Source organism: Crinia signifera, chromosome 2 (genome assembly GCF_055691185.1).
Source record: "Crinia signifera chromosome 2, ASM5569118v1, whole genome shotgun sequence".
Lineage (NCBI taxonomy): Eukaryota > Metazoa > Chordata > Amphibia > Anura > Myobatrachidae > Crinia > Crinia signifera.
In genome coordinates, this window is record NC_139218.1 from 18,380,824 (window position 1) to 18,441,771 (window position 60,948).

Genomic DNA, 60,948 nt, shown 5'->3' on the forward strand with positions numbered 1-60,948 from the left:
TAACTCACCCAAATCTAATTCTCTCTGCACATGTTACATCTGCCCCCCTGCAGTGCACATGGTTTTGTCCATCTAAGAAGGATTTTGTCAGAAAGAGTGAACTCGAATAAGGCCCATGGTCCCGAGGTTGACACTATGGAATGTCAACACATACATTAGGTCGACCACCAAGGGTCCACAGGGCTTAGTTTGACACATGATGTAGGTCAACAGGTCTAAGGTTGACAGGGTCGGACGGTCAACACAAGCATTAGGTCGACAATGGAAAGGTCGACAGTCAAAAGGTCAACATAAGCTTTTCACATGATTTTTTTTTTTGAGCCAACATGTGCCGACAGGCGGTATTTCATACCCTACCATCCACTAGGGCGTGGAGGGGGAATACAATAGCGTGCCTGAAGCATGGCGAGCGAAACGGTGCACCGATGTCGACTTACTTCGAAATTTGGAACAAAAATCATGAAAAACTCAAGTCGACCTTTAGACTGTCGCCGGTCCCATTGTTGACGTAATGCTTGTTTCGACTTTGTGACCCTGTCAACCTTAGCCAAGTCGACATATTTCATGTGTCCATCTAAGCCCTGTCGACCTTTAGTGGTAGTCATAGTGTCGACCCTGTGGCCCATACCAGTGGCCACTAGATGCCCCGCAACAGAGCAATTGAAGTAGGGATGGCCATCGTTGCCATTGCCATCGATGGTTGCCATTGATGGCAATTCTGCAACTGGCCAGCGATATTTTTACATATCGATGGTCATCCATTGTGTTTGATTGATTGGCATGTGGGCCAATAAAAACACGAGGGGCGGGGCTTCGCGGGTGTCTGGGGCAGAGCTATGCTCCGTGCTGTTCCATCAATGGATGGAAACCATCTGTTCTCCCCCATCGATGGCAAAAGTATTCGACATGGGCCATGAACCATCGATGATTTTGAATCATCGATGGTCGATGATCCCTAAATTGAAGTCTTGCTCATGGCGCGTAGGAAAAAACTCCATCTCTACCGTGTCCTACTGTAATAGAAGTATAAATGATGGTTGAAATTTACCTCAACGTCCTCAGTCCCTGGGAGAAATATAAATTCCACTTGCATCTTTTGCATTCTACCAAAACAGACGGACATGTTGTTTTTTTATTCTCTTCCGTAAGAATTTTGCCTGGAGAGCAGCATTACTGCCCCTGACCCTACCTGTGCGCTCTGTGTCACATTGCACGCCACGGCGGTGACTTCACATCACGCATCCAGCCCAGGTCTCTTGTTTGTGCCTTTACCTCAGCAAAATAATTTGTTCTTGTTTTGCAATTCCCCCAGGGCAGGGAGACACAGCTGTGAGCTGCCTGTTATTTCCTTACAAGGCGGCCCGGCACTGAATGGGTTAAGCCCAGGAATCTGCCTCTTTCCTTAGCAGGAGGTGTGATGTCAGGTAGGGGGGAGGAGAAGCTTCCTACACCTGTGTCAATAGGTAACTCAGATGCTGTATGTGGCAGAAACAGGAGGTAGCGACTGGGAAGGGGAGATTTACAACGGTCCAGGAGAGGCTGATACAGGTAGGAAAGCAGATCTGTCTCACGTGTGTTTAAGGCATTATATATATATATATATATATATATATATATATATATATATATAGTGAGAGAGATAGAGATAGACATAGATATATGTCTGCATATTGCTTTATAGATAACATTTCTATTAAATCTAATTATTTTTTATAATTGTAAAACATGTCATAGAATTCAGACTATGTTATACAGTAGAGGAATAGTAATGAGATTGGTTTTTAATTACCTTTTTAATGTATTATTAATAATGAAACAGAGCATTACTAATACTGTAAATAGTTTGTGTATTACTTGCCAATTTGTGCTCTAGAAGACTTTTATAAAGGTTGTAACTACAGGGTCAATTCAATTAAGGACAAAGGGGGCGCTTTGCGACAGAACGCCCTCCCGCCCGGGGCTCAATCTCACCCGGGACACTTTGATTTTTGTACATAGCCCTATGGGGCTGTAAATAGCAATCTGCAAACCTGGCAGTACCGTAATGCAGCAAACAATCACGCTTAAGGTACACTATATATTATTATTTTTCTTCTATTATTGATATCATTAACAATATAATCGTGCATATTGTCTAGTGCAGGGGTGGCCAAACCGGTCCGCTAGATCTACCAATGGTCCACGTTTCCCAGACCACCTAGCTGCTGCACAGCTATAGTCATTACTAACTGTCACATTTCCCAGGTTACCTAGCTGCTGCACAGCTGTAGTCATTACTAACTGTCACATTCTCAAACCTGCTGCATTCATTCCTACTATAGATCCACAGGTGGCCTTACAAACATGAACTGCTGGTAGATCTTGGTCTAGTGTATATACGCTATATCTCTAACGATGTACGTTTCCATGGGCCATCCCAATGACCCCCTTTACGGGCTGAACATGCAGTCAAATTCTGACCACATCGCCAGGGACAGCATCGATAACATTATTGTTCTGTGTGTGTGTGTGTGTGTGTGTGTGTGTGTGTAACTATACCGTTTGTTCAGCAGCATCGGCAGCACAAGGGCAAAAATGTTAAAGATATGTAGGAACTTTGCCCCTATTTAAACTGAACACAAAAAGTTTGGGCTTCAAGAGCTTTGGAAATTATGCAGTGTTTTTATTTTTTGTTGTTTTACTTACGGTAATATCTGCAATGTCACAATAGCTCGTTCTTTTTGTGGCTGAAGTTCTGAATTTTGATGTTATTTACTGCAAATGAAACATTCCCTATTGTGGAAATGACCTTTCGGGAGGCTATTTCCCTGTATCATAAAGAAATAAGTAGAAACTATGTATTTTATGTCACTGAAAATCGCATGACGGTGTAAATGTAGCACGCACCCGTATGATTAATGTATGTTGTCACCTGCCCAACAGCCAAGGGGCTCAATGAAAAGTGTTTTAACGATTTAAAGATGCATGTGATTATCAATCGTTAGTTTACTCTTGGCGCCTTTCCTCAAATGGACACAGCTCATGGCGGACTTTTTTTTTTTTCAAAAAAATTCAGCTAAATTCAGTGCTGTGATGGAGTAATCAATTTTTATTTCTTTTCGACCAATTCAATTTGTCCAGAGATCGCCATTTCCAAGAATAAAAATGAATTGCTTTAGACCTTTTAGGAATGGTAGACAGAAAATAGTGCTTACTGTAGATACTTCACTTATCTGGTAATCCATAGAGATTACCTCCCGGATCTATATATATCCATCCACCTTAGCCAGAGATCACACCAAATCAGCGGGTCTGAATGGTTGTTGTCAAATGTATTTTTGTGACTATTTATGTTAGATATTAGGGGCCAAATGTAATAGGGTGTAAGAATCAGAAAGTGAGAGATTTGGGGCAAGTTTTCCCATATTTTTTTTTTAAATTGACGATCATTTACACTGAAAAAAACAGGGTGATTTTTACCATGTAAATGATTGCCGCTTTAAAAAAACTCACCCAAAACCTCTCACTTAAGATGTGTGTTTTTTTGTGATTTTATTTTTAGAGGTTTTAAAAACCTAAACGTAATGGACTTTACATTTATTTGATGACTGCCCTGGTATCTTTCTCTGTTTGTCTCATGTAAACAACACCTGACCTTGGACTGGTGTTACTTAAAGCAGGGTCAGACCCTGGATACTCCAGCATTCAAAGACCAGGGTCCGACCAGGGTTTTTGGTGTAAAAGGGGTATAATACTGCATCCAATTATGATTTGTGTGCACTGACCATATCCTTCCGGACTGCTGTCTTTTGCCACTGCAGCGCACTGTGGAAAGGCGTCCAGCACTTCTGTTATCCTTTCAGCACTACCTGGATGTACCAACCTGGGTTTGGACCAAGGTCCAACCAGTGTTCAACCCTGGTCAGGACCTGGGTAGGAGACCAGTGTTACTGGACCTGGATTGGCCCCTTTTACACCAATGCTGACCTGGGTCCAACCTGGGTTATTCCTTGGTGTAAAAGGGGTATTACTGATATATAGGCGTTGTTTACATTTGTGGAACGCGAGTGCTGTGGCTTTGTGTTGAGGTTTCGGTCACAGTGGGAAGTAGTTTGGGCGTACAATCCCAATAGGAGGTTTGCGGCCGTGAAACGTTTATTTGCAGTGGTGGTCACAAGAACGTAAGGTCTTCCAAGATGCCACCTCCAAACTTTCACCTGAGGTTCTGGAATTTGGTGGAGTTTTGGCCAGGGTCCCTGGCCCTAATTGCAGATCGAGATCTGCATTGACTGCCATGTATTGGTTTTAATTCATAATATGTTTTGGTTTTGGCAAAACCGCCCTCAAGCATTTTGGATCAGATTTTCTTTTTGGTTCAATTAACGATCCAATTTTTTAAATAAAAATGTTATAAAATTGCTGCTAAAATCATGTAATTTGTGCAATACAAAATTCTAACTTCAAATATAAAATATAAATTCCAAACTGGGATCTCCTTGATTTGGATCTACAACATTGGGGTAGATTTATTGTTTACTCTACATTTCCTTAATGTTCCTTTTTATTATTTCTGTGTATTTATTTATTACCAGTTACTTATATAGCACACACATATTCCGCAGCGCTTTACAGGTATTGTTTGAAAATGCACTGCCCCAGTTGAGCATACAATCTATCTTCCCAATCCCTACACACAGACGTCCTAGAGTTAATTTTTGTTGGGGTCCAATTAACCTACCAGTATCTTTGTATTGAGGGAGGGAGCCGGAACACCCGGAAGAAACCCACGCAAGGGAGACTATACAAACATCGCGTAGTGGGAATCGAACCCATGACCTCAGCGTTGTGAGGCAGTAATGCTAATCACTACACCATGCGTGCTGTCCTATTTATTTTCTAAAAGCTTTCCTGTTCTTTTATTATGTTATAAAATTAATTATTATTATTATAAATAGAGATGTGCAGGTTCTGATTTACTCTGATTTCAAAGCAGGATCTTATTGGCTATCCCAAACCACATGACAGTTGTTGATAGCCAATAAGATCCTGCTTTGAAATCAGAGTAAATCAGAACCTGCACATCTTTAATTATAAACCATAAGTGGCTCTACACTAATGTTATTAAATAATATAAATTAGAGTATAAAATGAATAGAATTCGCACAAGTTATAATCTATTAATAAATGAAGAGCTGTTCTGTCCAAATAAAAACCCCAGGGTCAAATGCTGAAAAAGTGTAATGGCTGCCTAAATAAATTGTACATACTCCAGAGTAGTGTAATTGCACCTGTCCTAAATTACCAGTCTAATGTCTGGCTCGTTTGAATATTTTCTTTAATGGGAATCTATGCAGAACACAGTCTCCAAGTGTATACCCTCATCACCGCCAGGGGAAGCAAGCCGTCCCAAAGGGAGCTAACGCACCAGGCTGGGCGCTGCAGCAGGAATCCAAACTAGGGGCTGCAGAATAACCGCTGGGTCCAGTACACAGCACGGAGATGATAGTTCAGAAACAAATGGCAAATTACCATTATCCTTTTGTTCTATGGCACCACAAGGGTTCTGCAGCCCCTTACATAGTACATAAGCAGTACGACCAAATAAGGGTAAAGGTGCCCATACACGTACCAATTACCCGGTACTTTTTGTGCTAAAATAGCATCCCATCCCATGCACAACATATGCACAACGATGCTATTTTAGCACAAAAAGTACCTGGTAATTGGTACGTGTATGGGCACCTTAAGGACTGATTCAGCTGTAGGCAGTACTAAGGAAGTAAAAGCACATGAGGGACAAGGGCCCAGCTTGTCAGGATTTGGGGGATAAACATAGTTGCCTACCCATAGAGACTCCCTGACATAACGGCAATCTCCCTCATGTCAGCTAGCCCATATTACACTGTTACATCATAGTTACCTCCCCTCCTGCATTCTGCAGGAGACTCCCTGACATAGCAGCAATCTCCATCTCTCCCTCATTAGTCTAGAAATCTCCCTCATGTCACCTAGCCCACATTACACTGTTACATCATAGTTACCTCCCCTCCTGCATTCTGCAGGAGACTCCCTGACATAGCAGCAATCTCCATCTCTCCCTCATTAGTCTGGCAATCTCCCTCATGTCACCTAGCCCATATTACACTGTTACATCATAGTTACCTCCCCTCCTGCATTCTTCAGGAGACTCCCTGATATTGCAGCAATCTCCCTCTCTCCCTCATTAGTCTAGCAATCTCCCTCATGTCACCTAGCCCACATTACACTGTTACATCATAGTTACCTCCCCTCCTGCATACTGCAGGAGACTCTCTGACATAGCAGCAATCTCCCTCTCTCCCTCATTAGTCTGGCAATCTCCCTCATGTCACCTAGCCCACATTACACTGTTACATCATAGTTACCTCCCCTCCTGCATTCTGCAGGAGACTCTCTGACATAGCAGCAATCTCCATCTCTCCCTCATTAGTCTAGCAATCTCCCTCATGTCACCTAGCCCATATTACACTGTTACATCATAGTTACCTCCCCTCCTGCATTCTGCAGGAGACTCTCTGACATAGCAGCAATCTCCATCTCTCCCTCATTAGTCTAGCAATCTCCCTCATGTCACCTAGCCCACATTACAAGGTTACATCATAGTTACCTCCCCTCCTGCATTCTGCAGGAGACTCCCTGATATGGCAGCAATATCCATCTCTCCCTTATTAGTCTAGCAATCTCCCTCATGTCACCTAGCCCACATTACACTGTTACATCATAGTTACTTCCCCTCCTGCATTCTGCAGGAGACTCCCTGACATAGCAGCAATCTCCCTCTCTCCCTCATTAGTCTAGCAATATCCCTCATGTCACCTAGCCCATATTACACTGTTACATCATAGTTACTTACCTCCCCTCCTGCATTCTGCAGGAGACTCCCTGATATTGCAGCAATCTCCCTCTCTCCCTCATTAGTCTAGCAATCCCCCTCATGTCACCTAGCCCATATTACACTGTTACATCATAGTTACTTACCTCCCCTCCTGCATTCTGCAGGAGACTCCCTGATATTGCAGCAATCTCCCTCTCTCCCTCATTAGTCTAGCAATCTCCCTCATGTCACCTAGCCCATATTACACTGTTACATCATAGTTACCTCCCCTCCTGCATTCTGCAGGAGACTCCCTGAAATAGCAGCAATCTCCATCTCTCCCTCATTAGTCTAGCAATCTCCCGCATGTCACCTAGCCCACATTACAAGGTTACATCATAGTTACCTCCCCTCCTGCATTCTGCAGGAGACTCCCTGATATTGCAGCAATATCCATCTCTCCCTCATTAGTCTAGCAATCTCCCTCATGTCACCTAGCCCACATTACACTGTTACGTTTTTGGGTAAAAAAGGAATGAGATACATACACTTACATTGAATCATCAGCACCATTTCCCAGCACTTAGCAAGTATAGTATATCTTACTAACTGCTTTGGGGCTCATCTACATTTGGATATAAGTCATAATAAAAGATTCCTCTCAGATGTAGCAGCACACACCCACGCTTCTAGGTGCCACGTTCACAATCTCTTTTCACAATCTCTACATATATGGAACTAGACACGCCCTTTGGGTGGAGCATGACACGCCCCCTCAATGAGCGCTGTGCAAAATTCTACTGCCAACTATAATCTCCCTGAAACTAGTTTTCAAAAGTAGGCAAGTATGGGGATAATTCAGACCTGATCGCAAAGCCATGAATTTGCACTGCGGATGATTATGTATGACTGCACATGTGTATTGCCCTTAGTGTGTAAGTGCGATGTTGTCCTGCGCTGTAGTCCTGCTACTTTTTCTATTTGCTGATTGACAGTAGGAAAGTGTCTGGGGGAGGAACCACCCGTAGAGGGAGTGCTAAGAAAAACGCAGGCGTGCCTAGGAAAATGCTGGGAGTGTCTGGGGAACCCGCTAGGCATGAGCGTTTTAGGGGAGGATGTGTGACATTTTTTTTTTTTTTTTTTTACTTTAAAAAGTTTCCATTATAACCAAATTCTTACATACTGTAACCTTCCTTACGTTTTGTTTCACTGGATCTCTTCTACAGTGTGTATTTGCTGAGTCTATGGAAATGTAATGTATTGTGCTTGATCTGCTGTAAGGGGTTCTTGATACTTCTAAGACAGTTGTCCCAGTTCAGGTGATATCTGTCATTATGGGGATTGTAAAGGTCTGCAGCAAATTTGCGCCAGATTGCGCCCGTTCACTTGCCAGGTGCTACACATTTATATCCTCGTTCCAGCATCTGTACTTAGCATGCACCAGGACAGTCATCTACTATAAGTGTCTATACTCAGATACATGCCCTGACTTAGCACTCCTGTGTCATCTGGCTGTAATCCCCCTCTGCCTGTGTTCCCTGTTAGTTGTTTGCATATCCTGTATGACTTATTATGTACTGACCTGGCTTGTTGCCTCGTTCCAATAACGTACTGTATGATTGCCAGTGACTCTGCCCTTTTCCTCATTTATAGGCTGCCTGACCACCGATCTTGGGCAAGTTACGGACTCTGTGCTGCCAGTCCTGACTTTATTCTGGTTCTGACTGTTCTTTTGTCAGCAACTGCCTAGGGAGAACATCAGCTGCCACGTCTGGGTTCCTTGCCCTGAAAAGATGCCAATCACTTGTGCCAACAATGGTCCGTGTTGTATTTGGACCAGTATTTGGTAGATCGATCTACAGTAAAATAAAACATAGTTAATAGAAGTGGAGGATCCAGGGGTGGGGTTAAGCACAGTTCAAAATTCAAATAGGGGCCAAATACCCACTGCCACGGAGTCAGTTTGGAATGGCAGTTGGTGGAAGTGGGGGTGGCTCCCTATTGGAACTTTGAACTGTGTGGGCACCTTAAGGCCCATTACTATAGCAGTGCAATAGCACATATGCCCTTATTCTAGTTGGATCGGAAGGATGTGTATTTCGGATGGGCACGTACGGATCGCTCACACCGTCCAAATGCGGTAAAACGCTGACCGAACGGCCCGCGAGTGGATGTTTCATGTGAACACCTCCCCCATCCTCCGATGGTCGCTGACCATCAAATGATGGATCGAGCGGTCAGACAGCTCCGAGTGCTCCAGACCACTCGGACATTTCTCCGTATGAAAGCAGGGATATGGGCGGGCAGCTGGCATCCGGCTATGTCAGCTGTCCGCCCCCCAAACGTGCGTCACGGGCGCATTACCATATGTACGCCCAGCATTTTTATGGGAACGCCCATGAAACGCGGGGCGTACGCATATAGTAATGAGCCCAAACAGCCCTTCACGCCCCTCTCCATCTACTCGGATTTTTCCGACCGATCGTTTTCTGTACGGAATTCACGCCATAATTGGATGTGCGCGGCATTCGCACATGCGCAAAAACACCTCTGCACATGCGCAAACACCAAACATCGGCCGTCCGACCGCACATGCAGCCGCTTCGACTCAATCAGAATAAGGGCCATTGTCATACCTCAGATTCACCTTGATCAAAGTAAATTGCCCACAGGGAGGCTTTTAAAAAGTTAAGGTGTGCCCAGCTATTAAAACTGACAGTTAGTATAGATACGTCATCATTTCATTCCACAGAACAGACGTTCTGCTCGGAGCTTACTGCATTGATACGTCTAGGAGAGTTCACCACCCTGGGTGAGGTGTTTTTTTTATTGGCACTGAAACTTTATTACCCCAAGGAATTAGTACAAACTGTTTCTCATTTTGTTTTCCTGTTTGATCATATCTTTCTGAAAAACATATTTTAGTACTTAATAAAAGCGCATACGGTACGGCAATGATCGCTGATTAGAGGAGGAAACTGTAATCTCACACCCTGGCGGGACAGCTCCCTCCTTGAGGTACATATAGGCCCTTATTCAGATCTGATCACCGTACAAATTTGTTCTCAAAATGGGCAAAACCATGTGCACTGCAGGTGGGGCAGATGTAACAGGTGCAGAGAGAGTTCAATTTGGGTGGGGCGTGTTGAAACGGAAATCTAAATGGCAGTGTAAAAATAATGCAGCCAGTATTTACCCTGCACAGAAACAAAATATCTCACACAAATCTAACTCTCTCTGCACATGTTACATCTGCCCCACCTGCAGTGCACATGGTTTTGCCCATTTTAAGAACAAACTTGTACTGCGATCAGATCTAAATAAGGGCCATAGTGTAAAGGTCCATACACACTGGGCGACTATGCCCAGCGTGTATGGACCACGATGATCTCATCCATCGCTGGGGGAAAAGGTACACACTGAGCGGCTTTCCCCCTGCCCGGCGGCGACAGCAGGGGGAGGACGGCTTTGCTTAGCGCAGTGCTATGCAAAGCCGTCCTCAAAGCCGCTCATCTGCTGGTATAACCAGCAGATGAGCAGCTTTCCCGGCGATGATGCGGGAGCGCGCAGCAGCGCTCACCGCCGGGCCATACACACTGGGCGGCTTTGAGATGAAAGCCACTCAAACCTGCTGTTTTGAGCGACTTTCAGCTCAAAGTCGCCCAGTGTGTATGGGCCTTAAGATAAGGCCCCCATACACTACACGATTCCACGCGATTTCGGCACTTGGGACGATAAATCGCATGAAATCAGCCCAAAATCGCATGTGTTTGACATTTATTTATTTATTTGCAGTTACTTATATAGCGCAGCAGATTCCGTTGCGCTTTACAATAGTAGACATTGATAAAACAAACTGGGTAACAGACAGACTTGGAGGTTAGAGGGCCCTGCTGCAAGCTTACAATCTATAAGGATATAGGAGGGAAACACAAGGACAGGCATCAGTAATAGCATAGCAGTCCCACCAAGTTACAAGTCCAGAAGGGAAGCTATATAATACATAAGTGCCTCAGAGGGTAATGCGTGTAGAACTTAAATATGATAGGCTTGCCTGAAGAGGTGAGTTTTCAGGGAACGCTTGAAAGTTTGGAGGCTAGCGGAGAGTCTAATTGTGCATGGAAGGGCATTCCATAGGATGGGAGCAGCCCATTTGATCCGATGTGCGGTATTGTGCACTTGGGACTGGATCAGGAGGTTGGACGTGCAGCATGTACGATCACGTCTGACCTCCTGCAGCGGGCGGGCAGCGTCGGCTCTTAAATGAGTGGCCGGCGGGTCCGGGGGTGCCCGCGAGGAAGCAGTGTGGCCGCAGCTGTGATCATCAGCGTGCTGTCACTGTGTGCAGCGGGCGGGCAGCAGTGGCAATTACAACTTTAAAATAACGTGTCAAATGACTGCCCGGCTAATGATTGGCTGAGAGAGAGAGAGCACTCTTAGCCAATCAGCGGCCTCCCTCTGTGGCCGCTGATTGGCTGAGAGTGCTCTATCTCAGCCAATCAAAACCCAGAGTCATTTGCCACATTATTTTAAAGTTGTAATAGCCGCCGCTGCCCGCCCGCTGCGGCTCTGGAAACTGATCACAGCTGCCCGCCCCGCTCTTCTGATTACTGCCGTTCTTCCTCACCGGCACCCAGAGGCGTAGGGAGGGCGGAGCCACCGGAGATCATGCTACGGGCGGCGATTGATCGAATGGCGCCGCCGGCCCCCACCCCCCTCCGCAAATGATACCTGCATTTCAAGCAGTGGCGTAGCCACCACGTGAGGCACACCCCGCGGCTGCTTGGAGGAGCAAGAGCCAGCGGGGTCTGTGGTGGGCGCCGGCGCCTGTCAGGGACAGGCTGTGCATTTAGTTATTGCGCTGTGCTATGCTCCGGGCCCCGCTGCTGACTGACAGCTTGAGCTTATTGTAACTAGCGGCACCCGGCAGTGTGCTTTTCTTTAGACGCAGCCGCCGGCGGAGTACTTATACTAAGCTGAGGCGTCCCGTCCTGAGTGCTTATTGTAAGCAGCGCTGCCCTGCACCTCCCCGTCACCCGGCTGGCTGGTCTTACTGCTCTACATCCCCCAGACGCCTGAGCAAGGGGATGGAAGCTGGGCAGAAGACACTGCTGCAGCAGCTGCCTGTGTTGGGAACATGAGCTACTGTAAGCAGGACTCGGCCACCACCTAGACTAGCACCTTGACATTTATATAGGGGTGAAGGGTTGACCATCAGGGGACAGCAACATGGCTCCAACTACTGTATACATAAATGATATATACAGTCACAGTGTTACAGCGTCTTATATAGCGCAGCAGATTCCGTTACAGCGTCTTATATAGCGCAGCAGATTGTTACAGCGTCTTATATAGCGCAGCAGATTCCGTTACAGTGTTTTATATAGCGCAGCAGATTCCGTTACAGCGTTTTATATAGCGCAGCAGATTCCGTTACAGTGTCTTATATAGCGCAGCAGATTCCGTTACAACGTCTTATATAGCGCAGCAGATTCCGTTACAGCATCTTATATAGCGCAGCAGATTCCATTACAGCGTCTTATATAGCGCAGCAGATTCTGTTACAGGTTCTTATATAGCGCAGCAGATTCCATTACAGCGTCTTATATAGCGCAGCAGATTCCGTTAGTGTCTTATATAGCGCAGCAGATTCCGTTACAGCATCTTATATAGCGCAGCAGATTCCATTACAGTGTCTTATATAGCGCAGCAGATTCCGTTACAGTGTCTTATATAGCGCAGCAGATTCCGTTACAGCATCTTATATAGCGCAGCAGATTCCATTACAGCGTCTTATATAGCGCAGAAGATTCCGTTACAGTGTCTTATATAGCGCAGCAGATTCCGTTACAGTGTCTTATATAGCGCAGAAGATTCCGTTACAGTGTCTTATATAGCGCAGCAGATTCCGTTACAGTGTCTTATATAGCACAGCAGATTCCGTTACAGTGTCTTATATAGCGCAGCAGATTCTGTTACAGTGTCTTATATAGCGCAGCAGATTCTGTTACAGTGTATTATATAGCGCAGCAGATTCTGTTACAGTGTATTATATAGTGCAGCAGATTCTGTTAGTGTCTTATATATTTTAAATGTAACATGCCAACACATGTTAGCCACGCCCCCAATTCATTACGGGGGGGCGAAATATGCCCTTGCTCCGGGCACCATGGCACCTAGCTACACCGCTCCCGACACCCCCCGCCAGCCACTCATTTGAGAGCCGCCGGGAGGCTCGGAGTAGAATTGGGTCCGACTTGTCCTTAGGATAGTTGACATTTAGGGTAGTTGAACCTGGATAGTTCCAGCACTGAGTGCAGCTGCACTGTCTCAGTCTTCTATGAAGTTTTTCCTTGTAGTATTTCTGAGAAAATAATTTTCTGGATATCAGGCTGTCATGATGGTTTTACCCCCAGTATGTCCTCGGCAGCATAGCGTACACTCATCTTTAATACAGAGAATAGTTATTCCTGAGCACTATACCAGTATGTGCAGCATACGGTACCCAGCTCCAGTTTCTGTGTCGTTAGCACTTATGTGTTAGTCCTATTGCCTGCACATAACACCTCTGACATCCTGCCCAACCTGTTGTCTGCTGGAACAAGCAAATATTCAGGTTACTCCGGAACGTCATCGTTTGTTATGAAGCAGGCAGACTATTACGTCGTTTTACTGATCATCGATAAACATGAACAAGACTTCTTTCTGGGGCTCATCCTTTCCTACTGTATGTATTAAAGTAGATTATTTAGTGCCGGCTCCTTACTGCGGTAACACATCTCGCCTCTGTCTTTCCATCTTTAATTTAACCAAAAGTGTAGAAGATCAATAAATAAGGGGCAACTTATACAAGAGCCAGTTTCACTTAGACGGCTTGTGCGGGAGTCAAGTAAGGTGGGGTTCTCACGAGATGCCTCTTATTCAGCGGCAGCCACCGGAGCGTGGGAGACTGGGAGTCTTATTCAGCGGCAGCCTCGGTGACTGGGAGTCCTATTCAGCGGCAGCCTCGGAGCGTGGGAGACTGGGAGTCTTATTCAGCGGCAGCCACCGGAGCGTGGGAGACTGGGAGTCTTATTCAGCGGCAGCCGCCGGAGCGTGGGAGACTGGGAGTCTTATTCAGCGGCAGCCGCCGGAGCGTGGGAGACTGGGAGTCTTATTCAGCGGCAGCCTCGGAGCGTGGGAGACTGAGAGTCTTATTCAGCGGCAGCCTCGGAGCGTGGGAGACTGGGAGTCTTATTCAGCGGCAGCCGCTGGAGCGTGGGAGACTGGGAGTCTTATTCAGCGGCAGCCGCTGGAGCGTGGGAGACTGGGAGTCTTATTCAGCGGCAGCCGCCGGAGCGTGGGAGACTGGGAGTCTTATTCAGCGGCAGCCGCCGGAGCGTGGGAGACTGGGAGTCTTATTCAGCGGCAACAGGGCAAGAAATATCGTTTGTCGGCACGCTGGGCTAAAAAAAAAAGCGTGAAAAACTCTTGACTTTCAACTGTCCACCTTCCCATTGTCGACCTTCTGACCCGTTCGACCTTAGCCAAGTCGACCTATTTCAGGTGTCTACCTTTAGTGGTTGACTATGCATGTCGACCTTATTACCGTATCCCATCGGAAGTGCCCCTTTATAGGTGCTTGGAGAGTGCTAAAGCCGAGAGAGAGAAAGTAGCAGCCAGTAATTGCCATGGTGCAGGCTGTGTTTGAAACATTACAGTTAGGAGCTGAGTTGGTGGTACTCTATCTCTCGCCATCAGAGTAATTAGGTTCCCTGCGCTCAGTTCTCTGCATCATGGGTGTTATCTAAAAATTAAGTAAATGAACCTGGATTTTTACACGATGGAAATTCCCTTTTAAAAATCCGTGTGGTGCACAGAGGGGAAATCATCTGCCGAAATCAGTGGAAGATAAACACGGAGGCGACGCGTAACACCTCACAGGCCCCGGCACGCAACTGTCCCGAAGCATGACTGCCAGAGTCTCTGCTCTCCTCTCTTCAGGCTCCGCTGGATCTCTATGGACCTGCGGTGTTTGTTTACTGCGATGAGCTGAGATACAGGCAGCACCTATTAGCCGATCCCTATATCACTGCCAGGAACATTACTATATATATATACATTTCCCCATAGACCAATAAGGATGTATGACTGCAGAATGTTGCAATCCTTCAGTTATTAACTGGAGCACCGCCTTCGCGTCTCGGGATACGGTCATTTGGTCTACAGCAACTAGGTTGACACCATAAGGTCGACACAATCATTAGGTCGACATGGGCAAGGTCGACTGTCAAAAGGTCGACATGGGTTTTTTGAGCCGACATGTGCCGACAGCATGCCCTACCAGCCATTAGGGAGTGGTGGGAGAATAAAATAGTATGCCGTGCGTAGCGAAGCACCGTGCCCGAAGCATGGCGAGCGATGAGGTGCACTTCAAACTGTGTCCATGTCGACATTCGGGTAAAAAAAACGGTGAAAAACCCCATGTCGACCTTTTGACTATCAACCTTGCCCATGTCGACCTAGTGTCCATGTCGACCTAGTGTCCCATGTCGACCTTGCTGAATGTCGACCTAGTGGTGTTGACCCAATGCTTGTCGACCTAGTTGTTGTAGACCAAATGATCCACACCCCGATTCACGATGTGCACAAGTGAGTCTAGATATTGATGAAGTGGTCAAGTGTGGACATTTACAGATGTCGCCACACTCATCGTGCCTGCGCGTGTGGTGGCCTGCAGCTACCGGAAAGTCAACAGCCACAGGTGTGAAAGAGATGTACGTGCGTGCCACCACGTGCAAGCATCGCGGGATACAAATCTCAGTTAGACTCCGCCCCACTATAGGGTAATCCCACCCGGCAAATAGTTGTGTACGGCTCCACATCCATTCGCAGTCGTGCAAATCTGTCCCATCGCAACAAGATCACCATCGATTTATTCTTACACTGGGCACCAGTCATCGCAGGCTTAGAGTAGCCCAGGTCTTACTCGGGGTGCGATGGGAAACGGACACGCACAGTCTCCCGATAATCTGTACCTCCCAAATTGGGTCATGTCCCCAAAAACTGGGGCGTGGCCTAGCCACCAGGGGGTGTGGCCATTTCTTTCGGCGCTACAGCAAGGCACAGGACAGAGAAGCTGGCCGCAAAAAAAAAACGGTACTTGTTTAGTTTCACGGCGGCCGATATATTTGTCATTTTATGATAGGTGGACTCATTGATTGATTTGCCTTCTGCATTTGTCCGTCTTTTAGAAGATTTGATACATAATGTACATATCCCCCTTGGTTTCTTTAAGCTTTCATGCTGTAGACAGCCAGACGTCGGTGTTTGATGGTTATAACTCACATTTATGGTATGGCTGAGTGGGTGCTGACAAATGAGGCGTGTCTTACTGACTTTGGCAGCTGTACAAAGTATTTCAGCATAGTGTTGCAGCCAGACATTAATGCCAACAAGAGGAAAATGTTACCTCCATCTGATTATTTCTGGATGTTCTGAGGTAACAAGGAGATATATCGGGCTCTAGGGATACAAGCAATTAGGGATGAGTGGGTTAAGATCTCCAGACTCGGATTCCAGATATAGAAGTCCCCACTGATCTGCGCCATCTTCACTTCAGCAATGGAGAAGGTAGTGGAAGGAGCTGTGTTAGTGTGTCTGCAGGTGGCTTGGGGCGGGTGCTGCCAACTGCTGTATAAAGTTCCAGTGGTGCTGCTGTATAAGTCCAGCGACGTTGTCCTGTGCTGTGCTGCTGTATAAGTCCAGCGGTGGTGTCCTGTGCTGTGCTGCTGTATAAGTCCAGCGGTGGTGTCCTGTGCTGTGCTGCTGTATAAGTCCAGCGGTGGTGTCCTGTGCTGTGCTGCTGTATAAGTCCAGCGGCGGTGTCCTGTGCTGTGCTGCTGTATAAGTCCAGCGACGGTGTCCTGTGCTGTGCTGCTGTATAAGTCCAGCGACGGTGTCCTGTGCTGTGCTGCTGTATAAGTCCAGCGGCGGTGTCCTTTGCTGTGCTGCTGTATAAGTCCAGCGACGGCGTCCTGTGCTGTGCTGCTGTATAAGTCCAGCGGCGGTGTCCTGTGCTGCTGTATAAGTCCAGCGGCGGTGTCCTGTGCTGTGCTGCTGTATAAGTCCAGCGGCGGTGTCCTGTGCTGTACTGCTGTATAAGTCCAGCGACGGCGTCCTGTGCTGTGCTGCTGTATAAGTCCAGCGACGGTGTCCTGTGCTGTGCTGCTGTATAAGTCCAGCGGCGGCGTCCTGTGCTGTGCTGCTGTATAAGTCCAGCGACGGTGTCCTGTGCTGTGCAGCTCCAGCGTGTCCCCAGTTTAAAAAAAGAAATTTGTCCAACTGTTAAAATATATCACTAGCGCCACCTCTGAATTAGCCCCTTAGTGTGCCCCAGGACGGTGATTATGGTGCTAGTGTGGCAATCCACTCTGAGTGCCCCTGTGCCCTCAAAAAGGCTTAATGGCAGCCAATGCTGCTATTAGGAAAGACTGCAGCTTCATAGACACTGCAGGGATGTGAGGGGTTAACAGACCCAGCTCACATCCACGTGCAGAGAACCTGACATTCCCCTGATTGGCTGCCCTGGAGTGTGTGAAGACAGGAAGCTGAGAGGTCAGGGGTCAGCCAGCAGAACGGGACAGAGGAAAACTTGCTGCAGTGGAGAGAAGGCAGAGATTGTGCACAGAGAGAGAGAGGGTGAGATGTACTAAGCCTTGAAAAGTGATAAAACGGAGAGTAATAAACAAACAGCCAATCATCTCCAACCTGTCATTTTTCAAACACAGTCTGTGACATGGCAGGTAGGAGCTGATTGGCTGGTGCTTCATCACTCTCCATTTTATCACATTTCAAGCTTAGTACATCTGGCCCAGAGTGAGAAGACATGCTTGGAGCAGGGAGAGGCTCAGGCAGAGAGAGAGGAGAAAGCCCAGCAGCGTGTGTGCAGTGAATGGAGAAGCTGTTCCCCTGTCCTGCACTGAAGAGGAGATCAGGTGCTGCTGATAGGTGCCAGGCAGAGTGAGACCCAGAGAGGAGTGAGAGACCCAGAGAGGAGTGAGAGACCCAGAGAGGAGTGAGAGACCCTGAAGAGTCATGACCAGCAGGAGCTGGCATCTGCAGCTGAGAGTTAAGGTACAGGAGCTCCCCTACCCCCAGGCTGGCCTGCACCCCACATTGGCCCACTTTACCCAGCTATTGAAGTGACTCTCCACTGCATAGGGGACAACTGTTATTGGGGTGCTGATCACCCTGCGACATTACCAGCCCAGAGACACCTGCAACGCCCCTCTGGCTGCATGCCAGATTTGCCACCACTGCCAAGCCTATATCTACAGCCTGTGTTGTATGTCTAGCAGGGAGTTGCCCTAGGTAACGGGGACTCGCCTGTACCCCGCTATAGGGGACCATTAATATTTTCTGGCCTTTATATAGTAGTGTGCACACTAAGGTAGGGCCTACCCTTGTACTTGTGAGGATCTTCCTGCGTGGGACCGTTTCTTCATTGACTGTTTTCCTTGCACCAGGGACTATAGTTCAGTATAGTGTTGTATGTGCAGTATAGTGTTATATGTGCAGTATTGTGTTATATGTGCGGTATAGTATTCTAGTGATGTCATATTATTGTCTTTAATATTGCTCTGTTTGATGTCATTGTCTTTGTGTTTTTTTTATCTTTCTTATTGATGTTTGCATATGTGTACGAGTATATCACAGCGACTAGTGCAGTTGTTTTCCTTTAATAAATATTTGTCGCTGCTAACCGAAGTAGCGTTGTCTTTTGTGGGTCCCTTGGGTTGTGCCGTTCCCTGCCACAGGTTCTCCAGCAGAAGCCGCAAAGAATCCAGAAGCCGCCGCCGTCACCAGCTCCAGATTAAGGTACGCCATCTTGCACCACACCGTACAGGGGCACTGTCACACTTGGCGTCTACGAACAGGATTGCACAAGACCCCTGTGAATGGCAAGATGTGGCGATCGCAGTACATAGAACCGCTGGAGATGCGAAGAACCGCCACTCCACCAGCCCAAGCCAATCAGAACTCGATTGGGGCCATCATCGAAGCGATGACCGAAATGACCAGGATGATCCGTGAGATGCGTCAGGAATGGGCGGAGGATGAAAAGGAAAGACAGCGACGTGAAGGTGGCAGAAGGCATAGATGGCAACAGAATCACCAATGGAGGTCGGAACGACTACACAGTGACCGAGCCAATGTATGCCCACAGACTGTGAGATGGCATGGGAGAAGAGGTACACCGGCAGTGTTCCAGAACACGTCAAGAGCATCCGGTGTAACGCAGATGACTGATAGGCCGCGAACCGGCCCAAGAAGGATCACAGGTCGTGTCCTGTGGTTTGATGTGCCACGCGGATACGGATACATTAGACGTGCAGACAACGGGCGTAGCGTCTATGTCCATTACACCGCCATACAGAACGAAGACCCCCAGAATTGCTTCCGGAGCCTTAGCGATGGTGAAACCGTCGAATTTGAATTAACAAGCGGGAAGAAAGGCACCAAGGCCGCAAAAGTGACTGGGCCGAATGGAACGCCGGTGCTACGCAATAGACATGCCCCGGAACAACAGTGGCACTACCCGCACTGTAAAGAGCCTCCACCCTACCACCAATATAGCGGAAGCAGAGTTGAACCGAGAGAGGTCAAGCAGGAGAACGAAAGGGTCAACACCAACCCTCCTCGACCAGGACAGATGCCCCGCCCACCAGAACCTGACATCACGAGGTCAAGCGAGAAACCGGTTGTGTGGAGTGGGGCGGTCCATCAGAATCGACAAGAAGCGACCAGGCCTCAACTTCCGGAGCCAACAAGAGAGTACGTCCCTAGAATGGATGATGCCGACTATCGAGTGGCGAACCTAGGGCCAAGAAATGGTGGAATGGTTTACCAGCAGAGAAGCCCCGAGATTGTGGTTCACATGGCTGTGACACAGACAGTGGAGCCGTCAGCAGCAGAACCAGTTGTGCCACTGCCTGAATCCAAGGCCAAAGTAGAAGCACCAGAGAGAGATGACAAGGCCGAGATTTATTCCATCGCTGGGAAGCCAGTAATGAGCAGTGAATACGCGACCATCTCTGGAGAGGAATTTGCCTTCAGAATCCAACAGGCAATACAGAGGTCGAAGAGGCAAGATCGAGAGGCGAGACATGCCTAAAGCTGAGTGCAAGTCGTGAGAGTGGGCGCCATCCGTTGACAGCAGTGGAGAAGCTGGCCCGCAGAGGGATGGAGTCCTGTGGCGGAGGGATGGTTGACCCGGGGAGCCCACATTGGATATCAGGTGATAGGGAGGCAGTAATTTGTATTTGTGGTGAATGTATGTGTACTCACCTGTTTTCTTTGTCACCGTTAAATGTCTTGTCATGGACATTGAGAGGTTTTTGGCAGGAATCTACTGACCCAGGTTAAGTTGCCTGCGGACAGGCAAATTTCCAGCAGGGAGGTATGTGGCAATCCACTCTGAGTGCCCCTGTGCCCTCAAAAAGGCTCAATGGCAGCCAATGCTGCTATTAGGAAAGACTGCAGCTTCATAGACACTGCAGGGATGTGAGGGGTTAACAGACCCAGCTCACATCCACGTGCAGAGAACCTGACATTCCCCTGATTGGCTGCCCTGGAGTGTGTGAAGACAGGAAGCTGAGAGGTCAGGGGTCAGCCAGCAGAACGGGACAGAGAAAACTTGCTGCAGTGGAGAGAAGGCAGAGATTGTGCACAGAGAGAGAGAGTGAGAAGACATGCTTGGAGCAGGGAGAGGCTCAGGCAGAGAGAGGAGAAAGCCCAGCAGCGTGTGTGCAGTGAATGGAGAAGCTGTTCCCCTGTCCTGCACTGAAGAGGAGATCAGGTTCTGCTGATAGGTGCCAGGCAGAGTGAGACCCAGAGAGGAGTGAGAGACCCTGAAGAGTCATGACCAGCAGGAGCTGGCATCTGCAGCTGAGAGTTAAGGTACAGGAGCTCCCCTACCCCCAGGCTGGCCTGCACCCCACATTGGCCCACTTTACCCAGCTATTGAAGTGACTCTCCACTGCATAGGGGACAACTGTTATTGGGGTGCTGATCACCCTGCGACATTACCAGCCCAGAGACACCTGCAACGCCCCTCTGGCTGCATGCCAGATTTGCCACCACTGCCAAGCCTATATCTACAGCCTGTGTTGTATGTCTAGCAGGGAGTTGCCCTAGGTAACGGGGACTCGCCTGTACCCCGCTATAGGGGACCATTAATATTTTCTGGCCTTTATATAGTAGTGTGCACACTAAGGTAGGGCCTACCCTTGTACTTGTGAGGATCTTCCTGCGTGGGACCGTTTCTTCATTGACTGTTTTCCTTGCACCAGGGACTATAGTTCAGTATAGTGTTGTATGTGCAGTATAGTGTTATATGTGCAGTATTGTGTTATATGTGCGGTATAGTATTCTAGTGATGTCATATTATTGTCTTTAATATTGCTCTGTTTGATGTCATTGTCTTTGTGTTTTTTTTATCTTTCTTATTGATGTTTGCATATGTGTACGAGTATATCACAGCGACTAGTGCAGTTGTTTTCCTTTAATAAATATTTGTCGCTGCTAACCGAAGTAGCGTTGTCTTTTGTGGGTCCCTTGGGTTGTGCCGTTCCCTGCCACAGGTTCTCCAGCAGAAGCCGCAAAGAATCCAGAAGCCGCCGCCGTCACCAGCTCCAGATTAAGGTACGCCATCTTGCACCACACCGAACAGGGGCACTGTCACACTAGATCCGGTCCACACCCCTTATATCCCCTTCCTCCCCCCATTTCCCTGCCTAAGTGGTAGGGATTGAGGTAATGTCTGTTAATCATTGCATAGTGTTTGTATCTGCAAGTCTCAGTAAGACTTAGTAGCAGAGGTGTTTCTACAATAGGTGCGATGTGTGCAGGTCACCCACTTGTTATTATTTACCTTTCTGGATTCCCTCATCGCAGTTGCGGTGACAAATCGCCATCAATATGGCCACTGAGCATACACAGTAGCAATTTAGGGCGGAATGTACTAAGCTACAAATGCAGTAAAACCTACATTTTCTAATGTATGAATATCCGGCCGTCGCGTCACCGCATAGCAGGGTATTGCCACCTTTGGGTGGCGATACCCTATAGAAGCCTATGGGCTTCTTATTACCCCCCTCTCCCCCTTCCTCTGGCTTAATAAGTCCTCCTGGACCCGGAAGGTAAACCCCTCCTCCCCCTAGCAACGCAGCCGGACGTTCTTCCGGCTGCAGAGGGGAGGAGGAGGTGCCGGGGACAGCCTGCTTAGCTGTCCCCTTGTGTGGGGAGGAGACCCCCCGCACACCACATTACCGGTATCGCCGGGACCTCCGTCACCACAGTGCGATGCTAGCTGCATATGTTAATACATCCCGCCCTTAGTCTCTATAACATGACGGGCTCCATGTTACCGGAGACCTGAGCATGTGCAGTAGGCCCTGACAAAATGTCAGTCTATTTTGCCGAGTAGAGGAGGGGACCTACTCATAGTCTGCACACAGGCCCCCTCTTCTGTTAAAACGCCCCAGCTTAGTAGTCATTAACTGCTTGGAGATGCTGGTGGTTGCATAAGTACAAGTCCTACCTCCCAACTGTCCCGATTTTTCACGGGACCGTCCCTTTTTTTTGGGACGTTCCTACGTCCGACCGGGGCCGGCAGTTTCCCGCAGTGGCTGGGGGGGCAGTTGGGAGTGCCCCCCCAGCCTAACAGAATAGACGCTGAGTGCATGCGTCTATTCGGCGGCACACACGATGAAAACGGGGGCACGACCCTCATTTGCATACACCACGCCCCTGTTAAGAAGGTCACGCCGCGCGAGTGTCCCTCTTCAGAAAGTTGGGAGGTATGACAAATGCCATCATAACCTGTAGTTCCGGACATTTAAGTAAAATTATGAAATACACTCAACAACACTGCCTAAACCATAGCTGTATAATAAAACTTTAATTAGACATACTCGCCTAAATAGTATTGTATTATACTCTTACATCTTTACAAATAATAAATTTCTTCTGTAAAACTCCAAAAGGAAAAAAAAAAAAACCAATAAAACACTTTGTGATTGCGCATTGCATAAAAAATAACGGGGCCTGTCTACACGAGCGATATTCTCCCACACCAGCCCATCAGGTTGTCCAGTATTCTGGTGAGCCAATCAGACACTGGTATGTCAACTCCATATCTCCAACTAGCCCCTAACTGCCATTTTTCGATAGCATGGCAGTTGGGGGCTGCTGGGCTGGTACTTTATCTCAGTCCACTTTATCCATCTCCAATGTTTAGTACATAGACCCCCTCAGTCTTGTTTCTTGCTTATTTCTGTACAGCTTATTTAAATCTGCGTTGGTTGATGAGCACGACGTCGTTAAACGTTTCCTTTTTCTACATAGTTATGGGAAGAGTAATCCGCCTGGCCTAATAAAATGAATCTGTGGACTGAGTCATATAAGCTATTGTTCTAACACTTGTGTATAGTGTAAATTAATTAATGACTAAAGTTTCAGTTGAAAGTAGATCTCACCTCCTGCCGAGTTACCCAATATCCTTCCCCTCTCTCACACTTCTAGCCGAGCCTTCTCTATATATACGCATGAGGAAGTCCTTACAAATCACATGACCATAACAAATTAAAAGGTGTCAAAACGTGGTGTAATGTAGTTTGCACTAATGTTCGTTAATAGCCTCCAGTAATTGAAACTACTATATGGCAAGCAATGAAAACTTGGCTCTCATTAATCCACTTGGCACATGAACGAGAACTAATTGTTGATTGGCTGAAAAGCGTTTATTGTACTTTCTGTGGCTGTCCAGTAGATAACAAGGTTAGAAGGGGGAGTGAGACTATTGGTCCCGATTCGGACTTGATTACTGTGGCGACGACCTGCGAATGCGTATGGGCCGCAATTGTTCCAGTGCTATACTGCAGAGAAGATTTGGGTCTGTTGCTTAGTGCCCATGTTGGGTTTCACCCGCTGGACAGGGCAGGTCAGTGAGAATTGACATGCAGTTGGTCGATGGTCAATATGTATACCATTGGGGTCGACATGGATAATAGGTCAACAAAAGGAAAAACATGGTCATTGTTGACCGGAATGTTTCACAATTTATTTTTTATTTAGAACTTTTAAAATTCCATACTCGCCAGGCCCGTAGCATGGCGGACGTAGCAAGCCATGAGAGGTTACGCAGTACACCTATTGGGGGTCCGTATGGGCAAATGTACAAAATGTACCAAGTATACATGAAAAAACATTTCTATGTCATCCTATTTGTCATCCTATTTTGTGTATCGACATTTCATGCTCGTAAGCAATGTTGACCTTGTTCGACATTATTTCAAGTTAAATTTTTTCGCTAAGTCATTGGCGTCAGTTGGACGGATCAAAATCCTTCATACAAGGGAGATAAAAAGAAAACCAGGTTAGATTTGGCACAAATTTTGTATCTGGTTCACAGGCTGCAGAATGGAACCAACCTCTTTCAATTACATCAACGATAAACGCAATTCACAATTCGCAGTGTAAGCGGATACCACAATGGGCCGCGGATGTACTATTTGAACACGTACAGTATGTACCCTAGATCCCAATGCCAAGGTGACAATTTGACTGTACACCTATTATATGGACTTGCGAACGTGTTGTCCCTTTATCAGTTGTGGTTTGGGTGTGTAACGGTGTGAGAACATTTTCGCAAACCACAATGAGGCTCAGATCACGCTAATATTATTATAATTTGCACATAACAAATAAACATTCCACTGCTGCAACCATTATAAACCTGGAACAAGGAACTTAACATAAGGGGATTAACATATATGACACTTTGATATTTGTCACGATACACATGGGTTTTATTGAAGATGGGGTGTTGCTATGGGTAACCAAACTGATTTTATCTATTACCTTCTATAATAAGCTAAATAAATAAGTAGATTGTGATGCTATTGGTGCCATCCCATCTTCAATAAAACTACCATCTTAGTATATAGACCCCCATAATGGGGAATGCTACCCCCAATAAACTGTAACAGATACCCAAGACATAGCCACAATACAGTTGAAATAATTTTTAATCCCGGAAGCATGAAATAGCCTGACATATAATATATAGCCTAATTGCATGGTAAAAGTTAGTGGTACACATTACACTATGACATTATAGAAATAGTAATTATCTCGCCTAGCTTGGTACCAGTTGTGCGTCATCGGATTGTAGAGCGAGAAGAAATTGTGATGTTCCATTCCACCAGTAACTTGACTCCTGCATCAACAGAAGAGAATGACGTAGGAAGAGGAGTTACACCGGGAAGCCCCAAATGGTACCGGACGTCATTATCCAATTAGACCACAGTCATTTATTTACAGTATTTATTAACGGTTTCTTATATAGCGCAGCATATTCCGTTGCGCTTTACAATAGGAGACAGTGATACAACAAACTGGGTATTTACAGACAGTCAAAGGTAGGAGGGTCCTGCTCGCAAGCTTACAATACTGTATATAGGGAAATAGGCATTAGTTCCACCAGACTGCAAAGGTTCCGGGTGTGCTGTATGATACGGTGACCCAACAGTTTGGCCATGGGTCAGAAGGATGGAAACTGTGAAGAAAAGAGTGGATATGTGTGGACTGTACAGTGGGGATGTGATTAGATAGGAACGGTATATGAAGGTTTAGTGGCTGGTTCTGGAATTTGATAAGCTTGTCTGAAGAGCTGAGTTTTCAGGGAACGCTTATAGGTTTGGAGACTGGAGGAGAGTCTTATTGTGCTTGGGAGAGCATTCCACAGAGTGCGTGCAGCCTGAAGAAAGTCCTCCAATCAGGAATGAGTAATGAGTGTGGATGAGAGACGTAGATCTTGTGAGGAGCGAAGAGGTCGGGTTAGAAGATATTTAGAGATACCGCTTGCCGTGCTGTCCATAAATATTCTTCTTAATGTGAAAGAAATCTGAATCAAGGTATCTCGAGGGACGTTGGATGGGAGATATTATTTTTATTATTATAATTTTATTCATAAGGCGCCACAAGTGTTTCGCAGCGCCGTACAAAGGACCAATGCAGGGAGACAAAGCTTGGCGTAACATTGAATAAATAACAAAAATACAGTACAAATAAAGAGCGCCACAGTTCAATACACATTACAGCTTAAATGTAAGTGGTGAGGACTCAATCAACATACAACTAACTAGAGGCTTGAGGCCAATGATGGAGATGAGTATGCGGACGAAGATGGTCACTGCATTTAGGCTTTTAGGGTGGCTTAGCTCTCTTAGCTGGCATTCTGATGATGCTGAGTAGGGATCCCTAGAGGATCAGGAACAACCCCAAACACTGGGGCAGTCTAACACTGGGTTACATCCTGCTAGGAAAAGGGTGTCCAGGACCAGACATGGCCAGGGCAGGTAGGCAGATCGAACTGCTCAGCATTTTCCTGGAGCAAAGTTCATTAGTGACTCACCCCTATATAATCCTCAGTTATACCTCTGTTTACACTAAGGCGTCTGCCATCTTGGGTAGTCAAGCCACTCCTGTTGTTGTTGTTGTTGTTATTATTATGAAGAGGAACTAGGTTATGTGCCTGGCATCAGCCGGGCAAAGGTTGGCTGGGACAGAACACTTTACCACTTTTCACCCCCTTAGGAGTTGGATTTCAAAAATCCCTGTTTAGTGAGTGGCTGCATATAACTGTCAGTTTCCAGACTACCCAGCAGGCGCACAGGCATAGTTCGCAAATGGCACATATTCCAGAGCACAATGGTGATGCATTGTAAATGGCAAACAGACCTTTTGCCATATAGCTCCACAATGTTTAATTTGGTATATGAAGCCCTGCAGAGACAATGGTATCATAGAAATATGTCACTGATAAAAGTCATCTTGTGCTGTTAATATGTGTGTGCGCGTATTTATGTGTGACTGGGGTATGCTGCGTGGGGCACAGTGGGAGTGACTGGGGAATGGGGCACTGAGGGAGTGACTGGGGAATGTTATGCTGGGCCCTGCGGGAGTGACTGCGGAATGTTGCGCGGGGCGCTGCAGGAGTGACTGGGGAATGGGGCACTGTGGGAGTGACTGGGGAATGGGGCGCTGTGGGAGTGACTGGGGAATGGGGCGCTGTGGGAGTGACTGGGGAATGGGGCGCTGTGGGAGTGACTGTGGAATGGGGCGCTGTGGGAGTGACTGGGGAATGTTGCGCGGGGCGCTGCGGGAGTGACTGGGGAATGTTGCGCGGGGCGCTGCGGGAGTGACTGGGGAATGTTACGCGGGGCGCTGCTGGAGTGACTGGGGAATGTTGCGCGGGGCGCTGTGGGAGTGACTGGGGAATGGGGCACTGTGGGAATGACTGGAGTATGTTGCACAGGGCGCTGTGGAAGTGAGTGGCGAGCGCTGTTTGTTTCATGTCATGTGACAATATTGCCCTACATTATTACTCTGACGCACAGGGTGGTTATCTATATGATACCGGTGGATGACTAATTGTATAATCTATATTTAACAATCAGCAATCTCCGAGCACAAGCACATACTGTACTGTACATACACTGCATGCAAACACTCCAGCAGTCCTGTCTCTCTGGATGGACAGATACAGGTCACATACATTGGACACAGATAACGTAAGGTAGGATTTCCCAGCTTCTGTACAGTAATGACTGATATCTCTGGCACAGAATGTACAACGTGTCTGCTCTGTATCTATGTGATAAATACAGAGCATTATGTACTTAGTTATTCCAATAAGTCCAGTACAGGGAGATGCTGTTATACCCGGCCCGGACAGCACAGAGAGTGCCTAGCATCTACAATGCAAAAAATTGGAGAATCCTAGGCGCTGTATCCCTTGGTTGATTGGTCTGGTGTGCCAACTTCTCTGTATGGTATCCCCTTGTCTAGAAGCTTATGAAGGGACCCTGCTAACTGACCTTCAGCCGGTGCCCTATATGCACATCAAGGTATCTTTAATTCGTCTGCTTCCTCCTGAACAGGTGAATACTGTACAATAGCCTGGTCTCCTCAACGGGGGGCCCAATAGAAAAGGACTTACCAAAGGCTAATGCCCTATGTTCATCAAAAGGTTTCTTTAGCCGGAAGATTCCCCTCCAGGTCACTCAAATGATGAAGTCCAGGTCACGAATAAAAATTGTTTATTTCCAAAATGGCAGATACAAGTAAAACCAGAATGGTTAAAAATCCAATGATAAAAAGTAAACAGGCGAGGAGGCTGGGTATTGGTGGTAAATCGGGGTGTCCTCCTGTCCGGATGGAAGGGATCCCCAAAACCAAGGCATAACATCTTGAGCCTTGGTTTTGGGGATCCCTTCCATCCAGACAGGAGGGCACCCCGATTTACCACCAATACCCAGCCTCCTCGCCTGTTTACTTTTTATCACTGGATTTTTAAACAAACAGGCGAGGAGGCTGGGTATTGGTGGTAAATCGGGGTGCCCTCCTGTCCGGATGGAAGGGATCCCCAAAACCAAGGCATAACATCTTGAGCCTTGGTTTTGGGGATCCCTTCCATCCGGACAGGAGGGCACCCCGATTTACCACCAATACCCAGCCTCCTCTCCTGTTTACTTTTTATCATTGGATTTTTAACCAGTCTGGTTTTACTTGTATCTGCTGTTTTGGAAATAAACAATTTTTATTCGTGACCTGGACTTCATCATTTGAGTGACCTGGAGGCAGCGGCGTAACTACATTTTGGGCGCCCCCCCCGCCGTTAAAGGGAGGGCGCCCAGTCACTCACCCGCCCCTCCGCCCGCCGGCCGCCGCCCGCAGTCTTACCTAGGTTCAGTATGCGCTGGTCTCGGCTCCCTTCTTCTGCTATGAGGACCACCACAAAATGTCTGCCCCCATACAGCAGACAGTTTCAGAGAACTGTGTGCTATATGGGGCTGCCATTTTGTGGTGGTCCTCAGCAGAAGAAGGGAGCCGGGACCAGCGCATACTAAACACAGGTAAAGACTGGGGATGGGGGGGGGTTTGCGGGGGTTGGTGCGGCGGGCGGCGGGGTGTAACGTAACTATAGCACTGCAGCCCCCGGCGCCCGCACATGCATAGCGCCCCCCCCCGCGCGGTTGCGGGGGCTGCGGTGCTATAGTTACGCCACTGCCTGGAGGGGAATCTTCCGGCTAAAGAAACTTTTTGATGAACATAGGGCATTAGCCTTTGGTACTGTAAGTCCTTTTCTATTGGGTCCCCCGTTGAGGAGACCAGGCTATTGTACAGTATTCACCTGTTCAGGAGGAAGCAGACGAATTAAAGATACCTTGATGTGCATATAGGGCACTGGCTGAAGGTCAGTTAGCAGGGTCCCTTCATAAGCTACTAGACAAGGGGATACCATACAGAGAAGTTGGTACACCAGGCCAATCACCCAAGGGATACAGCGCCTATGATTCTCCAATTTTTTGCATTGTAATTGTTTTGAGACTGAGGGAGTCTCCTGGATAAACCAGGGCCGCAGTATTCAGGCGCAGTCATTATTCTTTCATTGTATTTTCTAGTGCCTAGCATCTGTTTATCTATTCATTGTCATCTTATTAGGGCATCCCAATGTCTAACAGACAACTTCTACGTCAATAGGTCGACACATCTGATCGACATGATCAAACATCAACATGGCAATGGTCGACACATGGAATGGCCAACATTCATTTTACACAATTTTTTTATTTAATGGGTAGGACTTTTTCATAATATAGCATCCACGTAAAACCCAACTGGGAACCGTAATGGGAAACCGCAATGCGAGGGGATGAGGTACCTGGGGGTCCATGTGCTGGAGTGTCAACACTGACACCAAAAAACACTGAAAAACTCATGGTGACATTTTTACGTGTCGACTTTTCCTGTATCAACATTTGCATAGTTACTATGGGCCTGATTCAGACTTGTTTGCAAGCGAACAGGTCGGCGCCGCTCCGCCGAATGCCCACGAACCCTGCCGGTGGAATTACCTCCATGCTAGTAGAGACATTTTTAACCAGCTCTTAAAGCCCCATACACACCAGGCAATAGGGGCTGCGGCCAATATACATAACTACTGTATATCGGCTGCGGGCAGACGTTATTGTGCGTAAATGATATCGGTAAACGATAACATTCAGTGACCTCACCGGAACCTACTGAACATGTGGGTCATGTGGCTAGTTGGCCTGCATGTTCAGCAGACCCCAACAAAGATATTGAGTTTACACGCTAGACGTAGTGTTCCCGCTAGGCTGTTTTAGCGGGGCACTGCGCCCTGCCCGATTTTTAAAGTGCAAAATGCGCCCTGGCCCTCTGGCAGCGCCCCGCTAAAACAGCCTGCCTCTGTCCCCTCTGTTGTGACCGGGGAAGCCCGGCGCCGCTGTACATAGCGATGCCCGGCACTTTCCTGGCAGTGTACAGCCTTCTGGGTGGCCGGGTCCACCCCCTTCAGTGACAACGGCGGCCGGGCCCACCCCTTTGCGTGACCCCACCGGCCGGGCCCGCCCCTTTTCGTCACGGCCCGGGCACGCCCCTTTTGTGACGTTGGCGCGCCCAAAACAGTGACAATGGCGGGCCCGGTCCGACCCCCTTACCATGCCCCCATGCAGTGGCGCCCTGCCCGCCCTAGAAGGAACACTATAGTGATATAGTGAACGATATCACTCAGAAAGCCCTTACTGAACGATGTCTTTCACTATGGGGGTTATTCTGTTTGATTCGCAAGGCTGCAAATTCGCAGCCTTGCGAGTCCACAAACCCCGCCTTGTGAATGGCTGGCTGGTGCCACCCATTCGCAAGGGCTAATCGCTCGCAGGGCCTGCAAATGGATGATACACAGTAACATCCATTCGCAGCCTTGTGGGATCCGTCCACATCTTTCGATGGTCGGCGACATGGCCTCATTAGCATAAGAACGCCCAACGTTCTCATGGGAACGCCAATGAAATGCTGAGCGTTCCTATATGCTATTGGGGCCGCACACCACCCTATGCCCCTCTCTGCCCCCTGGCCGCTGTCCTGAGTGCACACACCCTGCATATGCACATGTGCAGAAATGCACATGCGCAGTACAAAAACATCGGTCCTCATCGGAACGCAGCCCTACTGCGAAACAACCAGAATGACCCCTATATCCTCAGTTAGTGTGTATGGGGTTTAACGTTTAAATACAGAAGCATGCACGGGTCTTGCTGATCTGCGCAGCCTTCTGCAAACCTCGCACCTTGCAATGGAACTCGCATTAAAACTTAAAAGTTGCGGGTTTACCCACTAAAAGGGTGGGATGTAATGGTGTCTCAGTCCAGCGACTATGCGGGATGCCTGCAAAACGCGCCATATTTTTTTTAAAGGGGCAACCATTTAAAAGGAAAAGTCATAAATAAATGATTGAACCTTTATTTATTTATTTATTTACAGTTTCTTATACAGCGCAGCAGATTCCGTTGCGCTTTACAATAGTAGACAGTGATAAAACAAACTGGGTAACAACAGACAGACTTGGAGGTAGGAAGGCCCTGCTGCAAGCTTACAATCCATAGGACCTTTAAGAAAATGTCCGAGTTCAGCCGGCATCCTGCAAAGCCACTGAACTTGGACGCTATTAAATTGTGCGCAAAAAATCACATTACGTTATGGTAACAGCCTCAGATTGCAACAAAAATTGCAGGCTAATACATTTGGGAATTGACAAATTTGCACTTTCAAATTGTGCGGGTTTGTCCGGCACAGAGAACTCGCTCCATATTACATTTGGCCCTTTCCATACCTCCCAACTGTCACGATTTTAGAGGGACAGTCCCGATTTTCGGGTACTGTCCCGCTGTCCCACCCGCGGCAGGCATTGTCCCGCTGCGGGGGGTGACCCCCCAATCTAGTAGAATAGACGCTGTGTGCATGCGCACAGCGTCTATTCTCGTATGAAAATGAGGTGGTGGCTAATTAGCATAAGCCGCGCCCTCATTTGCATACGCCCCGCCCCCTTTTCGGAGGCTGTTACCATAACGTAATGTGATTTTTTGCGCACAATTTAATAGCGTCCAAGTTCAGTGGCTTTGCAGGATGCCGGCTGAACTCGGACATTTTCTTAAAGGTCCTATGGATTGTAAGCTTGCAGCAGGGCCTTCCTACCTCCAAGTCTGTCTGTCCCTATTTCTTCATGTTAAAAGTTGGGAGGTATGCCTTTCTGTGCACTGAAGTTTTAATCACATGTAAAAAAACAACCGGTTCGAGGTGAGAAATTTGCCTCTGCAGAAACTGTTTTGCATGACTAAGAACACCGTGTCCTCATATTGTGGGATTACTAGTGTAGTGTATGACCGGTGATTCCAGACATTGACAATGCGGAATTCTACAGTGCTGTGTACACACAGTGAGATGCACCGTGCGATGCAATCCCCGATACGATGGAATCGCACGGCATGCATGCGATGGCATACAATTTGACTATATAGTGCAGATCTGCACTATATAGTCAAGGCAGCCAAGACTTTATCCCGTGTGATACGGGAGCATGCAACGGGATTGCATCAAGATTGCAAGGGTTAAAACCCCTGCGATCTGCGTGCGATACTGATGCGATTCTGACTATATAGTCAGAATCGCAGGGTGATTGTATCCGTGTGTACACACCATTATGCTGGATTTATCCACAGCGCGGAGGACCCAGCTACGTAGGAATAACAGCGTAAGCTCTGCTGTAGTAATTCTTGTGTTTACGTTGCTCTCTAGTGAAAAAAAAAGGAAAAGAAAATCCCCAGCAGGTGATCACAGAGGGAAAGAATCCTCTTATTACGGAACATCCGATGATGTCATCATTCCACGGCTTCCACACACGGACAATCCATTATCTATCCAATTTCCTTTGAAATCCAGAACACCATTGATCATGGCCACACACAGAACGATTGAGTAAATGATCAGAAGGTTTACTCAATCGTTAAGTGTGGTCATTATCAAGGGTGTCCGGGGTCTGACACGCCGCAGAGCTCGCCTCTCGCACCACGCTGCCGTGCCCCCGCGCCTCCGCACCTTTACTCCGCTCCCCCCGCTGCAGGCAGCTAGAGAGAGGCCAGCAGCGGGCAGGAGCCACTGATTGATTGAAAGAGTTCTCTCAGCCAATCAGTGGCCACCCTATTCAAATGAATGGGCTCCCGCTGTTTGGCTGAGAGCTCTTTCAACCAATCAGTGGCTGCCCTTTTAATTTGAAATATTCTGCCCGCTGCTGGCTTCTCTGTTGGCCTTTTGTCTGTATATCGACCTATTGCATGTTAATTTGTTGGCTGTCTACCTGGACCACTTCCCATTACGCTAAAGGTGCCGATGTGTCCACGTACATCTATCCTCATATAATGCCCATTGCACTGACGTGCCACAGATTTTTGTCTTGTGTTCCACCGCGAGAGACTTTGTCATGAAACGTGTCTCATTCGCACACCTAGTGTGACAATAGTGTAGTGCTGGGGTACCCTGACTACTGACGCTGTTACTTTCTGTATGCGACTCTAGCTGACACGGAGGTACGAGTCTCCCATGCCTCATGCCTCACATCATTGCGCTTAATCTGTGACTTCCTTTGCAACAAAAATACTAATCCCAAGTGCCAAGTACACTATAAGTAAAATGCTTGTGATCAGTGGTGGGGCGCATGTATCCTGGTCACAGTCTGACAGGAGCTGCTTGGTTGCTGTTTTATCTCCATACACTTGATGGCTCTCCAAGCTTCAATACATACCGTTTGTCATAAAATCAAGAACTTAGGTGAGACTTCTAGATGAAATGGTAAAAATGTCAGAGGACAAGGTTCTCAGGACCGTACTGTATGGCAGTCACTGTCAGGGGCGGATCCAGGATAAAATGACAGGGGGGGCACCATGATAAAAGAGGGTTTAGGTGGGGGAGGGGCGGTGTTAGTGGTGCCAGTGTACATGCTAACAGAGCGGCAGAGAGAGAGTGGGAATGGGATTAAAAATAGGCCCTGGCATTTAAAGTACGCAGGCCCACCATGGCGACAAAAGTGAAGGATGTAGTTGTGCGCATGCCGAAGGTGCGCTCCGGAAAAGGGGGTGTGGCCACTCAACAGGGGGCATGTCCTTGAGTGTAGTGGTCAACACCATATACAACTTCTACACATTATGCAACAAATTACTAGATCCCATTATACTTGCCCCTTACACATGATGCCAAATGGAATGAGCCAAAATTCACATAATGCCACATGGATTGTGTCAATATTCACATAATGCCACACGGATTGAGCCAAAATTCACATAATGCCAAGCGGATTGAGCCAAAATTTACATAATAACACACGGATAGAGCCAAAATTCACATAATGCCACATGGATTGAGCCAGAATTCACATACTGCCATACAGATTAAGCCAAACTTCACAATACGCTTCAGAAACAGGGACATTGTCCACCAAAGGCGCCCATTAAACATTTACACCATAATGTCCATTACACGTTAAGTTACACGCCAATATGTCCATTTTGTACTATGCCAAACACCATAATGCCTATTAAAATTATGCTTCATAAGTGCTGCTTATCTACATGCTCATTGCCAAGGGTTCCATGCTCATTGCCAGAGGTTCCATGCTTGTTGCCATGTGGGATTACATGCTCATTACCAAGGGAGAATACATGCTCATGGTAAATGGGGACAGCCGCCGCCAGGCAGAAGTGATAGCCACTGACAGTGGCAGAGCCTGGCTGTATTCAGAGCACTGCAGGTACCGGCTCTTTGAAATAATACCCCTTTCACACCAGAAAATGCATTCCCAGGTTGGCCCCTTTTACACCAGCCTAGTCCCTGCATTTTCTGGTGTGAGGGGGAGAGAAAACCACCCCTCCCCCCTTTAACCAGTTATCTCATTTAACCGGCTATATCTTCGGAACCAACTGACCCATTTACATGAGACCATTATCATATTGAAGAACTTTTGAGTGGGCTTTGAATGATTTTGGTCCAGTGAAACTGAAAGGTTTGGTTCCAGAGTAATCTGCCCTCAAAGAACATGAACAGCCATGAAATTACATTTTAAAAATATAAACTTGGTTTACCCGCAATATCTCTGGAACCGAGTGACCGATATGGACCAGCCTGGTATCATATTGAAGGCCCAGCGATTTGGAATTGAATGAGATCAACCACAAGCTTCTGGGATGCCAGGAGGGAAACTGGTAGCCGTCGGAACCAGGTGGGGGTCGGAATTGACGGGTCCCATATTATCCTATGGGGAAAAAATGTTACAGATTTGCCAGGCGATATCTCCGGTTCCCGGTGGGCTAGAGACACGGGGCTGGGCTCGTTGGAAAGCCCTGGTCCTCAGCTACAAAATGACTTGCCTGCCCCCCCCCCCCCGAATCCACCACTGGTCACTGGGCTGCTCCATGTACTGAATGGTGGTCTCTGGGATGCTCTGTTTACTGTATGGCAGACTCTGGGATGCTCTGTTTACTGTATGGCGGACACTGGGATGCTCTGTTTACTGTATGGCGGACACTGGGATGCTCTGTTTACTGTATGGCGGACACTGGGATGCTTTGTTTACTGTATGGCGGTCACTGGGATGCTTTGTTTACTGTATGACGGTCACTGTAATGCTCTGTTTACTGTATGGCGGACACTGGGATGCTCTGTTTACTGTATGGCGGACACTGGGATGCTCTGTTTACTGTATGGCGGACACTGGGATGCTCTGTTTACTGTATGGCGGACACTGGGATGCTTTGTTTACTGTATGGCGGACACTGGGATGCTCTGTTTACTGTATGGCGGACACTGGGATGCTCTGTTTACTGTATGGCGGACACTGGGATGCTCTGTTTACTGTATGGCGGACACTGGGATGCTTTGTTTACTGTATGGCGGTCACTGGGATGCTTTGTTTACTGTATGACGGTCACTGGGATGCTCTGTTTACTGTTTAGCGGTCACTGTAATGCTCTGTTTACTGTATGGCGGACACTGGGATGCTCTGTTTACTGTATGGCGGACACTGGGATGCTCTGTTTACTGTATGGCGGACACTGGGATGCTCTGTTTACTGTATGGCGGACACTGGGATGCTTTGTTTACTGTATGGCGGACACTGGGATGCTCTGTTTACTGTATGGCGGACACTGGGATGCTCTGTTTACTGTATGGCGGACACTGGGATGCTCTGTTTACTGTATGGCGGACACTGGGATGCTTTGTTTACTGTATGGCGGTCACTGGGATGCTTTGTTTACTGTATGACGGTCACTGGGATGCTTTGTTTACTCTATAGCGGTCACTGTAATGCTCTGTTTACTGCATGGCGGTCACTGAGTTCTGACTACTGTAAGTAGCTTTATACTGTAGTGTGTGTGTGTGTGTGTGTGTGTGTGTGTGTGTGTGTGTGTGTGTGAGTGTGTGCTAGTTTCCCATAGAATATAAATAAAATATTGTGTTCTCCATTCCCTGTGTCAGTGCTTGTGGCCTATGTGTGGATACTTTGGACTGTCCACATTCCAACTATTTTACATCGTAATAGTTAACTAATTAAATAGTAAACTGAAGGTTTGATTTCATGTTCTACTTTTGTATTATGAGGCTGATTAGACACCAGCATAAAGGTAATGTCAGCGCTGTTGGCTGTGTGCTTCCAAACGGAGCAGCAACCGTTCAATTGCTCAGTCATGCGCCATCTAGTGACCACTGGCGTGCAAAACACGTCAACCCCCCCCATAGAGGTGAGGAGCAGTGTTATAGGCTTTTATTATATAGGATTGTGAGTTGGTAACTTTTGCGAGCAGCCAGATTTACAACTTGTAGCTATTCTGAATATCCGTGTGGCTAATGCATGCTACTTCGGCATGGTCACCGGGTTGCCACCAGTTTCTTGCAAAGAGAACGTCGGCCAACTTGGAATAGCTCATAGATGCGCAATAATTGCCATATACGTTACTGCGCGTTCAAAGAATCAGTCCTTATATGAGATACAGCATCCGGATGGCTGACAGTCAATAGGTCAAAATGTTGGGGAAAGGTCGACGCCTAAAATGGTTGACAAGTTTTGGGAGTTTTTTTTCTAATTGAGGGGTTAACGTGCTCAGGTTTTTGACATTGGCACAAAATAAGTGAAAAACTCATGTTGACCGTTTGCTGTCGACCTAGACATTGTGGGGGAAATTTACTAAAGGAAATTTGTAAAAAATAGGTGTATTTGTATCCAGAAATACACTTATTTTTGACATTTACTATCCCGAAAATACGGCAATTCCTATTTGTATTGATGTGCTATCAATACGAATTGCCGTATTTTCGGGATAGTAAATGTAAAAAATAAGTGTATTTCTGGATACAAATACACCTATTTTTTACAAATTTCCTTTAGTAAATTTCCCCCTGTCTGTGAGCTATACTACACCTGTGTGAGATTTGTGACAACTACCTAACTGCATTTGCATAAAGCCAGAGGTGGAACTGCCATTGGTGCAGCAGGAGCAGTGCACCGGGGCCCCTGAGAACTAAGGGGCCCACTGCTGCCCCTGTTACCCTCTTCCTGTCTCCCAGTGTTTTTCCCTGACACATTCTGCCTCTTCCTGTCCCCTACTGCTTCTCCCTGCCTCTCCCGGTCACCCTACTGCCTCTCTCTGTACCCTACTGCCTCTCCCTGCCTCTCCCTGTCCCCTACTGCCTCTCTCTCTGCCACCCTACTGCATCTCCCTGTCACCCTACTGCCTCTCCCTGTCACCCTACTGCCTCTCTCCCTGTCACCCTACTGCCTCTCTCCCTGTCACCCTACTGCCTCTCTCCCTGTCACCCTACTGCCTCTCTCCCTGTCACCCTACTGCCTCTCTCCCTGTCACCCTACTGCCTCTCTCCCTGTCACCCTACTGCCTCTCTCCCTGTCACCCTACTGCCTCTCTCCCTGTCACCCTACTGCCTCTCCCTGTCACCCTACTGCCTCTCCCTGTCATCCACTGCTGTGTGGCATATTGTGAGCATATTGTATCATTTTGAACCCATTTGTATGGGCAAATACCTTGATTCCATTATCTAATGGAATAAGTAGGACATTGGTCCTACTCAAATCCCTTCTAACAAGCGAGGGGATGTGTACACTGACATATCCCTTCGCATGCAGCCACATGGGTGAAAAAATCATTTGATGGTCCTTCATTCGCTGATAAAAAACAGTCTGCATTGGGTTTTATCTTTGCCGGAGATGGCCGAATTTGGGGTGGGCATCAATTATTTCCGACGGGAGAGATAGCGGCAGGTGCCTATTAAATGCTGTCTTTCCCGACCGCATTGAACGGGCATCTCGGCAGAACGGCCATCGATTGTCGAGCTCTCGGCCATATCTCACGGCCACGCCCCCTTTTCGGCGTTCGGGAGGTGGGACAGTCAAGCAGGCCGAGAACAGGACGGGGTCACGACTGTTGGGCCGGCTCGACAGTCGTGACCCGGGGTTGAATACCGCCCAATGAGTGAATAAGGGTGAGGGTACTCATCTTCCTCCTGTATATTAATGTGCCTGAACAGAGGAGAGTGCACTATAATATGACGTATGTACTAAGCTGACAATAACGGTGCTAATATTTATCTTTCAGATTCCATGAAGTGAAGTTACTGGATGCTCCCATTGTTCTCCCGCTGATTTATCACAAAGATGTTCAAGCCGGTGCGTTCCGTAACTTCCGTTACCTTCTTTGTTTTGTCAATTATTGAACTGAAAGCAGATCCATGTACCGTTCTTATGTATTATTTTATTTCACTTTAAATGTGCAGACGGGCATGTTGTAAATGAATAAAATATGTTTAATTAGCGCAACCAAATTCTCAAAATGTTCATAGAAACTTAACAAAGCGGCCATTTATTCCGAAAACCTTTATTCCTATATGGAATAAATCCATATAAGCCCAATATACAGTCCAATACCTCCCAACGTTCTGAGAGCTGCAGGAGGGACCCATGGAATTTGTGGGTGTGGACTAGGCTGCCGGCCTAGTCCCTGTGGGAGGTATGGTCTAATGTACAGCATAGCTGCCTAGCTTCCTCGCTTCCTGCATTCTGCAGGAGACTCCCTGACATAGCAGCAATCTCCCTCTCTCCCTCATTAGTCTAGCAATCTCCCTCATGTCACCTAGCCCACATTACACTGTTACATCATAGTTACCTCCCCTCCTGCATTCTGCAGGAGACTCCCTGACATAGCAGCAATCTCCCTCTCCCTAGTCTAGCAATCTCCCTCATGTCACCTAGCCCACATTACACTGTTACATCATAGTTACCTCCTGTACTGCATTCTGCAGGAGACTCCCTGACATAGCAGCAATCTCCCTCTCTCCCTCATTAGTCTAGCAATCTCCCTCATGTCACCAAGCCCACATTACACTGTTACACCATAGTTACCTCCCCTCCTGCATTCTGCAGGAGACTCCCTGACATAGCAGCAATCTCCCTCTCTCCCTCATTAGTCCAGCAATCTCCCTCATGTCACCTAGCCCACATTTCACTTACATCATAGTTACTTACCTCCCCTCCTGCATTCTGAAGGAGACTCCCTGACATAGCAGCAATCTCCCTCTCTCCCTCATTAGTCTAGCAATCTCCCTCATGTCACCTAGCCCACATTACACTGTTACACCATAGTTACCTCCCCCCCCCCCCTGCATTCTGCAGGAGACTCCCTGACATAGCAGCAATCTCCCTCTCCCTAGTCTAGCAATCTCCCTCATGTCACCTAGCCCACATTACACTGTTACATCATAGTTACCTCCTGTACTGCATTCTGCAGGAGACTCCCTGACATAGCAGCAATCTCCCTCTCTCCCTCATTAGTCTAGCAATCTCCCTCATGTCACCAAGCCCACATTACACTGTTACACCATAGTTACCTCCCCTCCTGCATTCTGCAGGAGACTCCCTGACATAGCAGCAATCTCCCTCTCTCCCTCATTAGTCCAGCAATCTCCCTCATGTCACCTAGCCCACATTTCACTTACATCATAGTTACTTACCTCCCCTCCTGCATTCTGAAGGAGACTCCCTGACATAGCAGCAATCTCCCTCTCTCCCTCATTAGTCTAGCAATCTCCCTCATGTCACCTAGCCCACATTACACTGTTACACCATAGTTACCTCCCCCCCCCTGCATTCTGCAGGAGACTCCCTGACATAGCAGCAATCTCCCTCTCCCTAGTCTAGCAATCTCCCTCATGTCACCTAGCCCACATTACACTGTTACATCATAGTTACCTCCTGTACTGCATTCTGCAGGAGACTCCCTGACATAGCAGCAATCTCCCTCTCTCCCTCATTAGTCTAGCAATCTCCCTCATGTCACCTAGCCCACATTACACTGTTACATCCTAGTTACCTCCCCTCCTGCATTCTGCAGGAGACTCCCTGACATAGCAGCTATCTCCATCTCTCCCTCATTAGTCTAGCAATCTCCCTCATGTCACCTAGCCCACATTACACTGTTACATCCTAGTTACCTCCCCTCCTGCATTCTGCAGGAGACTCCCTGACATAGCAGCTATCTCCATCTCTCCCTCATTAGTCTAGCAATCTCCCTCATGTCACCTAGCCCACATTACACTGTTACATCATAGTTATCTCCCCTCCTGCATTCTGCAGGAGACTCCCTGACATAGCAGCAATCTCCCTCTCTCCCTCATTAGTCCAGCAATCTCCCTCATGTCACCTAGCCCACATTACACTGTTACATCATAGTTACCTCCCCTCCTGCATCCTACTATAATCTCCCTGAAACTAGTTTTCAAGAGAGGGCAAGTATGATATACAGTATAAATGACAGCTACAATAAAAATAAAGGGATTGTACTGTACCATGGGCCTTATTCAGACCGGTTAGCAATGCTGCATTTTTTGCATATGGACAAAACCATGCTGCACTGCAGGTGGGGCAGATGTAACAATGGGGGTGATTCAGGTTTGATCGGAAGATAGCGAATTCGGTCGGGGGGGGCGATGTTTAGGGTATGAGCATGCGTGTATACGAAAATACAAATGTGCAGACCCACTATACTAACGCATTCAGTGAGTATCACACAACAGGGTTGGAAGGTCGACACAAACATTAGGTCGACAATGGGAAGGTTGACAGTCATGTGTCACCCTAAGCCCTGTCGTCCTTTAGTGGTCGACCTAATATATGTCAACATTCATCGTGTCGACCTAACCAGTATATACTGGAAGTAGAGGGAGAAGCTTCTGGGAATAACAGCAATTCTACCACCGTTGTTCAGTCACTGGGACAGACGCACATTAGAATTTCAGGTCACCTGTGGGGCAACCCCTTAAATCTCCATCTACCCTTTTACCTCCGCAATAATCCAGCTAATTATTTCCTTTTTATTTATTTTAAGATTAATGAGTAAGCCGGTGGAATGAAAGGCAATTACCAGTGAGGCAATCAGGCGACTGAGTTTATAGCGTACAAGCAGTTTTACTCTGAGTACAGATATAGGTCCAGATATTGCACCAGACCCAGCAAGGAATTTCCTAATGTCTGCTCCATACAGTAACCTGCGTCCTAAATGCCCTGGTGGTCCTGCTAACATTCTCATTCTTATCCAGTGTGAGGCTTTCAGACACTGGGTAAAGCTGTTCTGCATGGATAACTGAACTGGGACAGGCCCGGGAATGTTCAAGTAACTTAACTGACATGCTTTGCTTTGGCATTTTCCCTTTTTTTTCCCATTTACGAACAATTTAGAATACCTTCCAAAAGATGAAGGATGTCGCTATCTATAGTATAGGGGGGAGGTAAAGAGATCTATGGGGTATAGAACCTAAAGTGATGGTTTTCAGAAGTGCAGATGTTGTCCATGGGTGGCATCCAATCAGATTCTGGAAGGTGCTAGATACATAAGAAGAATCTGATTGGACCATGGGCAACATCGCCACTTCTGAAAAACTGTGCTTTAGTACATACCGTTTACCCCTAAGTTGGTACTTTTCATTTTAGAGGCGGTTACATTTCCAATACAATGGCTGTGGGGAAACTGTATCAAGCTTTGGAGAGTAATAAAAAGTACAGACGTTGAACCTTATTCTAGATGACTCGGACGGATGCGTATTTTGGACGGGCACCGAGTGTTCTTAGCCCCGCCTACCGTACGGATCGCTCACACTGTCCGAATGCGGTAAGACGCCAAGCGAACGGACCACGAGGGGATGTTTCATGCGATCACCTCCTCCATCTGTGGGAACCTCCTCCATCCTCCGATGGTCGCTGACCATCGAATGATGGACCGAGCGGTCAGGCAGCACAGAGTGCTCCAGACCACTCAGACATTTCTCCGTGTGTAAGCAGGGATATGGGCGGGCAGCTGGCATCCGGCTATGTCATCTGTCCGCCCCCCACACGTGCATCACGTCCGGATTACCATACGTACGCCCAGCGTTTTCATGGGAACGTCCATGAAACGTGGGGCGTACGCATATAGTAATGAGCCCAAACAGCCCTTCACGCCCCTCTCCACCCCCTGCTCGGTCGGTTCCGACTGATCGTTTTCTGCATGGAATAGACGCTGTGTGCGGACGTGCAAGGCGTTCGCACAAGCGAATAACCGCCTCTGCACATGTGCAAACAATACATCAGCCGTCCGACTGCACACGCAGCCGTCCGACTCAATCAGAATAAGGGCCATTGTCCAAAGCAGCCAATACGTTTGCAGCAGTGTATTAGAAATGTAGTTTATATGAGGATTGGTTGTTTTGGGCAATTCCTGCACTTTATCTCTTTCTGAAGTGCTGACAGCTGCTGTGTACTTGCTAACTCTCCCTGATTTCTGGGAGACTCCCAGAAAAACCAGCAATCTCCCTACCTCCCTGAAGAGTCTATAAATCTCCCTGATTGCACCTAACCCTCATTAAGTAGCGGTTATAAAATAAATCAGAGATATACGAATTCAAATGGGATGTTTAGTGCAATTTCCTAACATTGGTTAGAAACTTTATAAAGCACAATGGTCCCTATGGCTACATTCATTTTTAAATAAAGTTGTACCACTTAAAAAAAAAATAACACAAAATATAAGGGACTTTTATGACACGCCCCACAGATATATCAATACGCGCCCACTTTAACAATGCGCTTATAGGTGTTGCTTGTTGAAAAGTAGACAAGTACCGTATGAGCGACGGGTCAGTTTTATGCTGCCTGTAAGGGATGCTGTATGTCGACACAAGCATTAGGTCAACAATTGCATGGTCGGCGGTGAAAATGTTGACATGAGTTTTTTTCCATCTCTTTTTAGAATAATGGAACCTAATGTATTCTCTTCCTGTCCTTACAGAGCGAACCTCCGCCACCTTATTTTGACAATGGGGGTTTCCAGGCAGAGCACGGCCATAACTACGATAACCGAGTTCCCTACAACGTATATGAGTCTGTTCCTCTTCCACCCCAATATGTTTCCTCAGTACCGCACTACATCCCCCAATTATCCCCTCATCACGTTGTGCCAGCAAACCAGACAGTGAAAACGGAGAACTGGTGCTCTGCAAGTAAGTAACCCCTAGCAACTGGCTGTCAGACCACGTAACCCTTTACAGCTTTATACGCCCTTGAATATTATAATAATAATAATAATAATAATAATAATAATAATATTATCTGTTTCTAAGTGAAAAAGAAACAATGGGGGACAGATACTTTCATATCTGAAAAGGGCGCCTGTATGAGTCTGTTGTGCCAACCTGTAACCAGTAAAAAAAGGGGGTGTCACTCCCCTAAAAGCTAAACAAAGTGCAAACAAGGGATGGTTGCGCTACACACTAAATGCAGGTATGCAATTTAAAATGACATTTATTACACAATTATACATTTAAAACATGATTGGAATAGCTTAAAAAAGCTTTTATGAGATTATTGATTATTGGTGATCACTCTCCCCAGTCATCCACTCGTGCTAGTGGTGGCCATCCCCCGGGCAGAAGCATGGTCCATGACCATAGATGTCAGGGGAGAGCGACACCCCACTATCTACACACACACATCAAGATCTTACAAGGATGACCGTTCTTTACCGCCGCCGCCGAAGAAGAAGAATAGGGAAGGGTGGGTGGGGCTTTTCCGGACAGAGGAAGCTTCACATGTAGCATGTGACTTTTCTTACCCTGTCTATACCCTCCCACTGCTCTGATAGGCCTTGTGCCCATCCTGATTAACATATCACCTGACCTTCCAAGTGTAACCTGGGGAACCCATCAGTGGTTTATGCTCCCTCACTGCTTACTCAGCATTCGTGATTCTTTCCAGGCTTACCCATCCCTTTGGGGAAAAGCCAAATAAATCTTATTGGAGGAAGCACAGTGGCTATTTACCGCAGACTCCACTCCATTTACTTGACAACAGGACTCACAACACCTTTTGGGCCCAAAAAGGAACGGGCGATACCTGAATGTCAGGTGACTTTTCAATAATCTCAGAAAAATCTCACTAATATGTGTATGAATGACTGCAACAATTTTCACATTCAATTAATTTTTCACAATTTTTTACATAAGCTTTTTTTAAGCTATTCCAAACATGTTTTAAATGTATAATTGTGTAATAAAATGTAATTTTAAATTGCATACCTGCATTTAGCATGTAGCGCAACCATCCGTGGTTCTAAGTGAATTGATGCGTAGTTGCTGACTCCCTGGCAGCCAAGTCGGTACAATGAGAGGGGTTTGGGGGCATGGCTTGAAATAGGGGCAGTAAGTAGGTGTGGCTTCACACACACCACCTGCTGTTGTAGTCTTGGCCACTATACAATGCCGAGATTACTGGGATTGGACAGTGGGGAGGGTGTGAGCTATTATGAGGTCATTGAGCACAATTTGCATTATTGACCCGCAAGTCCATCCACTTCACTTGTAAGCGGGCAGAGGGCAGCGGGCCGGCTCCCAGAGACTTGCCCACTTTTCCGTGCAGCCAGGAGAAACACTAAATTTTCCCGGCCATTCTAAAAAGGATGAATACCTCCCAACATAACCCATTCCATGAGTGAAAAAAATGCTCTGCTCCTGGACTTCCATACCAGTGGCAGTTGCAGATCCGGGGCTGCAGCACAGTCCAAAATTCAGATAGGGGAGCCCCAGCAACTGCCACCCTAAACCCCACCATCTGTGACTCACTGGCAGGTGTGACTCCCCTATTTGAATTTTGTACAGTGGTGCAGTCCCACCTCTGCAACTGCCACTGGCAAGTAAATCCAGAAGCAGAGCATTTTGTCCCTCCTGGAATGGATTATGTTGGGACCTATGAGGTAGGCAAGAATGAGTTAAGGCCCAAATATACCATAGAGTACTGTTTTGTTTTTTAACTGCCCATCAATGTATAATATTCACTTCAGGCACAGTCCAAAACCATTTCATTTTGCACCCATGAACCTGGATAACCTGCCTTACCCTATTAATATACAAGGGACATTTGCTCATTAATAAAGAAGGGTTGTTGTTTTTTTTTTTTTTTTTTGGGGGGGGGGGGGGGCAATTGTGGTTTTTTTTGTTGTTGCAAAAGGACAGATGTAGTTGCAGCTATTTTATTTATATTTGGATGTTTGTTATCCTTTAGGGAGGAAAAAGATTATATGGATAACTACCGCCATCATCCTTCTGGCTGCGGCAGCGATTATAGTGGCAGTGCTGTGCTGGTATTTCGGTAAGAATAGTTTGCATGACTTCTTTGTACTTATTAGGTGCCTCATTTTAGAAGCTGCAGTAACACGGTAAAGATGGCTGCCCTTTGCACATGTGCATTAGCACGTCAGGTTGGAGGTTGCTCCTCCCTCTCTGGGTCCTAGTGCCTGGAGCATATGCCAATTTATACAGGACAGTCCTGATGTGAGATCAGATCATATCTATTATCTATTCTAGTAGGTGCTTAATAAGTAGATTCTGATTGGTTTCCCATAGCAACATCCCATGTGTAATAGAAGTCCCATCTTAGTAAATGTCCCCCTATGTATCAGATAAGACAAGAATACGAATAACTCTGTTATTCTCAATTAGCAATATTAACCCTTTGAGTGCCAAGTGAATTTGTCGAAATAGGTGTGAAAATTGCCAAGCCAACGTGTATCAATCATAACGACCAGTAACGTTACCTTATATAGGAAATATCATCTTTCTTTACTCAACTTTTTCATTTATATAACAAATGTGGGCGACGCCGGCATTTTTAGCAGATACGTTGTATATCTCCTACAGAGATGTTGGCACCCAAAGGGTTAATTATTTGTCATAGAGGTGATTTAAAAATTAATCAAAATTAATAGTTGGGTCTTTTTTTTTTTTTTTGTAAATACAGAAACCGAGGACGGCAAATGCTGTTAATTTAAAATATATAAATAACCCACAATCCTTGTCTCCTCTCTTCTATACAGTAAGTCCCAAATGTGAGATGACGTGTGGCACGTCGGGCAGCTGTGTGCGGTCCTCCCAGTGGTGCGACGGCACAGTCCAATGCCCCAACGGAGAAGATGAGGCCTTCTGTGGTACGTAGGGGGTGTGTGATGGGCACAGATCATTGTACGATTGTATCGGTGAATAGAAGGAAGAAGAGAGCAGGAATCCCTGTAATCTTCCATTTCCCATTCAGCTAAAACCGCCCCATGGGGATTTGGCCAATATTGCCAGCACTGAAAAGACTCTGAGGCCTGATGTTGTTTTATTCGTGTGAGGATCATCTACCAACCATAAGTGGTCTCCAATTGCTCCCTTTATATGAGTTGGACACTGATCCTACTGAGCAGTGGACGGGTCTAGTAGAGCGATTGAGCATTTGTGGCCCAGAATCAGTGTCGGACTGGGACGTTAAGGGTCCACCAGGGGAGTGGTAGTATGGGCGGGTCCAGCGCGTGAAGTCATGATGAACATGATGACGTCCACCCGCCCATAGAGATGGGCAAAACGGGTCGCTAACGGGAGCTGGGATCCAGCAGAACAGTCCGTGAAAAGATCTGCATCTTTTACGCGGCTCATCGGTTCACTTTGAAAGAAGGGGTAATTTGATAATAAAGAAGCATAATTTGTTTTACAATCATTTTTTGCCTTTTTTTGTTTACTTTTTCTTTTTTCAAAACAGTGAGCTGAACAAATAAGAACATACATGACCGAGTAAAACTGATCGATGGCTGGGTGCAGAATCGCCATCGATGGCGTCTGCACCGATGGCCATCCCTAGCCGCAGCCTTGTTATTCTTTCTTTTACTTGCAGTCGCAGCACTGTAACTCAGGGCCTTATTCTAGTTCACTCTTTCTGACAAAATCCTTCTTAAGATCCCCCATACACGGTCCGTTTAGCGGATCCGTTCGGGACTTAAATAGCACAAATCGCATCGCATGCCTTGTGAATGCAGTGTGCATGCAATGCGATCCGATGCGATGTGCAGCACATACTTTTTGTACCGTACTATGTGATGCGCGGGAGCGCGCATCGCATAGTACAGAACGGAGCCGGTCCACAACGGACCGTGTATGGGCTCCTTTAGATGGACAATGAGATGTAATGAAAAACGAAACTGAAAGTAAAAGAACGACGGGTCACCTTTTTGGGATCGGCGGCTCCCTCAGTCTTTTATGGGATCCGTTCAAAAGACCCGCTTCGTTCGCGAATGACCCATCTCTAGCCCACATCGCTTCTCTGGGAACAGAGCCAAAATCAGCCTCCCAGCCTACAGCCACCGCTGGGTTAGTCAGTAGCTGTTGATTGCCCGGAGGCATTAACCCTCCGGTGAATTCCCCGGTACCCGGCAGGCCAGTCCGAGCCTGCCCAGAATGGTAACGTTCCTGAGCATATATCTATTATACCCATTTCACATCACAAAAATATCCTGGATCAGACCTGGGTTAATGACCTAACGACTCAGCTCAAGGTGCGGGGTGAAAGCTCCAAACTTTATAACCCGGAGTTTTTCTTTATATTCTATTGCAGCTGGTGAAATTTTACTTTATCATATTACGCACCAGAAGTAGTGAATTATTTTACCACTTTTATTCGTTTCTTGTATCACTGCTTGATAAATAGCTTCTGCTGTACTCCAGTGGCGGCGTCCTCACTGCTGGTATTTGTTGCTGTAGAAATGGCTTCCCGCATAACATGGGGATCTCTTTCTCTCTTCCAGTACGACTATATGGGTCTCAATTTATACTTCAGGCCTATTCTCCAACCAAGTCCTCATGGCAGACCGTTTGTTTTGATGACTGGAACAGTATTTATGGAAGTATGACCTGCCAAGCAATGGGCTACAAGACGTAAGTGTCCCCTTATTCAATTTACATTGATCTACAGTATCTATCTATCTATCTATCTATCTATCTATCTATCTACACACACTCTCGGAATTTATATAAATGGTATAAACATTCATTTTTTTTAAAAATAAATATATATATATATATATATATATATATATATATATAATTTTCCTTCTTTCTCAGGTCCAGTTATTATAATTTTTATTTACAAGATGTCCCGTCCGGCATCACAGGATTTGCCAGTGTGAACACCAGTCTCTCCTTTAACAAGCTGCACACTAGCCTCAGGAGCAGGTAGGTGGCCATCTCATTGTCTTTCCTGGAAAAAAAAGAATTTATTTCCAGGTTCGGGGCAGCGGTGACCTCTACATTCATTAGCTGACCTCTCTTTTTTTCTTCCTATTTTTAATTACAGTGGGTTTTGGGGCCTATTCAATGCGTTAAGTTTCTTTTTTCCACTGTGCAAATTGTCGACATGTCGACATTTTGACTGTTGACCTTGCTATTGTCAACCTAATGCTTATGTCGACGTTCCAACCCTGTTGACCTTACCCATGTTGTTAGCCTTTATCGTGTGTTCACACGTGTTGACTTAATGACCCCATCCCCCACGAGGGGCCCAAACTGCACACCCTGCACCCACTTTTTTTGAATATTTACTCCCCAGAATCCTGAGCCAGCAGCAACGTGCTGCCGAGATCACCAGGAAAATGGCGTGGTGGCCATTTTTCTGGCCGTTCCACGCATGAAAATTACTGGGGAAATGGCCTTCACGTCATTTTCCAGGAGACCTGCGCATGCAAAGTAGACTCTGGGACAGCTCTAGGGCCCTCTAGCAGGGACATGCGGTGAGGTAAATGGCTGAGGTGTCCCTGGCAAGTACCAGAGCCAGATTTGCACACAATATATGAGCCATGGGGTACATGCCGGCATTATACACAAGTGCAGCAGTATATACTGCTGGAGATTCGCTGAGATGCACAGAAGAGGTAGCCATGTGAGGCACTGCCTCACCTGCCATAGACTTTTTACTCCAGAGTTTTGACTATAAAAATGATAAGAATAATAAAAACAAGATTTTTTAAAATAAATTATTTGTATTTTTGACATACTTTATCAAATCAAAACACCGGCATATACGCTAGTATGACAGGAAAGGCTGTGCCTCACATGCCTCACCCCACTGCACGCCACTGCCCTCTAGTGACCCTAGTGCCAAGAGTGTACAGCGCTGCTGGCTAGAGAGGAGGGGCCCAGACCAGTGGCATAACTACAAACATAGCGCCGCCTCCCCCCCCCCCACACACACACACACACAAAAAAAAGAAAAATTAACACCTCACCCCGAAGAAAAGTTAACCACGCCTTACCGCTGCCGCTTGCCGCCGCCTTTGCAACCAGGACACGCAGATCTACTTGTCTGTGGTCCCGGCGCTCCTCCTGGCTTGGCTCCTTATGCTATTATGAAAAAAATCCCACACAAAATGTCCGCCCCCTTACAGCAGACTGTTTTTTTTGGATGCTAGAGAAGGCTGCCGCCGTATTGCGCGTCTCTCCTTCCCTGCAATGTGTCCCTGTGACTGGGCCGTCAGCCAATCAAAACTTGCAGGTCGGCTCCTGATTGGCTGCCAACCCATGCGCTCTGATTGGCTGATGGCATGGTCACAGGGACACAGTGAACGGAAGGAGAGATGCGTGGTGCACTCTCCTCCCCCCAGAAGGGAAGTGGCAGACAGTGACATGGTAGTTAGGAGCTGATTGGCTGGTTGTTTATCACTCTCCACTTTTTGAAGCTTGATACATCTGGCCCTCAGTGAGGTTTCTGCAGAGAGAAGCTGTCTGTATATAACGCCGCCATATGATTGTTTTGCAGAGATTACTGTCCGTCTCGAAAGGTGATCTCGCTGCGGTGCATCGGTGAGTGTTTCCCGTCAGTCATTCCCTGACCTCGGATTGTACTGGGCAATTTATCCATAGTGATAAATATATAACCAGTGGCGGATCCAGAGGAGGGGCTGCAGCACAGTTCAAATGTCAAATAGGGGAGCCACACCCACCACCATCAACTGTTATTCCAAACTGACTCACTGGTAGTGGGTGTGGCTACCCTATTTGACATTTGAACTGTGCTGCAGCCCCTCCTCTGGATCCGCCACTGCATATTATTCATCATGCGCTTGGTCTTCTGATGATAGGTCAACCCTAAATACGTCGACCGGAAATGGTTAACATGCATTAGTTTAACAGGGTCAAAAGGTTGACATGGCTTTTGGTCAACAGGTTCAAACAGTAGACAAACATATGGTCGACACCAGTTGTGTTTTTTTGTGGGGGGTCGGAGGTCAACTCTTACATCCTTTACCGATTGGACCACGATTGGAAATATAAACCTGTGCTGATTGAGCCTGTTGACCTTTTGACCCAGTTGACCGTTGCCATGTCGACCCAATTATCCATACCATTGAACTATTCTGCAACCCCAGAGCTGGTGCGGATGCTGGCAGGGTGGGTGGAGAGTAATGACCCGCCGCCAGATCCGGCAGAACATCGCTGAATTCGCCATCGCCGCGGTGGTATGATTATCATTATTGACTTCCTTTACCCACAGACTGCGGCAGATCATCCAAGAATACGGGTAGCCGAATAGTAGGGGGGTCACAAGCACGGAGCGGAGACTGGCCCTGGCAAGCGAGTCTCCAGATCAGGCAGAAGCATGTATGTGGGGGATCCATCATTACCCCGGACTGGATACTTACCGCAGCTCACTGCGTGGAGGGGTAGGTACAGTACCCGTGTGCGCAGTTCCATGATCGACCCCTTCATTGGAGAAGTATTAGGGTTTGTTTGTGTCTTTACGGGAAGCAGTCATCTATTAGAATGAACTTAGGTCTACAGTCATTAGGTCGACCCCACTAGGTCGACTGGCAGGAAGGTCGACCTGACTTAAGGTCGACATGGGCCAAGGTCGACATGACTTAAGGTCGAATTTGCATAAAGGTCAACATGAGGAAGGTCGACTGGTCATAAGGTCGACATGGGTTTTTCACTGTTTTTTGAGCCGACATGTGCCGACAGGCGGTATTTCATGCCCTACCATCCACTAGGGCGTGGTGGGAGAATAAAATAGTGTGCCGAGCGCAGCGAGGCACCGTGCCCGAAGCATTGCGAGCGATGCGAGGGTCCGATTCTCATTGCCAACTGTGTCCATGTCGACTGTGTCGACATTCGGATCAAAAAACAGTGAAAAACCCATGTCGACCTTATGACCAGTCGACCTTCCTCATGTCGACCTTTATGCAAATTCGACCTTAAGTCATGTCGACCTTGGCCCATGTCGACCTTAAGTCAGGTCGACCTTCCTGCCAGTCGACCTAGTGGGGTCGACCTAATGACTGTAGACCTAAGTTCATTCTGACAGATGTCCCGATTCCGTCTTTACATATAAATGTACCACTCATGTATTTGCCGTGGTAGTGTACACTACGTAGCATTTAACTGGGGTGTGGTACAGAACGTTGACCTGAGCAAGCTGTCGAAATTTTAAATGTCGACATTGACATGTCAAAATTGTCTAAATGTCAACACTACTGTGAATGCCGGCATCGTCATATATAAACCGTTGCTGTTTTCCGCTGAAGTGGTAAACGCCCCTAAATCTACTGTACCCTATCCCCGGCCTGCCCAAGACTAATCCCAGCCTAACCCTAACATCGGCTGTCAGCACTTACAATGTTGATCTTGTCATGTCGACACTCTAGATGTTGACATTCTGAACGTATGCCTATTACCTGTTCTATTCTACACCGTTGTTTTTTGAAAAAAAGACCAAAGTAAAATAATGATCATCTGGACTCACTCCTTGTCTTCTAGAAGTAATTCTTACGCCGGTCAGTGGAACATCAACGTTGGGTCGACGGATAAGTCCAAGGGTTCCGTCTATAATGTGGATCGAATCATTGCTCATCCACAATACGACACGGAGACGAAGAATAACGATGTCGCACTTATGAAGCTAAAGAAAAGTATAACGTTTAATTGTAAGTCTGGCTCCCCTCTCCTGTATGTATAGAGTCTCTCTCTGCCCGATCCCAGCAATTGGTCCAGATTGAAGAGCACGTGCTTCGATGGGCGGAGTTTGACGCATGCCCCTCTGACCCCAGGAACATTGAGTATATGGCCGCATGGCCTAGGAATGGCCAACGATGGGCTGTCCATTGATTATCCCCATCGATGGTGCCATCAGTGATCAGCAAGGATGGTACATAAAGTATCTATGGTGAAATATCGGTGGTTTGCACTACTCGATGGCCACCGCTGGGCGATTATGGCAGGAGCTGAGGGGCCAATCCAAAATAGGGGTGGGGCTTAGCGACTCTTGATGACATTTTCCACGTGGACCTTTCCATGTTGATCTATTGCTTGTATCTACCTTTTGACCATGTTGACCTTGTTCACTTAAAAATGCAAGTCGACCTTTTTTCAGAGTGGTCGACCTAATAAATGTGAACCCATACCCAATTACCTGTGTTACATAATTAATTGTAGGCGACAGCACAGTTGGTTTAATGGCTAGCAATCACTGTCTCGCAGCACTGAGGATTTGGATTCAAGTCCCACCATGGTATACCTCCCAACTGTCCCGATTTTTGCAGGACAGTCAATTTTTGGGGGCTGTCCCATGTCCCCCCCCCCCCCCCGGTGCAAGCAGTGTCCCATGGTGGTGGTGGTGGTGGGTGGGAGGGTGGGGGGGGGGGGGGCAATTTGCAGTCGACCCTGTCAGTGCTGTGCGTCTATTCATGGGGGCAGAGGGGCTGGATGTGATGGGCAGTGCCTCACATGCACTGACCATGCTGCCAAAAGTGACAAACATGGGGCTCTTTAGGAACGGGCAGCCGCGCTGTGTATGGGGGCTCCACAGCATGATTTAGAAAAGTTGGGAGGTACTGTATGCCATTGCCCCGTTTGGAGTTTGTATTTTGCCCCCCTGTTTGCACTCCTCTGGGTACTCCAGTTTCTTCCCACTGTGCTAAAACATACTGTACTAGCCGTATTGGCTCCCTAGTGTGTATATGTTGGTAGATATGGTAGGGAAATAGATTGTAAGCTCCGTTGGTGCAGGAACTGATGCGATTGGCCAAGCGTTTCAGAATATGTGCGTTATGTAACTAACTGGTAATATATAATCCAGCCTTTGGGGAATTGCAGGGATCGTTAAATCATACAGAAAATGCTGTTGGGTGACAAGCCGGGCTTCCGTCAGAAATTGCTGGGTCCAGGACTGACAAAATCGGCATGGCCCCCTTTTCCTTTCTTGATCCCCCAGCATACCGGGTGAGACCTGTGTCTGCAGCACTGACTAGGGATGGCCATCGGTGCAGACACCATTGATGGTTGCCATCGATGGTAATTCTACACCCAGCCATCGATAGTGGCTAACTATGTGATGGATAACCATCGATAGTTTTAGCTATCGATGGTCATCCATTGTACTTGACTGAATGGCCCCGGGTCAATCAGAACTCTGCGGCGGGACTTCTGAGTGTCGGGGGGCGGAGCCAAGCTCGTGCCCCAGCACTTTGAAAAAAAAGGAAACCTCAGTTCTCCTTTGCCATCAATGCAGGAAAGCCATCTGGTTCTCCCACATCGATGGCAAAAGTATTCGACATCGGCCATAAACCATCGATGATTTCAAATCATCGATGGTCGATGGCCATCCTTAGCACTGACCGCACTACTCAGCCTGTACATTGCTTTAATGGAAATGTGAACCAGGTTTATGACAAATTATGCTTTAGAGACTCCAGTACTGGGCCCCCTTTCTGTCTGGGCCCGGAACTGGATACCACGCAGCCCCCCCCCAGTGGCTGCCCTGGTGACGTGTCCTGTTCTTCACTTAATAAGAACAAATAAAGACCCGTTTCATGGTCCAATTGGTAGAGATCGACCTTGCGGCAAATCCAATGGGAACAATAAATAAAATCTACATTGTGTTCTTGCAGCGAATTCCATAAAGCCGGTGTGCTTGCCCAACGCTGGGATGCCGTGGACAGAAACGCAGTCATGTTGGATCTCAGGCTGGGGATACACCTATCAAGGAGGTGAGACATGAGACCATGGGGTGTATTTACTAAGATGGGAGTTCTAGTTCAGATGGGATGTTGCTATGGGCAACCAATCAGATACTATCTATTAACTTCTTCAATTGTAAAGCGCAACGGAATATTCTGCGCTATATAAGAAACTGCAAGTAAATAATGTGCTAACTAAATAAGTAGTAGATTTTGTTTGGTTGCCCATAACAACAACATCCTATCTGAAATCGAACTCCCATCTTAAACTGCTTTCACATTTCCTAAACGTTTAAGGCACGGTATTTTGAACGGTATTTAAAACGGTATATTGCCGGTTTAAACCCCCTTTCACACTGCACATAAATACCGGGTCTCAAGCAGGTTTGCAGCGTGAAAGCAGGACAGACAGTAGCTATAAGTAGCATATTTAATGAGCCGCTCTCTACATATGTGCATATTTAATGAGCGGGTCACGCTCATTACATACGTGCATATGAATGAGCCGCTCATTACAAATGTGCATATGTAATGAGCAGCTCCCGCTAATTAAATATTTACTGCGCTGATAGCCAGCTCAGTGCCCACTGCTGCCTGAGTCCCGTATAATGGTTCAGAGCCGTTCACACTGCAGAAAAAGCGGCTCTGAACCGCGTAGGATTCTGCTTTTTACCCGTTTGCAAGTACCGGTTATTTGTAACTGATAAATGCAGAATGGTGCTTTCACACTGCCGCTCTAACCGTTTTAAAGCGGCAATTAGTAAATAAAACCCCTAGAATACAAAGTCTATTTATAGAATCTGTATTGGGCCCTTCTTCAGGATCCTCTGCATATCCTCCATCCATAAATCTATAAAGGTTGACATGGGTAAGGTCAACATTGTTGGAAGGTCGACAATGGCAAGGTCGACAGTCAAAAAGGTCGACATGGTTTTTTTCACGGTTTTAAATTTGATTCGACATGTGCCGACAGGCGGCATTTCATGCCCTACCATCCACTAGGGCGTGGAGGGAGAATAGGATAATGTGTCGAGCATAACGAGGCTCCGTGCCCAAAGATGATGAGTGCAGTGCGCCATGTAAGGGGACATGGTACACTTTGACGGTGTCCATGTTGACTATGTCAACATTCGGAACAAAAAAACGTGCAAAGCTCATGTTGACCTTTTGACTGTGGACCATGCAGTTGTCTACCTAATGTTTGTGTCGACTTTCCATCTCTGAGAGAGATGTGCAAAATAACTGATAACAATGCAGACGTCGCTCACATTTGTTATATAAATTCAAATAAAAAATGTTTAAAGTTTCTATTTCCTATATAAGGTAACATTACAGGTCATTAGGATGGATAAAGATGTTTTCACACCAGTTTTGACAAATTCGCTCGGCACTCAATATTGTGTATTTTCCACCATAGGATCAACACCCCCTAACCTGCGGGCAGCGAATGTCCCTTTGATCGACTCTGCAACCTGCAACAGGCAGAACGTTTACAATGGGGCGATCACCTCCACCATGATCTGCGCCGGATTCCTGGCGGGAGGCATCGATACGTGTCAGGTGAGTGATCTCATTGCTAGGCCTGAGTACAAATACAGCTCCTAACCTGACACTCCTCAGATTGTTTTTCTATACGTTACCCATGGGATGAAATGATTTTAAAAAAGTGACCACTCTCCCTCTGTTTTTGCAAATTTAGTGCAATTCCGGCAAATTTCAAGTCACCAATACTGTGTGTCTTAGAATGAGATTAATAAGAATACTTGCCACATTGGCAAATCTGTGCCCCTACAACGCATTTCGCAGTCACAATATTCAAATCTGAAAGACCAAATTTGCCAGGGGGTTGAAAATCACTCAAAAAGCGCCGGAATAAGTGGGACTCACTTGGCAAATGGAGGAAGAGATTGAATTAAATAGTATTCTGGTTGATTGACTACGTGGGAATTGGGCAGTATGGCTGTTACATGAGTGTTGAAAGAATCGTTGGTACTTGTTTAGTTTCACGGCGGCAGCATGGCCGCCCGCTACTTCCGGGTTCGGCGCTCGGCAAACTTTTGAAAATAAAGTCCATGCCAACGTGAGTAGCGAGCCCCGCAAAGGGGACACAGACGCTGCTGCGACTGAGACGCTGCTGCCGTGAAACTAAACAAGTACCGAATCATTTAATGATCAGAAATAACCAATTGTTGGCTGTGCCAGGAAGGTAAATATACAGAGCCGACTCTATGCACAGGCAAATGCCTAGAACAATTACAATGCATATGTGGCATGCAGCTTGTACAACTGAGCCATTATGTCTATAAGGTGCACTACTGTGAGGCGTAATAGGTATAAAGGGCACTACTGTGTGGTGTAGTGTGAATAATGAGCAATACTGCTTGGTGTAATTTGAAGGGAAACGGTCATCTATCAGACCAGACTTAGGTCGACCCCAGAAGGTCGACTGGCCCCAAGGTCGACAGGGTTAAAGGTCGACATGGTTCTAAATCGACAGTCGGTACTTGTGTAGTTTCACGGCGCCAGCATGGCGCCGTGCTACTTCCGGGTGTACGCTCGCCACAAAATATGTACAAAAAAGTAACTTAACTCCATGCCAACATGGATAGTTCATACCTCCACTATCCATGTTGGCATGGAGTTGATTTTAAATAGTGTGGCGAGCCACCGAGCCCGCAGCATGGGCGAGCGAAGCAAGCCCCGCAAGGGGACTCAGACGCACGGCGCCGTGAAACTACACAAGTACCCGACAGTCATTAGGTCGACATGAGTTTTTCACTGTTTTTTGAGCTGACATGTGCCGACAGGCGGTATTTCATGCCCTACCATCCACTAGGGCGTGGTGGGAGAATAAAAAAGTGTGCCAAGCGTAGCGAGGCACCGTGCCCGAAGCGAGTGGCTGCGGTTCAACTCCAACTGTGTCCATGTCGACTGTGTCGACATTCAGGTAAAAAAAACTGTGAAAAATTCATGTCGACCTAGACCCATGTCGACCATGGCCCATGTCGACCTTTAACCCTGTCGACCTTGGGGCCAGTCGACCTTCCGGGTCGACCTAATGACTGTAGACCTCAGATGTACCGATTCCCTATCTATCTATCTATCTATCTATCTATCTCTCTATCTATCTTTGTATTGCCGATGTGTGCATTGGATTTTTGTACATTCTAGTTCTGACATAACTTATACATTATTCTGGATTTATATTGGCAGGGTGACAGTGGAGGCCCGCTGGTCACCAATACAGACTCTTTGTGGTTCCTTGTTGGCGATACAAGCTGGGGAACTGGTTGTGCCAACGCCAATAAGCCCGGAGTCTATGGCAATGTCACCACGTTCTTGGAGTTCATATATAAACAGATGCAGGTAATGTTTCATATTATAGATCCGCCCCCTTCTCTGCTAGAGGAGGGCCCTAAATGAACTGGAAGCTTAGAATTAAGTTTTAATTTCCGCTCTGCATGAAAAATATGGGGGGGGGGGGGGGGGACACTCGGTGCAGCACCCTTGATATCTTTTAGATGCCAGAGCGAGATGTTGACTGTGAATATCTCTAATCCATGGGCCTAATTCAGAATTCAGGTCAGCTGCTTAGCGAGCGAGCGGGTTAACGCCTGCCGGCCTGTGACTATACACTCATACATCCATTCACAGGTCGCCGGCCATCGAATCATTTTATTTTTTTTTTTTTTGCATTTTCAAGTGAAAGTCAGTTTATTTGACTCGTAAATGGCTGAGAACGGAGCTGGCGCTGACCCTTTTTTGTAAACGGACCTGTGTCACACTGGGCAGCTTCTGTTAGTATTGGAATACATCTGAGTCATACTGCATGCGCCACGAGCATATGAATGCATCTGACAGTGGCGTAACTATAAATTTTGCTCCCCCCTGCTGAAAAATGTGTGCCCCCCCCCCCCCCCCATGCAGCGGGGTTGACTAGCCTCCGGTGCTCAGCCAGTGGGCAGCGACAGGCAGCAGCATATCAGTGCGTTGAGCAGGTGCCGGCGCCTACACAGACCCCACTGTGGCTTGCTCCCCCAAGTGGCAGCTGGGGCTGCCTTACAGTAGTTAAGCCACTGGCATCCGAGTAACACGGCGCCTATGCTGTTTGCCTGTGAATGCAACTGAGTCACACTGACTCTGATCTAGTAGTACTATTATTATTATTAGAAGTCAGCGATCCCTGGTGACTTGTAATATCTCTGTATTATAGAGAACTGGCTGTATATTCCTGCAGGTGATGTAGCAATGAGTGACAATGCCGATCTCTGTCTTTCAGACTTACACATGACGACGTAATCCAGTGTTAAACAATGAGGACCAGAAACATTTCTGATGGAGGATAACACTGGACCTGTTATTGGGGACTGTAACTTCCTTAGCGCACTTTACATGATATACGGGTACTATAGATATAAGCGCACATCTGGCCTAATTTCCAGGTTGCAGCCGCTCTGTGTCGTAGACACAGGATAAACAGTACAGCATAATGGCTGGTATCAAAACACAGGTTGACCATAAGCGGTAAAGCAATAGTGCCGCCTAGTGGACAGTCTATATATTTTTATAAATGATGTTAATGTTTTGTTTTTTATCAATGTCGTTAATTATAAGGATGGTCACTGGAGGCTTAGTCGTCATGGTGCCGTCAGCGCAGAGCATCGATGGCTGAAATTGCTGGCACAAAGCCGTGGATGGCTTCACCCAAATAGAGGACAGCCATGATTGTTCTGCACATAGGTGACGGGCCAATCAGGGAAGGAGGTGGAGCTTAGCCATGCTTAGTGGGTGGGGCTAAGATGATGACATCCCTAGTTGATTCATTGTATATACAGTAGCTGTAAAATAATAATGTAACTTTTACTGTTGTTGCTAAATGTGCCATTTAAAAAAATATATGTTTTTAATTATGTGATTGAATCTGAATGTTTGTATGCAAATGTTAAACAATGAGTTTATGTATTAATGAAAAGCACATTTAACACACCAGGGGCTGTGCAATCACTGCTGCCTCCCGGAGACCAGGTAGATGTGCTGACACAATTGCTACCTTTGGGGGGGGGGGGGCGGGGCGGCTCCTCGCTGTCTGCTCCTCGCCTGCTCTCATGCAGCGCACATTTCAGGGATGGAGGTTAGGAGCTGAGGCAGTGTGAGGGTCAGTGCTGGAATAACTACAGGATGCCCCCCCAAATAAGGGGACCCCCATATATACAGTAGCTATATATATATGTATGTGTGTGTGTGTGTATATATATATATATATATATATATATATATATATATATATTGAACTTGGCACTACAGTCACTACAGTGCATGTAAAACATAGGTAGTGCTGAGAGTATGTACACATTACACTTTAATAGCATTGCCAACGCATCGCTGACTATTTCATTGGTTGGGGTCCCTACTTGATTGTTCCACAGGGGACCCCACCAACATTAATGTGGCTCTGGCCGGGATCCCTGCACGCTATGGAGATCAGTCATTACCTTGCTCTCCCTACTCCCTGCACCAAATCCTCCAACCTCAGGTTGCATTGTCATAGGTAACCACTAACTACATACAGTGTCCTCCTGCTCCAAAGACAGAGCCCTGGGGTTCATGTACATTACTGCAGTACCTAGAGCCCTGTGTTCAAATGAATGAAGATACTGTAAGTATTTAAAAGTTATATCTGGAAACGTTCTATGGAGAGTTTTAGGTTTGTGCAATACTAAAAATACTAAGATGTAAATGGCGATTGTTATATTGCACTGAAAGAATAGAATGTAAGACGCACTGAGCCTGACTCTGAGGGGCACACAATGCTGATTAGCACGGGGCATACGTTACCCTGAGTGCACGCACAATGCACCATAGTGATTGGGTCAGAATGTATTATACATGGTTCATGAAGGTGGGGCTACAGCTAGGACTAACAGGCAGTTGGTTCTGGGACTCATTGCCCGAGACTGCCTGGCCGTTGGCGCCCGGGGCTTTCTGGCCGCTGGCGCCCAGGACTCCCTGGCCGCTGATGGGGTTCCCCTATTTGAATTCTGGACAGGGCTGCAGACGCCACCTGTGGAAACACCACTGGGGGTGTGTCTAGAACCACCGGCAGATTTAATGCATGCAAAGGCGCAGAACGTGGCACATTCAGATGCACACAACACACAAGGGGATGGTTGAAACTACCATTTGCATATTATACTACCCGCGACTCCGGCAACAGAAGTCAGAACGGGCGCAGCCTCTGAATCAGCCTCATTGTCTAAATGTCACTTTTTAATGAAAGCACTGTGATTTATAATCGGCAAACTGTATGTGGCAGCAAATGAGAACCGTTCATATTAAAAATGTAAATTTTCATGAAAAACTTGAACCACCTGTATGACTTTACCCTGTGGGAAATGTAATATTGCCTTAAACTTTTTATTTTTAATAAATATTTGTCATTTTTAATGTGTGCGGATACTTTTAGCAATTTGTGGGACGGGAAAGATGTCCTTTCAAACCGAGGACTGGCTGGGTCCATTATCCCATTGGTGTGTCTATAAAATCACCGAAATGTTCTCCTACATCAGAATAGAATTGTGAAATGTTCTTGTTCTGTGGGGGAGATTCAGTTAGCAGCGGTTTTCTGGATTTTCACTTTTTTATGCCTTTTCCCCATTGGAGTGTGAGTGTCACGTTTCGTGAAGCACCAGCTGAAGTATAACGGAGGCTAGGTGGTTTAATATAAGGATGTTGCATTAACGACAGAAGTGATGGAAACAATTATGTAAAATAAACCTTATTTTTTAAAGGTACTGTAATACAGGTTGTAAATGATGG

General features: G+C 46.9%; 1 protein-coding gene across 3 annotated transcripts; it reads left to right on the plus strand.

The window, feature by feature from the left end:
* The first annotated feature begins 1,327 nt into the window (after window positions 1–1,327).
* On the plus strand, window positions 1,328–60,576 carry TMPRSS2 (transmembrane serine protease 2). 3 transcript variants are annotated; one of them, XM_083171662.1, is made up of 14 exons: window positions 1,328–1,424; window positions 38,395–38,465; window positions 43,114–43,324; window positions 45,381–45,467; window positions 46,192–46,302; window positions 47,932–48,061; window positions 48,248–48,358; window positions 49,938–49,981; window positions 50,673–50,841; window positions 51,935–52,101; window positions 54,064–54,162; window positions 55,550–55,692; window positions 57,346–57,498; window positions 58,412–60,576. In XM_083171662.1, exons 2-14 carry the CDS (start codon window positions 38,454–38,456, stop codon window positions 58,421–58,423), a joined length of 1,449 nt encoding a protein of 482 aa, XP_083027788.1. In that variant the 5' UTR covers window positions 1,328–1,424; window positions 38,395–38,453; the 3' UTR covers window positions 58,424–60,576. The 3 variants fall into 3 exon arrangements, with proteins under 3 accessions (XP_083027788.1, XP_083027786.1, XP_083027787.1); XM_083171660.1 differs by having other exon boundaries at window positions 1,417–1,548; XM_083171661.1 differs by lacking the exon at window positions 1,328–1,424 and adding an exon at window positions 8,494–8,650.
* Window positions 60,577–60,948: the final 372 nt, after the last annotated feature.

Excerpts from the sequence above, each read along its gene's own strand:
- TMPRSS2 (XM_083171662.1), top strand. Across the intron at positions 48,062-48,247 it reads CAAGCAATGGGCTACAAGAC|GTCCAGTTATTATAATTTTT; the intron begins GTAAGTGTCCCC and ends CTTCTTTCTCAG. Across the intron at positions 55,693-57,345 it reads GAGGCATCGATACGTGTCAG|GGTGACAGTGGAGGCCCGCT; the intron begins GTGAGTGATCTC and ends TTATATTGGCAG.